This window comes from Bos mutus, chromosome 8, assembly GCF_027580195.1.
Source record: "Bos mutus isolate GX-2022 chromosome 8, NWIPB_WYAK_1.1, whole genome shotgun sequence".
NCBI lineage: Eukaryota > Metazoa > Chordata > Mammalia > Artiodactyla > Bovidae > Bos > Bos mutus.
In genome coordinates, this window is record NC_091624.1 from 48,504,888 (window position 1) to 48,560,187 (window position 55,300).

Sequence of the window (55,300 nt, forward strand, 5' to 3'; positions counted from 1 at the left end):
AGGTCTCCAGCATTGCAGGCGGATTCTTTACCAGCTGAGCCACAAGGGAAGTCCAAGAATACTGGAGTGGGTAGCCTATCCCTTTGCCAGCGGATCTTCCTGACCCAGGAATCAAACCGGGGTCTCCTGCATTGCAGGCAGAATCTTTAGCAACTAAAACCCCTCTCCAAATATAAGGTGGACCAGTAAAAGGAAGCTTTATGTTAGTGAGACATCATCGCCACCTTGTGTTCAACAGTTTTCGTTACACCTACCTTACTGCAAAAGATGACACAGGATTCAACAGTTACAGAATATAGCTTTATTTATAGAATCTTACAAATAAAAACATTTACAGTCCACATAACTTAAGTTTATTTTATTTTCTAATTTATCTTCATAACACCTGAGTCATTTAAAAAAATACTGTGATGGAATTGCAGAACTGTAAAATAAAATATGAACAATAAAAACTAACCTCTCTCTTTTGCAAAAATCAGACAACCTTTTGTTTCTTTTTAAGCAGATTTCCAACATATTGCTATATCCATATTACCATGTGGAAGAGGATTTACTAAAAACAAGTCTTAGGATACCATAAAAGAGAAGCTTTCTTTTTAAAACCCAAGGTGAAGGACCAGTGAAAGGGAGACCTAAGTTGACACTAGACACGAAAACCCTTGGAGGCAAGGACAGAAGACCTGCAAGCCAGGGGGAGGGTGAGAAGCAGCAGAACCCCTCCTCTGGAGTCACGGCTCCTGCGCGTTACACATACTTTCCTGGTTATCCTTAGAGAAAGGGAGAGAGGCTGAAGATGCTAATGCCAGCCGTGAAATAAGTCCTCAGAACTTGCTACTCCTCAGACTACTAATGTGTACAAATGCTTGAAACAGCAAACCCAACACCAGAAAGAAACTGCCACATTTTCGATTCATGAGGCAAATCTGTTGCCAATAGCAACAGGTAATCCGTTGCACAATTTCAGTGTCTCTACCCTTCCTAAGCTCCAATTGGGACTGGCCTCTGGACCAATTACAGTTTGAAAAAAACTCCCCTTTGAAGCAGGTGTCTGTGAAAGGAAAGTCAGTTCTTAATATGGATGTGCACGAGAAGGGAAAACACCCTACCGCTCACGTTTTATTTTTTTAATTTGCTCAAGGTTACATTTTTGGGCTCTTCTCCTAAAACTAGAAACCCACTAACACTTAGGATTCTACTCCACAGATACCAGTGTCTGTAAGGAAGGACAGATCTACAGGGAATGCTAAAATTATCAAGTTAATACATCAATGTAAATTAAGGGAAGCAAAATCGTCTAAGGTCCTAAGATTTGAGTGTTATTTCCTGCTAGCTCCTGAAAGCAATCTGAGAAAAATGAAACAGAAGAGACAAAGATTCATTTCAAAACAGTTAACAGTGACAATAATAACGACGGTATAAAAAGTTAGATTCCAACATTCAAATTGGTTCTTTGGTAAAAACTGGACCGTAATCCTACCAGGAAGTCTGTCCTGACAGTTCATCTAGAATCTTGAGAACTGAGTTTTCCTCCTCCTTCCGCCCATTCTCAAATCTATCCAAGTCAACAGGCAAGATGAGAAAAATTTGTAAAGCATCACCAGCGGTTTTCCTGCTCATGTTCAAGAACAGTCCCGGTTTGAGGGATGTTTCCCAAAGGAAAAAAAAAAGAAAAAAACCCAGAGTCGATGCTTTCAATTACTGTAGAGTGGAAAAATTTTCCTGTCAGAACGGAAATGTGCTCGGTGGTGGCGACGGACCAGTGCTGGTCAGCCACGCGCACAGGTCGTCTGCAAGCACAGCCCCTGGGCTGCGACCACGGGCACCACTGAGGAAGGCTTCTGGAGAGGTCGGCTCCCCAGAGTGGCTGAGGAATCTCACGTTATCAATATGATAATAATACAGCAATTCACCTAGTGAACCTGGAGACGAGCTCCCCTCACAGCCGGAGCTCTGCGGAGAGGGCTCCACAGGGCAAGCAGGGGACCTACGGTCTCCCACACACATACACACACATGAATCTATCAATTCATTTTCTGAAGAGTTATTAGCATAATTCATGTTCAGTTCCATACAGGATTCGCCCTTTCTGGTGTGGGGTGAGGGCGGAAGGGGGACCCAGCTGGTTGCCGGGAGCTCCTGGGTCCCCTATTCTGTGAACACCAAGGATGCGCCCCTCCCAGCTCAGAGTTCTATCATGTGTACTGTTACTTGTGGCATTAGTAAGTCCTAAATGCTGCCTGCACTGACTGCACCTCCGATTACCCTTGTCAAGAAGACCCCAAGCGGCACTCCAGTTCTGAAAGTCAGTTTGTCACTTGGCAGCACGAGTTGTTGTCCAGGGAGGTGAATTTGTGCGGTCTCCCCTCCAACACGGGTGTTGTCACTGTGCTTAGAGTGTGCTGCCAGGGAGGCGGTGGAAGTGTCTCTCAGGGGATGGGGGTGGGGGCTGAGGGGTGGGAATTGCAGCAAAACCATTGGATTTCTCAGAGGTCTCTCTTCTCTGCCTCCCGTGTCCTCCAGTGTTCATCTGAAAGGAGGGGAAGTTCAGGCAACACAAACTACTTGCTGTTCACCTGGACAACCACCAAACACCAGGTGCAGAACCAATTTTGGCCCAGGGTCCCAGTGGGAATAAGTGACCATCCTGACAAGACACCCTCCCCTCGTCCACACACAATGACCCTTGCCTCTCCTCCAGCCCTGCTCATCTGTTTCCAGCTTTGACTTCTCTTTGACAGAACAGGCGACTGAACAGACTTTGAAAATATTAGAGGGTTTCTGTCCTTTGTACTTCTGCTGTAAAAAAAACAGGCAAATTCACTTAAAAATGGGTCACCTTGAGGCCCAGGAAACACACTGAGATTTTAAGAGCCCCAAATTGTAGATTCACCTCCTAGTATTTCTCACCAAGCTGTGAGCCCTGGCTCTCTTTCTGTGCCACCTGGCCAAGGATTCAGAATGTCTCAGTGCTGGTTGGGAGAGAAAGTGGCCAAGGTAACCAGAGGGGAAAGTTAGGCTTGTCTTTTGAGCTGCGTTGAGAAGAGGAAAGGGACAGAGGCACTACCGAGAGGCTGGTTACCAGGGCAGCTTATTCCTTGGATAGAGCATTTTTAAAACCAGCTGACAGTTGAATGTAGGAATAGAGTCTGTGTCACAGTTTTTAATAGAACTGCCTCTTCCGAACCGCTTCCTGGATGAGGTGTCCTTGGGCCAGGGGTCGGGCAGCCCAGGGCTGGACTGCCAACCCTGCCGGCTCCTGGCGGGGCCCTATCCGATCTGGATATGTCCCGAGTACATGGTGAGGACTAGCATGATGCCAAAACCAGTCAAGAGGCCCAGGTTCTGGATGACAAAGGGGATCAAGGCACTGCCCTTGCGTTCATCCTCTTGGCTCACCTCGTTCATCTCAGGGAACTGTGAAAGAAAAGGAGAGAACACAAGAGCTGCAGTTCCTTTCTTCTTGCAGCTCCTTCAAGTGCAGGACAATTCAGTCATATACACTATCAAATAATCATTACAATGTTTATTATTATTATATTTTTATGTGAAAATAACACATCATCAGTGTAATGATTATTGATATACTATTAATGATGTACTTGGAGAAGGCAATGGCAACCCACTCCATTACTCTTGCCTGGAAAATCCCATGGATGGAGGAGCCTAGTAGGCTGCAGTCCATGGGGTCGCTAGGAGTTGGATGCAACTGAGCAGCTTCCCTTTCACTTTTTACTTCCATGCATTGGAGAAGGAAATGGCAACCCACTCCAGTGTTCTTGCCTGGAGAACCCAAGGGACGGGGAGCCTGGTGGGCTGCCGTCTATGGGGTCACACGGAGTCGGACACGACTGAAGCGACTTAGCAGTAGCAGCAGCAATGATATAGTATTAATTAATACTAATTAATATACTATTTATTAATAATATACTATTATTAATAATAGCTATTATATATAATATTTAATCAAGATGCATGCATGCATGCTCAGTTACTCAGTCATGTCTGACTCTGTGATCTCGTGGACTGTGACCCGCCATGTCCATAGGATTCTCCAGGCAAGAATACTGGAGTGGGTTGCCATTTCCTTCTCCAGGGGATCTTCCAGACCCAGGGATTGAACCCACGTCTCCTGCATTGACAGGCAGATTCTTTTACTGCTAAGCCACCAGGATATATAAAAAAATAGGATTGGTTTACAAAGAAAATCAACAGCAGTAACTTCTAGAACTTAAACATTATCACCTTTCTCCAAGGTGGTTGCCACTGCTTTACAACTATTGAGCTGAAACAAAGTACTATACATATATGTAACCCTGGATATGTTTAGAGGCTGGTTAAAAATAACCACTCTAATAAAACTGCCACTTGTTTGGGAAACTGAGCAACTGTGTAAGGGGCCAGAAAATGGAGCTAAGTATTGCAGTGACTCAAGGTCTCCTGCAGCTGGCTAGCAAGGCATGCATGCCCAGTCACGTTCGACTCTCTGTGACCCCATGCACTGTAGCTCTACAGGCTCTTTTATTCATGGGATTTCCGAGGCAAGAATACTGGAGTGGGTTGCCATTTCCTTCTCCAGAGGATCTTCCTGACCCAAGGACTGAACAAAAAATATCCTAACCCATTGGCTGAGGATGGACTGTGGTGGTCAGTACTCTCATCATCTCATGAAAAATACTACTTTTTAGGACTTCCCTGGTAGTCTAATGGTTAAGAATCTGCCTCTCAGTGCAGGGGACATGGGTTCCACCCCTGGTAGGGGAAGATCCCACATGCCTTGGAGCAACTAAGCCTGTGCTTCACAATTAATGAGCCCGTGAACATTAGAGCCTGTGCTCCACAACAAGTGAAGCAATGAGAAGCCAGGAATTGCAAGAAGAGCAGCCTCGGCTCGCCACAACGAGAGAAGCCTGCATGTAGCAATGAAGACCCAGAGCAGCCAAAAACAAACAAATGATTTTTTAAAAATAATACTTTCCAAGGATACAGAAAATAATGCAATCAAACACGCCAAAGAACATGTCATGCCCTTAAGGAAAGAAATCAACTGCGTTAGAGAAAAAGATGCAACAAATCAGGTATTAAACTAGCAAACTCAAACAAACGTCAGTGCGCACAGTACAATGTACCCTTTCAGACACTGCTAATAACGTAAAGGAAGGTTAAGCAATGTTAAACTGTTAAATAATGTAATTTGGCAATACATATTAAAACCTCAAACTAATGCAGCCTTTCTGAGCCAGTGATTCTTGTTCTGGATCGAGTACATTCTCCCACCAAATACCAGCAGTGGAGATGATGCCTTGACGTGGAAGTGCGGCACTCTAACCACTGGACTGACAGGGAATTCCCTGAAAAGGATGCCTTTAAAGAATATGCAGCATGAAAAATGTCTAGGATGTATTAAGTGAAAAAAGAAACTAGGATACAGAAATGCATATTCAGTGTGATTAGTTGTTTAAAAACAAACACGATGCATTGTGAAGAAACAAGAAATAAACCCAAGTGGTGGTGTTCTGAGAGAGAATAATTATGGGTTATTTTCTTTCCTTCCTTCCCTTCCTGCCTCCTTCTTTCTATTTATCTATGAATATCTAAAAGATACTTAGGTAAGGACCCTGGAGTTGAGATAGATCATTTTCTTCAGTGACATATGCCCAAGGAACATAGGCTTTTCATCCTTTAAAAATCTAATATCCCTTTAAAAAAAGCATTGTATACTTTAAATAGGTAAATGGTGTGTTATACAAATTTGGGCTTCCCACATGGCCGAGTGGTAGAGAATCCACCTGGCAATGCAGGAGACATACGAGATCTGGGTTTGATCCCTGGGTTGGGAAGATCCCCTGGAGGAGGGCATGGCAACCCACTCCAGTATTCTTACCTAGAAAATCCCATGGACAGAGGAGCCTGGCAGGCTACTAGTCCATAGGGTCGCAAAGAGTTGGACACAACTGAAGCGACAGCATGTGCACACACATGAACTGATTTGTTGATAAAGTTGTTATTAAAAACAAAGTAACTAATGTACCTTAGCTGTCATCCCACTCAATGAACTTAATAACCTGATCCAGTTTTGCCTACAAGGCATTAAAACTACAGAAGACTTACCATATCAGCCAGTGAAATATACAAGAACATTCCTCCAGCCAGTGCAAAGATCCAGTTGGCAGAGAAGTGGCTGCCGGCTAAGATGCCGAAGCCCAGGCCCACGTAACAGCAGCAGGCAGAGAGGAAGTTGAAGAAGAGAGCCTGCTGGAGACTCATGCCGGCGTTGAGCAGGATAACAAAGTCTCCTACAGCGGGGAGGATGAGAAGGGAGGGTGTGGACAGAAGAGTCATATTAGGTTGTGGGACACACAACTTGATGAGGACAGACTGCCTAAGTGTCGGATGGAGGCTGGGTGAAAATCCTGACAGCCCAGACTAGAGCTCATAATGACAGACTAAGGCCCCCTTGACCTCCACACCAAGGATGCTTGCAAGCTTGCATCTATGAGGCTGGCCATGTGCGTCCAGCCTAGAGGCTGAACACAATGCATAGGATTTTCAAAAGAGAAAACCACCTAGCCATGGCCTCATTTCTCTTTTGATTGATGGTGAAATAGAAGGAGCTTCCTTCCTCAAAACTGTAATGCATGGTGTTTATAGGAAACAAAATCGAGATGGAGAGATGTTAAGTCATTTGCCCAAATTCACAAGCCAATAAATGGCAAAGCTGGGATATGACCTTGAATATCTGAGCCTCAAAAAAGTCTAGGCTTTTTACACTCTCCTTCTGATAAAACCAAGGACTTTCCAACTGGCTCATCTCTTTCTTCTACCCACCAGACCTCAAACATGCAGCTCAGCCTTTGTAAGATTAATAGGATGTAAGAGATAACCAATACTAAAAATTTAAGTCTAATGAATGGCATGCCATAAGTCCTTTTCATGATTTTTTTCCTCCATGTTTCTCACGATGAATCAACGAGCTAGGTACCACTATTAATCCCAGTGTAGAAGTGAGGAAACTGAGCCACAGGTTATGGGACTAAAGGGAAACAAACATGCTGGTAAAAACTCCATAATTTCCACTGATCGATTTTCCGGGTTTTTTGGCCATATTGTGTGACACGAAGCACCTTGGTTCCCTGACCAGGGATCAAATCTGTGCCCCGCACAGTGGAAGTGCAGAGTCTTAATCACTGGACCTCCAAGTGTCCTTATCCAATGATCGGTTTTCAGTGACTGATTCGGCTGTTGAGAATCAGTGGTTTGATTTCACACAGCACAGAGAATGTGTTCACTGAACATGGTCTGTGTTCTGAAGGGCTGTGGGGAGGCAGCACAATGGACCAGGCTGGGGTGGGGGCAGTGCCCGGGCCCCTACCAAGCTCATGTGGGAACTCCTCACACAGGATGGCCACTGAGGTGCTGATTCCCTGGAAGACGGACACAGTGAAGGAGGCGCCGATAGCCAGGCCGTCGATGAAGTTGTGGAGGCCGTCGCTCAGGGTGATCATCCAGGCCAGCGTGCCGATGTCTGAGTAGCGTACGCCTTTCAGCCAATGGCAGGCGCTCTGGGAAGCCTGCAGGTCCTGCCGGGAAGCCCGACCCCAAGGCCCCCAGGTCAAAGGGTGGACGACAGACCTTCAGGGCAGGTCCGAGTCATCAAGGCTGTTACCGTGGAACCCCTTCCCACCTCCCAGTCCCCACTTGAATCTCCCAGTGGAGGACAGCCCGCTGACCTGGACGGACAGGGAGCCCACGATGACCTTCTCGTCCACCACGGGGGTCTTCCCGTCCAGCTCCCCGCTGCAGTGCTGAGGAATCATATGATCCAGATCCCCATTCTGCAGCTTCTCTGTCACCCCCTCTTCCTGGTCCTTCTGGGAGGGGAGCGTCTCAGAGGTATAATGGCTGTGTCCGTGATGATGCTAGAGGCACCGTGCAGAGGGGGGCAAACCAGAGCAACGCTCACCAAAACCATCCACCCAGCAAGTGCCACGAGCACCGGGAGAACCTCACTCCCACTGTCTGGGAAACCATGAGCAGGCAATGGAGAGACAGAAGCCGAGGGCAAGGCAATGGAGAAAGCTGAAAGGGGCGGGGTGGGGCGTGCAGCTGGCATAGGATGTATCTCAGAGCAGTGACCGAGGGGCCAGTGCTTATTCCTGGCAGGAGGCACAGCACAGGTGCTTAAGAGAGGCTCCTCGCAATGGCTGATTATATCCCATTCAGCAACTGTTTAGGGGAAAACTAGGAGCCAGGCACCAAAGGCAACTTCTGGGACCTACATCACAAAAACCGGTCTCATTTCCTTGCGGACATATTTCATATACAGTGCCCTTCCTACATCTCCTCAAGGGCTGAAAATCTGTTAAGGAAATAATCTAGAATAAGATAAAGAGGGCAAGTTACTGCCTGGGAGGAGGCACACAGGCCAGATCTGGTATCTGGTTTCTGGTTCGCCCTTGCCCCCTGCTTGTCCCCTTTCTGAAGTGACGTGGGTTTATCTACTCAGGAAGTTTGTGGGTTTGAATCCATGGTGGGAGGATCCAGCTAAGCTCACTGGATCAGCACTGAGGTTAACAGCACACCTGGGACAGATTTCTGAGACGATGCTCTCCTGGGAGGCACTTCCTTTACCAACAATTAGGGCTCACCTCGTTTTTCTGTTTAAGGAGCATCTTCAAGATCTTCTCTGTGAAAAAGAAGAGATAAAAGCCCCCGAACACCACTGCAGACTTGGAGACGTAATAGTCTTCCATGGGGTTGAAACCGAAAGCCTGTGGACCCAGGAAAACAAAATGAGTTGAACTTCACTGGTCCCCTCTCCTCTCTTTCACCACCTCCTTGACTCCAAGAAAGGAAGAGACTGGGACAAGCCTGCCATCTACTTCATCTTTTTCCAGCAAAATCTAACCCTTGATGTTTTCCTCATGTCATGCCACCAGATCTGCTGGGTTCTCTCTAGCTGATTTTCTGACATCAGAAAAAAGACATCAGATCGTCTTTCGAATTTTACTTTCAGGAAGAACAGCCTCGGACAAGGATGCAGAACTTTTAACAACAACCCTGTCTTTATTTCCTCCTGGTGCTTTGTAATAAGGGCAGACTCTGCCGGCAAATTCCGTATTTAAGGAGGAGACACTTGTGTTTATTTTTGTCATTATCTAGTCTCCCTGGATGACCTGCATGTAAACACACAGGGAGATGGCGTAATTAAACTTTCTAAAATGGGAAATCCTTTCCCTGATGGAACCTTAAGAATTGCAGCATCTTTCTGACCGCAGACCTCCCAGTGACCACAAAGCCAAGGGAGCAGACAGTATTACTGCATGTATCAATCTGGGGAAGTTTGTTTTGGGTTCTTGAAACTTCGCTTATTATGGTAGGAAAAAAAAAAAAAATCCTTGGGAAAGCAGACAGGAGTAGAAGTTAGGAGAACCATTCCCAGTGAAGCTCCTAACTTGTGTGCAGTGGCGGGGAACTTGAGAAAGTGTCTGCTGACCTGCTCCTCAGTTTTCTGATAGAAAACGGGCCTCAAGAGCAAACACCAGCCATCTCATGGATGGGCCCCAGATAAAAGTGGCCATCAGAACCAGGAACTCTGGGTTGCTTAAAAACTAAGTGTTTTTTTCTTTTCTGTTTTAAAGAGACAAAATGCAGTCTCTAATCCAGTGTAGTTTTCTAAGAGACATTAAAGGTCAAGTTCTAGAATAGAAATGACTCATTCAGGCCAACTTTCCAAGACAGTCAAACCATCTTAAGGGAAAGTGGAGTGGACAGAGGCAACTAACAGTTCTCCACTAAAAGAACCAGGACATGAGCTCTTGTGTAGGCCGGGTTCTGCATCTGTTAAACAGGTCAAACAGTCCTTGTTTCCTACACATCACAGAAGTGATCTGAGGATCAACTCAAGAAACACAAAACCACAGCGTGGAAAACGAAGTGCTACAAAGCGCAGGGCATCATCTTTCTGCTTCACCTCTGGCTGGTCCGGGCCTGTCAGACCACCCACAGTGAAGCACCTCATGCTTGCTTCCTGCATCAGCGGGTCTACAAGGAGACCACACAGCATCAGAAACTCCTTCTGGGCCCTGCTAAACCTTACAAACACAGTGCTCCTCCTCTGCCATGGAGGGTGTCCTGGTTAGCCCAGGTGAAGGGGCAATGGGGCCGTCAACATGTGTGAGGCCAGACTGTTGGGTTCAGCTTACTTTCTGATACAAAAGACAGAGGGTCTTTAGAAGTTTATGCCCTACTGAGGAGAACCATTCTTTTTCACTGAGACCTATTGATTCCGGTTTTGGAAATCCTTTGATTTCCAAAGCTCTAAACTGGGGGCCATTATGTGACCTAACTACACTATCTCTCTTCACCTGGTAGGTAGCGAGCACCAGGTGATTTATGAACATGAACTCATAGAACCCTCATGACCTCATCCTGAGGTCCAGCCTATTATTTTTCCCCTTTTCTGCATGGGGAAACTGCAGCACAGAGGGGTTAGGTGACTTGCCCTAGTGCACAAGGGGAGCTGGGATCTGTACCAGCTCACAAACCTACTCCCTGCTCAAACTGCCTCTCCCTGTTCGTGTCTGTGTCCCGTCTTCACTTTCCAAAAGGAGAGATCTCCTCGCTACACCATCCGTGGAGATGGGGGGTGGTCCTCCCACTGCACCCCGCAGTCCCCCAGGAGGTGGCGTGCTCTCGAGAGGGCCCTGGCTCGTCATACCTCAGGGATGAGCTGGAAGAGGGCGTTGGAGTAGAGGGTTCCAATCGCCAGAGCTATGAAGTAGAGCAGGAGCCTCTTGTAAAAAGTCTTCTTCATGAAGGGCACAACGCTGGCCCCCAGGAGGGAGCAGAGGGAGATGACGGTCACGCAGAGGAGACCGTACCCCCAAACTGCCATGGAGAGGGGGAGCCAGGCCCACCCGGGACAGAGACGAGGGCCAATGCCCCAGGGTATGGCAGCCACCATTGAGGGAAGGCAGGTTGGGGGGAGGGAGTGGTCAGGAGGGGTTTGGTTGACAGATATTAACAAAGGAGACAAAGGAGAAGAATCAGAGAGAGACAAGCAGGGAGGGAGAGAGAAACAGAACATTTGTTAGTGATTCAAGTCCGATGAAATTTTCTTCAATCAAGTTCAGGAGAAATGGGGGAGGAGCTTGAGGTGGTCTTGGAACGCTGCTTCTCTCCTGCCCTGCTGCCTGGTGGCCGAGTCCCACCTGCCTGCTGCTGTGCCTGGCAGGGCAGTTTCAGTCTTAGCCGAAGTGTCCCCAGGCCAGGCCAGAGGCTGCCTGGCGGACTTTGGACTCGAGGGCTGTCCGGGAGAGGAAACGAGAGCCCGGGAAGAGACCGTTGTGCTGCACATACACGTTTGCACATCCAACCCACGCTGCAGGCACATGGACACTCCTCGCACCTGCTCAGCACTGCACAGGACACAACCAGGTCAGAAGTGCAGGACAGAAAGGATAAACAAACAAGGCCCGATGCCCGCAGAATTCACTCTCTCAACAGCCCGGGTTTTCTTGCCATTTTTTCCCTCTATGTTTTTTGTTTGTTTTTTCTTTTGGCTGCATAGCTTGTAGGATGTTAGTTCCCCAACAGGGGACTGAACCCAGGCCACAGCAGTGAAAGCCTGGAGCCCTAACCACTAGACAACCAGAGAACTCCCTCAGGTTTCGTTTGTTTCCATTTGCTTTGAGAGGGCTGCAGCATAGAGAACAGAGTTCCAAGATCGCCCTGCCCAAAAATATTTCCTCTTCCATTTCTCAGAGTCACACACTCCGGGCAGGACAAAGCCTCCCCTGTGAGGCCAGAGGTAGAGTATGCATCATTATTGTATTTCTATTCAACAGGCAACACAGCATTTCATTTCCGATCTTGAAAAAAAAAAATTAATAAATTTAATTTCCAGAGCTGGAAAAAAAATAGCCCAAGATGAGGCCTGCCCTGAGAAGTGCTTGCTAGATTCATGTGCAATTATGACATAGCATCGAGATGGTTCACCTTAAACCAAATTTCTTCTCTCATCATGAAGCAGGAACAGGTAAGGTAAGGCCGGCATCCCATAGAGTTTTTTTTTTGGTCGCTAGTACAGCATATGCGATCTAGTTCCATGACCAGGAACTGAACCCAGGGCCCCTGCATTGGGAGCTCGGAGTCTTAGCCACTGGACCACCAGGGAAATCCCCATGATGTCTTCTGATTGGGAAAGGTGGGCAGCTGCCTATGGAAGGCAAAGCCAACATTCTCAAAGTGGAGGGGGGCACGTCACCCACTGCCCCACTGCACGTCCCTGCCCGAGTTGACAGGTGGGCAGACTGTCACCTTGGGCCTTTTTTTTTTTAAGCTCCTCAGTGTTTACAATTAAAGAACAAAATTAACGAATATTTCAAAACAGTCAAGTCGGGGCGCCAGGAAGTCACTCCTATCAGGAAGAAGTCAAGATGCAAGGTGTGAAGGGCTGCAGGTCACTTCACTTGTTTTTGTTTCACAGTCTTGATTCTGTGTTTGGCTTTGTATCCTGCAGACTGTTTTTGTTTAGTCATAAGTAGTGTCTCTTTTGCAACCCCATGGACTGCAGCCTACCAGGTTCCTCTGTCTATGGGATTTCCCAGGCAAGAATATTGGAGTGGCTTGCCATCGCCTCCTCCAGAGGATCTTCCTGACCCAGCAATCGAACCCGTGTCTTCTGCACTGGCAGGTGGATTCTTTACCACTGAGCCAGCAAGGAAGCCCACACTGTGTGGATTAGGGCCTGCTTTAAAAAAAAGGATCTTTTTAAGCCAGTTCCACTTTTCAGTTGGTAACCTCTTTCCTTCCACCTCATTCCAGATGGATCATCTCTTGGTGGCCACATCTGAGTACTGCCAGGGCCTCTACTTAGATTGGCAGGGATCAGGAGGACCAAGGGTAGGGGCAGCCACCACTGACCACTTTCCTTTCAAGCCCTGCCAACTGGGCTTAGGAAAGGCACTGACTGGGGAAGGAGGCCGACAGATCCCCAGCATGGTGATGATGTGGTGGTGGTGATGGGGGTGAGTGCTAACAGCCTTGCATTTGACAACCCCTGAAGAGGCCAGAGGCCGACCTGGGTGCCCCAGGAGTGACAGGAGGCCCTGGAGATTCAGAGGCAGAAGTCATTCGGGTCCCTTGACTAGAAGAAGACGTCAATGTTTCAGGTGGCGGCTGTCAGGGGCCTTGGAGCACAGGTTGGGGCAGGGACACCCCGGGGAGAGAGGACGCGCACGCTTCTGTTCTACTGCACCTCTGGGATGAGCTGGAAGAGCGCGTTAGAGAGCAGCGTTCCAATGGACAGGGCGATGAAGTAAGTGAGCACACGGCTGAAAAACGCTCTCTCCGTGCAGGGCAGGACGAGGACTCCCAGGAGAGAGGCCAGGTTAATCAGTGAGACACTGAGAAAACCAAAGCCCCACACTGTGGAGGAACAAGAACAGATGAGGGCCGCCATTACTGCGGGTGGGGGTGCTCTTGCTGCTGGGGGTGCGTGCAACTCCCCATTTTGAACCCAGCCGCAACCAGGGCAGACAGAGTTTTGCCAGCCCATCAATAAATGCTTGCCGAGTGTCTCTTGCTGGGTGCTGTGAAGAAGCCTGAAAACATACACCAAAGTTGCTATCCAAAGTAGCTTACCTTTCAGATGGAGGGGCAGGTGAACCCATGAAAAGCTAAAGACCACAAGAGTTAAATAATGACGTGGGGCAGGACACAGGTGGCATTTGTCAGGTACCAAATGCTGGCAGCTCACACTAGCAGGACAGGATTGCAGGAGCTCGATCCAGGCCCAAGGGAGCCACGTGTATACACGTGAACCACAGTGGCTGGAGCAGAGGTCCAGGCAGAGGAGGACGGTAGGTGGGTGAAGTGGGACGAGGGCAGACTGAGAAAGGCCTTAAATGCTAAACTCAAAAAATCAAGGCATTGGCCCCCTGGTAGTTTAATGAAAACCAAAAGGGAAAGTGGTCCAAAAGCCTCACACTGACCGCTCACCAGCCACACTGCCCAGCCTGGTGATGTGCTGGACTGGTCTCGTGAGCATGGGAGATATCAGTTTAGACATTACTTCTGTTCACCCCTCCTGACGATGCTAAGAGGAGGATAACCGGTTAATCATTCAGTGAGCTGCTCTATCTGATCACCCCGGCAGTCCCGGTGCTGACAAGCATGGACACCAGGCCCTGCCTCCCCATCCTGGCTCACCTTCCACCGAGCTGGGCCTCCCCTCTTCTGTCTGCTCGTTCTCCTCATTCTCCTGGTTCTCGGAGGAGCAGGCCCTGGAGTCCAGCTGCTGGAGGATGGTGGGGCAGAACTCCTGGAACTCACGCTCCCCGATCTGCGACTGGTGGCTGAGGTTGTGGGCAGCAAAGAGTTCTCCAGAACTGAAGCACTGAAACCAAGAGGGAGGGGCAGAAAGCCTCTTAGGACCCAAGGTCACACCTTGCCCCTGAGGAGCTCTCCAAGATGAAGAATAGAAGATGGAACTGGCTAACTTTCATGGAATCTGCAGGCTAATTTCCAAGGATGAGAGCAAAGTAGTCCTTAAACATAAAACACTGATAAGTAATCTTAAGAGATCAGCCACCCAGACATGCCTTCCACACGCCCATCTATGAATGGCTACCCAGAAGTTCTGGAAACAACTGGATTCCAATTATTATGACCAGGGTGCGGCTGCTGGAAAACATGCCTCTGTGCATACCTGAATATGCAGTTTCTCCCAGATACCCAATCTGGCTCCACATCACAACAACCCCGGGAGCTGTTATAGTAAAATGCAGATTTCAGATGCTTCTCCAGAGCCACTGAGCACAGGTGTCTATGCTGTCTCCTGGGTCTCCTGGGCCATGTGCAGTAATGTCTGCAGCCTGAAGAATATGCTGGCAGAGACTGGGGAAGGGAGGAGGAGTACCTGAAGATTCAGGGTCTGCCAGGGAGAGGCGTGGGCTGCCCAGTGGGCTTGGGCTCTCAGTTCCCTGGGAGGCATCAGGTAAGTGGTTCTCACATACCATTCCCCTGAAACACTGCCATTTCACTTCTAATTAGACACTCACACGTCAGTCTTTCACTGGTTTTACGTGGGTCTGTGTCTAATGAACCAGCCCTCTGGGAGGGCTGATGAAGGAGGGTTTCCTGGGCCTACAAAGCTGGAGGCTAGACTTGGTGACCCCCAAAATCCTTGTGCTGCACCAGAAGGTCGCTGGGGTCAGGCTACATGAGCCCCCAATCCGGGGCAGGCTCCCCTCTGACTCAGAGGTGCGCCACGCCCCCATGGTTCCACATCTATGCCACATGGTTCCCCACTTCTGGCTACTTGACCTCTCTGAACTCTGCTCTCCTTCAGGGTGAAGCTCCAGAACACCCCACCCACAAAGCTTCCTTGACCAGTTAGCCCATACTCACCCGCTCCTGTCATTTCTGAATCAGAAAATGACTCTCCAACCCACAGCCTCTTAACACTTCATCTAAGTATCAGCTAACTCTGTGTTTGGTTGGTTGAGCTCCCCATCTGAACAGTAAACTCCCTGAAGATGACTCATTTTTTGTCTTTTTCACAACACTCAGCACAGGGAACAGAGGAGATGTATAAAGACATTGCGGGGTGACTTATATTTGGCTGCCACACACGGCCTCAGACTCTGATTAGCCAAGATGACATGGAAGACAGAAGAGAGAATCAGAAGCCAAAATACCCGAGTCTTAATCCTGGTCCCTGCAGAACACACGGTGCGTCCCTTAGTATCCCAGTATATTGTTGTTGCTTACTCAGTCGTGTTCCACTCTTTGCAATCCCATGGACTGTACCCTGCCAGGCTCCTCTGTCCATGGGATTTCCCAGGCAAGAATACTGGAGTGGGTTGCCATTTCCTTCTCCAGGGGATTGTCCCAACCCAGGGATTGAACCTGCATCTCCTGCAATGGCAGGTGGATTCTTTACTGTCTAAGTCACCACAGAAGCCCATCTCACTGTATACAGGATATAATGAAGATCTGCCACCTGCACCTGGAGGTACTTTGAGGCTCACCCAGGATGATGGGCAAAGTTTTGCAAAAAGAGTTTTTTGCAAAAACTCTATTAGAAGCACAAGCTGACCCAGGAACCCCAGCCTAGCATCAGTTCCAGGAGTTCCCAGTACAGCTCTGTGGCAGGGTCTGGACAGCGGGCAGCCCCTACTGCATGGCTGTCCTGGGCTAAGGGCTTCAGTGCACCCATGGAGAAGGTTGTGAGGTGCAGCTGGAGTCTCAGACCAGCTGACCCAGACTGCAGGGCAAGAAGTGGCCCCTCTGCTCTGTCATCAAGGCTCACCTGGCCCCACCTAGACTGTGAACCTTGAAAGGGTAGAATCGGTGCTGGGCGGAGCTGAAGGCCTTACCGTCGAGAGGTTCCTCGGGCCCTGCACGGGCTGGGAGATATTGCCCCGGCCTACTCCCACGTCCAGGTGGTTGAGCAGGGCCTTCAGCTGCTGAAGGGTAAGGCTGTCACCCTCCCCGTAGCGATGCATGAGGTTTTGCAGAAAAGAGGCTGCACTGATGGTGGGCATCCCTGTGGACACAGCACGAGCCTCAGAAGCAGCCGTCCATATGCTGAGCAGGGTCAGCAGGAAGTAGCTGGGGAGGGCTGGGCGCAGCAGCTCCATGGTGACGGATGAGCCTGCAAGAGCGAAGAGCCAGGTGAGAGACCCACCCTTTCCTTCCATTGCAGACCCACAGGGCTCGCTCCAGACAGGAGGGTCTCTCCTCAGACTCTGGATCCAGTCAGTCCCAAAGCTGATCCTTCATCCCTTCTCTAAGTCTCTGCCTAACTTTTGAGAACGATCCTTCTTTGTGACAGAAAATAAAAACAAATTCAACAGGTCTGACTAAATTCTTAAAAAGTAGGGACTTCCCCTGTGGTCCATGTGGCTAAGACTCCGGGCTTCCAGTCCAGGGGGCCCAGGTTCGATCCCTGGTCAGGAAACTAGGTTCCACACGTTACAACTTAAGAGTTCACATGCCGCAACTAAGAGTTTGCATGCTGCAACAAAGACTCTCCGGTGCTATAACTAGGACACAGCACAGTCAAATCATTATATGTAGTTTTTTTAAAAAAGGGAAAGAAAAACTATGTGTGTGTTTTTTTTTAATTAACTTTTTTTTGGCTGTGCTGGGTCTTCCTTGCTACACATGGACTTTCTCTAGTTGCGGCAAGCAGAGGGCTACCCTCTAGCTGCAGTGCGTGGGCTCCTCATGAAGGTGGCTTCTCTTTGCAGAGCCCAGGCTCGGGGGCGCAGGCTCAGTACTTGTGGTGCACAGGCTTAGTTTACCCACTGCATGTGGGATCCTCCCAGACCAGGGATGGAACCCAGGTCCCCTGCACTGGCAGGTGACCTCTGCTAGTGGACCACCAGGGAAGTCATGTGGTTACGGTTTTCTTTTAAAGTCTGTATCTTTTTAGAGATACGGAGATCGTCGTGGATTAAGTATCTTACTTGGGATTTGCTTCAAAATAACAAAGGAGGGAATATTTGCATTAGAGTACAGATGAGACAAGATTAGGCATGAGTTGACAACTAGGCATGAGTTGGAACTAAGTGATGGGAATTCATTATACTACTCTCTCTACTTTTGTATATGCTTGAAATTCTTCAAAGGAAAAATCTGAAAAATGAAAAGTACAACTAAAAGGTGGGGGGCAGTAGACTGGGGAAAATATACACCATCAAACACGCCAAAGAGTTATTTCTACACTACCTAAATTAGGGAACCAATATGAACTACTAGTCTTAGAGTTCCCTGGTGGTCCAGTGGTTAAGAATCCTCCTGCCAAGGCAGGGGACATGGGTTTTTGATCCCTGGTCGGGGAAGATTCCACATGCCTCAAGGCAACTAAGCTGGTGATTCACAACTACTGAAGCCCGCGTGCCCTAGAGCCCACGCTCCGCAACAAGAGACGCCACCGCACCGCAACTAGAGAGTAATCTCCACTCGATCCCAACTACAGAAAGCCCGCAAGAAGACCAGTATAGCCAATTAAAAACAAAAACCAAAAAACCCCCAAAACTTGGTCTCCCTGGTTTAAGAATATAAATTTAAAAGATGGAGGGTGCTACTTTGCTACTTATTAAGATAGCAAAACACTTTAAATCAAATGTTAGTGAGGTTAAACAACAAATTCCAGTGGCTATCTAAATGACTCTGGAAAAGTTATGATACTAAATGTATCTCAATCCTTTAATAATTCTACTTCTTCTAGAATTTACACTAATAGAAGCAATCCCAAAATAAAAAAGCCATTGGCAGAAAGATGTGTTGTGGTCAAGTGAATTATATTGATTTCATGCAACAGTATGCAGTGATAAAAAGCAGAATCAGGAGTTTAACATTAAATAAAGAAGTGGAACAATTACGTAAACAGTTAAGAACTGAGAAAGAACAGAGAAAAATGAAACCTTCTGGTAGCACAACTGACAACTTTTCTTTAGTTAATCATTTCCCTTAGGAGAGTTATAATTTAATTTGTGAAATAAATACCAGGAGGGGGAAGTGAGCCTCCTATTTAATCTGGGGCCCAGGAACCCAGGTGCTTCAGTCACTTCCACATCTCCCTGGGCACCCAGGGCTCTGGCACAGTGCCTGGTGTGGACAGAGGCACCAGAGCAGAGTGGGTAACGGCAGGGCAACTCTGCCATTTACCAGCTGTGTGATCTTGGGCAAGCTATTTAACTAGAGTCAACATTCTAGAATCACTGTGAGCAGTGATGTAGTGTACTATGGCCCTCAGGGTCAAAAGACTTGGCTTGAATTTTCATGCCGCTGATTCCCAGAAGTGACCTTGGCCAAGTTACGTAGTCTCTCTCCACACCTCAGTTTTCTCATCTGTAAAATTGGTACCCACATCATTGGACTATTGTGAAAACCTAATGACATGAGCTTTGGCAAGCGACTAGACGCAAGAGAGCACTTGATAAAACAGGGCTCTGATGATTATATGACTAATCATTAGCAGGGTTCCCCTACTTTGATTCCCTCTCAGTCAGATACTAAGCTGCCAAAGGAAGCACTGTGGCTGGCTTTGCACCAGGCCTGCCACGCACACAGGACACAGGTTCCAAGTGCAAGCGCAGCTGGCACATTATAGGCTCTAGGTCCCACACACAAGGCACACAACCCAATCCGGGATGTAAACCATCACTCCAGTGAATATATACCAGTGAATGGGCTAGGCACCAGCCAAGAGGGTAGTTTATACAAGTGCTATTTTGGGACTAAAAGCTCTCAAGTCTCTACCAAGCACCAAAGTTAAATCATGGTTAGTTAGCAGAGTGGATCTTAAGTCTAAAACAGCTAAACCCCACTGTACAAAGAAGTCTGTTCTCTGCCAGACCATAGTGGAATTTGTCTAAGCATGTGCTGTGCAGTTAAAACGAAGTAGGGGAGGGCTTGCATGGGTTTAGGAAAGGGGAGGCAAATAGCTGATGAGATAAGCTGCTAGAGGTCCCAGTACTTTACTGAAGCATCTGACATTCATCAATGTCTTTAACAGAAGGTAGAACAATTATCTCTGCCTAACAAACGAGGGCTTCCCTGGTGGCTCAGTAGTAAAGAGTTTGCCTGCTAATATAGGAGACATGAGTTTGATCCCTGGGTTGGGAAGATTCCCTGGAGAAGGAAATGGCAACCCACTCCAGTACTCTTGCCTAAAGAATACCATGGACAGAGGAGCCTGGCAGGCTACAGTCCGTGGGGCTGCAAAGAGTTGGACTGACTCAGCGACTCAGCAACAACAGATGAAGTTTAGGGATTAGGGAGCATGACCCATGGCCAGTAAGTAGACCAGTGAAGCCAGAAACCAAATTTTCATGATCTGAAGTTGGGTCTAAGTGACACTAAAGTCAGGGTGCACTTAACCACTGTCCCTGCTGTGTGAAGATACACACATACACGCCCCAGGTCTCGTGGAGAAGCCACCAAAGCCTGTGTGTCCCTGAGCAGATCTACCCCAGTTTCTATCAGTCCCAGTAAGTACCCCAAACCCAGGCATAAGATGCCCTAAAGACTCGTGGAGGGAAACTGCCCAAGTGTGTCTCAGGGGACAGGCCATGTTACAAGTTTCAAAACAAGCAATGTACCACAGAGGAGGACAGGGCAACCTACTCCAGGATCCTCGCCGGGAGAATCCCTTGGACAGAGGTGCCTGGTGGGCTACGCTCCATAGGGCTGCAAAGAGTTGGACACGACTGAAGTGACTTAGCATGCACGCACACAAGGGCTACAGATCATAATCTGAGCCATATCCTTTAGTACTGAAGCCCCCAGCAGATGGAAGAAGTTGACTAAATCATGACCAGACTTTAGCCACGCCATAAGTTGCTCCATCTTACACAATCTTGAGAGTTTACCTCAAGGAAATGGGAACAAACTGACCCTGGAATTGAAAATTAACTGCACTTAAAACAGTCAAGATGACACTGATCAGACCACCACATGAACAGTTCAAGGTGACTGTGCCCCTCTGTATGTAGCCACCCCTCCGTACCAGTGCATTCCTGAAATTTCCCCTTTAAAATCTCTTGCTCCCTGATCAGCAAACGGGGATTTGGTTCTTTGGAACAGGAGTCCAGCTTCTCCCCAAGACTGTTGGCTTCCCCAATAAAGTTATCTTTGCTTTTGGCTCCCCCACCCCCCAAAAAAACCAAGCAATCCAATTTATCTGCAGCAACTTCAGAATACTTAGAAACGACAGAGACACAGGACCTCCCTGGTGGTCCAGGGGCTAAGACTCCATGCTCCCAATATAGGGGTCTGGGGTTCAATCCCTGGTCAGGGAACTAGATCCCACATGCCTCAACAAAGATCGAAGACCCCATGTGCCACAACTAAGACCCAGCACAGCCAAATAAATAATTTTTTTTTTTTTTTAAAGAAAGAAATAAGAGACATGCAAAAACACTTCAAGGGTGAGAGGCTCAAGATACTGTAATTGTACCTGGATGGGCATTCATGTCAAGGTAAGCATCTACTCAGCATCTGCTCTTTAAGGAACCCAGTAGACCCCCAACCACGGCAGCCAAGAGTGGGTGATGGCAGAGCCCTCCTGCCTGGCCCTCACACCAGACATACCCTGCACCCCGCCCCAATCCACCTAAGAGTCAGAGGAGAATCTATAAACAACTGGAGGGTAGTAAGAAGTCTTGGTCCAGGGATCCTGGAGTCACTAAAGACACTTCAAACCTAAGTGACCCTGGCCCTTTGGCAGACATATGAGGGGAGCTTTCTGCTCCAATGGACACTGAAGTTATTCTAAGGGGAGGAGGGGGGAAACTTTATAAGTGATTCTTAGGAGGAAACAAAGAAGAGAGGAAGAAAATACATACACTCTAGGAGTGGCTGGATGGTGAGGCTGGGCAGGGGTCCTTGATGTGTGGCCTCAGCTGCAGGAGGAAGCTCAAGCCCGTTCTATTAAGGGCATGGAAATGGGCGGTCCCAGGTGGGCTGCTCCCCCAGGGAGCTGAGCCAGCTGCCCCAGGGCCACCTTCCTTCCAGGAGGAGCAAGAAGAGCAAGTGGAGCCAGGCATTAAAAACAAGCTACACAGACAAAGGCTCGAGTATGCTGTTGGCTCAGAGGACCAGACTCCCCCACTGAACAGAAGCTGGAGTCGCTCCACCCCTTTGTTCACTTGGCTCAGGTTCAAAGAAGTAAATTACTTTAGTGCTTTAGGTCTGTCTTCAAGGCGCCAGACCTAACCCTCCCCCGAGGGGCAGGGGCGGGGGGGAATGAGAGTCAACAGGACACACTTGCTGTCGACCCTCCGTGGGAGCTCAGAAGTGCCTTCCCTCCTTGGAGGAGGCTCAGTCAGGATTTTACCTGCCCACGTCGTCCCTTCACGTGGCCCAGAAGCACCTCCTCCTGGATGTGGCACTCTGTCCTGCAGCATACGTCGCTGTTACATTTACCACGCCACACTTCCCCCATGTCCACTCCATCCCAGAGATGAGCAAACATTTACTTCTCCTTGTGTGGACAGAGTAGTGCCTTGCTGTGTTGCTTGGTCCAGAGGCTGGACATTGATGTGAGCAGAATGGGCAACAGAGACTGTTCTTCTTCCAATCCCACTCCTCACCCCATTCTAGGACTGTGACCCGTCAGCCTAATAGGAATGTCTCCCCAGTGGACACTCCTCATAAAAGGCTAACTATTGAGGAGTGAACAGATGCAGGTGGTCCGGGTGAGCCAAAAGGACATATCAGTTCAGTTCGGTCGCTCAGTCGTGTCTGACTCTTTGCCACCGCAGGCCTCCCTGTCCATCACCAACTCCCAGAGTTCACTCAGACTCACGTCCATTGAGTCAGCAATGCCATCCAGCCAGCTCATCCTCTGTCGTCCCCTTCTCTTCCTGCCCCCAATCCCTCCCAGCATCAGAGGCTTTCCCAATGAGTCAACTCTTCGCATGAGGTGGCCAAAGTACTGGAGTTTCAGCTTTAGCATCATTCCCTCCAAAGAAATCCCAGGGCTGATCTCCTTCAGAATGGACTGGTTGGATCTCCTTGCAGTCCAAGGGACTCTCAAGAGTCTTCTCCAACACCACCATTCAAAAGCATCAATTCTTCGGCACTCAGCCTTCTTCACAGTCCAACTCTCACATCCATACATGACCACTGGAAAAACCATAGCCTTGACTAGATGGACCTTTGTTGGCAAAGTAATGTCTCTGCTTTTGAATATGCTATTTAGGTTGGTCATAACTTTCCTTCCAAGGAGTTAGCGACTTTTAATTTCATGGCTGCAGTCACCATCTGCAGTGATTTTGGAGCCCAAAAAAATAAAGTCTGACACTGTTTCCACTGTTTCCCCATCTATTTCCCATGAAGTGATGGGACCGGATGCCATGATCTTTGTTTTCTGAATGTTGAGTTTTAAGCCAACTTTTTCACTCTCCTCTTTCACCTTCATCAAGAGGCTTTTTAGTTCCTCTTCACTTTCTGCCATAAGGGTAGTGTCATCTGCATATCTGAGGTTACTGATATTTCTCCCAGCAATCTTGATTCCAGCTTGTGCTTCTTCCAGCCCAGCATTTCTCATGACGTACTCTGCATATAAGTTAAATAAGCAGGGTGACAATATACAGCCTTGACGTACTCCTTTACAACTGTATGTTTTATACACCTATACCTCAGGACAGGTGTATAAAAACCCCTGAAACCTGCAGACCAAAGACAAAGCTAGGCTTCAGGGTGGAGGTGGAGGTTCTGAGGACTCAGAAACCCTGGCGTTTGTCTTCTGAGTCACGGGTGCTAGTAACCAGGAGAATGCCAGCTTCAGCAACAGAAGGACCGCTGGGCTTAGCGGAAGGGGTCCAATATGCAGTGACCCCAAGTACCTCAAGTAATAGGCAGAGACATCACTTTGCCAACAAAGGTCTGCCTAGTCAAAGCTATGGTTTTTCCAGTAGTCATGTCCTGATGTGAAAGTTGGACCATAAAGAAGGCTGAGTGCTGAAGAACTGACACTTTTGAACTGTGGTGCTGGAGAAGATTCTTGATCTCGTTGGACAGAAAGGAGATCAAACCAGTCAATCCTAAAGAAATCAACCTTGAAAATTCACTATAAGGACTGATGCTGAAGCTGTAATACTTTGGCCACCTGATAGGAAGTGCTAACTCATTTCCTGATGCTGGGAAAGACTGAGGGCAAGAGGAGAAGGGGGCGACAGAGGATGAGGTGGTTGGATGGCATCACTGACTCAATGGACATGAGTTTGAGCAAACTCCAGAAAATAATGAAGGACAGGGAAGCCTGGCATCCTGCAGTCCATGGGGTTGCAAAGAGTTGGACACGACTGAGCAGCTGAACAAGTATCTCACTGATCTCACTAGGTCAGTTTCCTTATTCTGGACAGAGGAAAGCAAATCCAGAGCTTTGTGTATTAGGAAAGCTAATGCATGTTGAAACACTATATAAAAATAAAGATTTCTGAATTAAGATGGGGAATTGAAATGGAGTCTTGATTTTTCCTTCCCCTGATTATTGAGTTAAAAAATAATAATAAAAAGCAAGCCTCCTTCCCTACCCCCCACCAAAGTTACCAAAAACAAGCAAACAAGGCAAGAAGCATAATCTGATATAATAACTTCCAAAGCAGAGGCAAGGAAAGGAATGCAGGAAGCACCACTTGTGGCTCGTCTCCCGGCCCTGGCTGGGCCCGGAGGAAGCAGGAGGATTCTGACTAACCCTCCCCAGATGCAGAGACAGGCAACCTGCCGCCAAGTCTTCTTCCCCTTCCAGTGGGGAGTAGTGGGAAAAGGTGCTGGAAAACAAAGAAGCGGGTGACAGGGGAACAAGAACAATGGGCTGACTCCCCCTAAGGGAAGTAAGGGCTGCAAGGCCACAGGCTGAATTGGGGAAACTGTCCACCTGCAATGGGCCCTCTTCCTCCTTCAGCACGACGGAGCGCTTCCCCAGTAACCCAGGGTTGAACCCTGCCACTGGGCGCCACCAAAGTCCCAGAACAGAGGCCCAATCTGGCCACCTGTCTAACTCAGGCTCCACAGAGAACACTGCACAAATACTTGGCCCCTGGTACTGCTGTCATTGAGGAGGGGGACAAACTCGCTTCATTGTGGTGGGAAGAAAGTCACTACCTTATTTTAGAGCCAACAGAGCTGAAAAGCACTGGCATGAACACAATGAGAAGAGACAGCAGGCCAGAGATGTCAACAGAAAGGAGACTACCACTCCAGAGACAGCAATCCCTCACTATAGCCTCACTCTGAAATTACTCAACTAGACCACTCACACAATAAAACCAGGGCTCAAAGGTGGGAAGAAACAAAAGGAGATGCAGGCTTAGCAAAAAAAGACCAAGAAAACATCACTGATGAACTAATACACAGACGATAATGAACAGAGAACTAAATTCTGCCAGGAATTTCAAATGGAAATACTGACAAAAGGTTTGAGGTAAGCAAAGTGAATGTGGATGGAAAAGACAAATGAAAGCACGTAGTGATGACAGAACACCAGTGTTGGGATAACTGTTATTTCTGATGTGCCTGAAATAAAGAACCCAAGACTACAACTGAAGATAGGTTCAAAGATAAAAAGCCACAGGATTTCCCTGAAATGAGAGGAAAAACAGAATCTGATGATTGAAATAACACACAGTTCAGTTCAGTTCAGTTGCTCAGTCGTGTCCGACTCTTTGCCACCCCATGAATTGCAGCACACCAGGCCTCCCTGTCCATCACCAACTCCCGGAGTTCACTCAGACTCACGTCCATCGAGTCAGTGATGCCATCCAGCCAGCTCATCCTCTGTCGTCCCCTTCTCTTGCCCCCAATCCCTCCCAGCATCAGAGACTTTTCCAATGAGTCAACTCTTCTCATGAGGTGGCCAAAGTACTGGAGTTTCAGCTTTAGCATCATTCCTTCCAAAGAAATCCTAGGGCTGATCTCCTTCAGAATGGACTGGTTGGATCTCCTTGCAGTCCAAGGGACTCTCAAGAGTCTTCTCCAACACCACAGTTCAAAAGCATCAATTCTTCGGCACTCAGCCTTCTTCACAGTCCAACTCTCACATCCATACATGACCACAGGAAAAACCATAGCCTTGACTAGACGGAACCTTTGTTGGCAAAGTAATGTCTCTGCTTTTGAATATGCTATCTAGGTTGGTCATAAGTGTTCTTCCAAGGAGTAAGCGTCTTTTAATTTCATGGCTGCAGTCATCATCTGCAGTGATTTTGGAGCCCCAAAAAATAAAGTCTGACACTGTTTCCCCATCTATTTCCCATGAAGTGATGGGACCGGATGCCATGATCTTTGTTTTCTGAATGTTGAGCTTTAGCCAACTTTTTCACTCTCCTCTTTCACTTTCATCAAGAGGCTTTTTAGTTCCTCTTCACTTTCTGCCATAAGGGTGGTGTCATCTGCATATCTGAGGTTACTGATATTTCTCCCAGCAATCTTGATTCCAGCTTGTGCTTCTTCCAGCCCAGGGTTTCTCATGATGTACTCTGCATATAAGTTAAATAAGCAGGGTGACAATATACAGCCTTGATATACTCCTTTTCCTATCTGGAACCAGTCTGTTGTTCCATGTCCAGTTCTAACTGTTGCTTCCTGACCTGCATACAGATTTCTCAAGAGGCAGGTCAGGTGGTCTGGTATTCCCATCTCTTTCAGAATTTTCCACAGTTTATTGTGATCCACACAGTCAAAGGCTTTGGCATAGTCAATGAAGCAGAAATAGATGTTTTTCTGGAACTCTCTTGCTTTTTCCATGATCCAGCGGATGTTAGCAATTTGATCTCTGGTTCCTCTGCCTTTTCTAAAACCAGCTAACACACAGTACTTCACAAAAATTTTACACAGAAGGTTCAACACTGGGACTTTGCCCAGCTAAGTTACTGAACTTAAAGAAGCTTTTTTACCAGGCCACCAGAAGAAACTTCCTCCTACCCCAAGTATTTTCTTCCAAAAATTGTGAGATATACTAAAACTTAAGGGGCAGAAAATTCAGACTGCTCTCATCTTCCCTGTAGTGACATTTAGTATCAGAAGTATAAAAAGTTTATATAATTCTTAGAGAAAGAAAATACAAACCAATGAATATTATTCCCAGCTGTGACGTCCAGCATCTTACAAATTTGGTAAAAACAACAAACAGAAATTGTCAAGTATGAAATAAGTCAGAGATTCCAGTCCCCTTTCTGGGGTGGGGAGTGGGGGAATGACATGATAATGAAATGCTGCTAAATGTTGCTGCTAAACAATGACAAAAAGAAAAATTTTATTGGAGAAGCAAAAATGAAGGGCTCCAGGAATACAAAATAATAATAGGTAAGCTTTAAAATCCTTCAAATGAGAATTAAGAACTATGGGGATTACAGTTACAGGACAGAATCTAAATGTTATAATCATGGACAATTTAATAATAGAATTAACACAATTAAAAGATGGAAAGGAGATGGGAAAAAATGTGAAAATGCTGATGCCCTCATTTTTCATAGCAGAGTCAATAAATACTGTCTAAAATGGAAATAAGTAACTATAGATATGACTCACTTTTTTTTTTTTTTAAGCCTTTTTTGGGGTCTTTTAGCAAGTCATCTCTTTTGTGAAAGACACATTTCTTCACAGCTTAAACTAGTACAGCCACTATGGAGAACAATGTGGAGATTCCTTAAAAAACTGGAAATAGAACTTCCTTATGACCCAGCAATCCCACTGCTGGGCATACACACCGAGGAAACCAGAATTGAAAGAGACACATGTACCTCAATGTTCATCGCAGCACTGTTTATAACAGCCAGGACATGGAAGCAACCTAGATGTCCATCAGCAAATGAATGGATAAGAAAGCTGTGGTACATATACACAATGGAGTATTACTCAGCCATTAAAAAGAATACATTTGAATCAGTTCTAATGAGGTGGGTGAAACTGGAGCCTATTATACAGAGTGAAGTAAGCCAGAAAGAAAAACACCAATACAGTATACTAACGCATATATATGGAATTTATAAAGATGGTAACGATAACCCTGTATGCGAGACAGCAAAAGAGACACTGACGTATAGAACAGTCTTTTGGACTCTGTGGGAGAGGGAGAGGGTGGGATGATTTGGGAGAATGGCACTGAAACATGTATAATATCATGTAAGAAACGAATCGCCAGTCCACGTTCGATGCCGGATACAGGATGCTTGGGGCTGGTGGACTGGGATGACCCAGAGGGATGGTACGGGGAGGGAGGTGGGAGGAGGGTTCAGGATAGGGAAAACGTGTACACCTGTGGTGGATTCATGTTGATGTATGGCAAAACCAATATTGTAAAATAAATAAATAAACATTCACAATAAAAAAAGAACACCCTGGGTAATTCGGATGCATGTGGTCAGTAACCCACTCTTTGAGAAGCATTAAGATGGTTGGATATTCCTCTTACATGATAAACAGCTGTAAAATAATAATAATAATTCCTTTAAATTTACTACAGTTTCTTTTTCTTCAGTTACATTCAGGAAAGTTTTAATACTCTTTTTATAGGAGTATTTAAAAAAATTTATTGGAGTATCGTTGACTTATAATGTGTTGGTTTCAGGTGTACAGCAAAATGAATCAGTTGTATCAGTTACACATTATATATAAAGAATGGATATTCTTTTTCAGATCCTTTTCCCATACAGCTTATTACAAAATACTGAGTAGAGCTCCCTGTGCTATACAGTAGGTACTTATTAGTTATGTTTTATATATAGCAGTGCATATATGTTTACCCCAGTCTCCTAACTTGTCAGTCCCCCTGTGTCACAGGAGCATTTATGTCTATTTCTCTATATCCATTTATCTGTAAGCATGCCTGGAAGACTGTCTGGAATAATGTTCACCTAATATTAGTGATGACTATTTCTGAGTGGTGGGATTTGGAGTATTTGGGTTTTTCCCCTCACTTTTTAAAATGCATCACTGATGTGTCCCAGTGTGTTGTGTAGGTACAACAATACAAGAAAACATGCGTAATTATTTTTATAATCAAGGAGTTGGATCAAATTTTCTAAGTATGGCACAAAACCTAGAACCTGTAAAATTAATAATTTGACTACAAAAACTGCTCAGTGTTCTATAAATAATGAGTGTTCTCCCAGTACTCATGGTCAGGCTAATAATGATACAGTCCTCTGTGTCTGTCTCAACAGACTTCATGAGAAAACCAACAGTCTCACAGCATGGTGCTCAAGACCCCCTACAGGGTCTCTGGAGTTCTGAGAAAAACTACCCAGCCTGTGGTCCTTCCCACCCACCAAAAGAACTTCGTTCAGGAAGCCACTCCCCTCGCGGACAAGCCAAAACCCCCTCTGAAATACAGTGCAAATATCACAGCCTGAAGCCAGTCCCTGGCCTTGCCCAAGAGGCCCAGGGTTCAACAGGCCCATTCTTCTCCAGCCTTCCCTGGCCCTCCCACGTAACCGCTCTCCTATATCCCTAAAAGGACGTGCTCTCTGCTTCCAGCTCACACTCCCAGAACCTTAGCCTCAGGCTGTGGCTCAGCCAGAGGCCACCCAGTGTGGGGGATTTCCAGAGACAGTACAAGAGAGCCGGCAGGGTGGAGGTAGGGCAGGGGGTACCTAGAATCAGTGGCCACTTACTGTCCCCATGAAACCTCACAGTGCTGGGAGAGGCAGGATGAGAAAAGTTAGAAGAAAAAAAAAAAAGTGGTGACCCAGAAGCAGAGAACAAAATTAGAACCAGCAGCCTGCCGCGCATCGACCAATATTTACTGAGCCCCCACTGTGTCAGCGCCTGTGGGGGGAGGTTGGGTAGGGCAGAGACCAGCATCGGGGCCCTGGGCAGCCAGCACAGGCGGCTGGGACGGCTGATTTAACCACACGCTGAGTCCTGAGGGCTGGACCAGCAGAGGAGAACTGAGCATCTGCCAGGCTCCCCGCCTCGTCCCAGCAGAGCCTGGGCTTGATGGAGCAAGGAAGCCTTCCAAAACCAACAAAATGAGTCAGGCAGCCGGGTAAGGAGGAGCCTGCAGGAGCCCCACCCACACCTCCACCTCTCTTCTCATCATTCATCCATCAACATTTCCCAGACACTCCATTGCAAAATTCTGACCTGTTGTCCTCTAAGTCTACTCCTGTTTGTCAGACCACGGGGGCCAGCATGAGGCTTAGGAAACAGTGTGCTCACAACCACCGCTTACATCACCCACTTGAAGCAGAACTTCCCAACTTATTACTCAGGGTCAAATGCATAAGTAAAATGCATGTGCCGGGGGCTAGATCATCAGACAGCATGAGGAGTGGGGCAGGGATGGGTTCAAATTTGGGGCCTGCCACTGACCTACCATGTGCCCCCAGCATGATTAGGCTATGAAATGCCCAGCCTCTCAGGGGCACTCTGATGGATGAGAGAGAGCTTAAAGCTCATAACACAGCATGGACTTAGGTCTCTTCCTTCTGCTCCTTGTCCTCCAAGCTCTCAGGCCAATCCCTTCACCTAGACTTGAACCTATCGAGTCTCAGATTACCTCTTCTTCCAGGAATCCTTCTTGGACCACTCTCTGAGAACTCATCTCCAACTACTATGAACTGCTAATGATCTGGTCTCTTAGGGAGCCTTCCCAACAGAGTTTTGTTCCAGGAAGGCAAGGGTGTCCTCCCCTTATGCTTGACTAGTGCTGGCCACACAAGAGGGGAGAAGTAGAAAATTTCAGCTAGAAGATGCCAAGTCCAGCCTCCCACCTAACTAATGTCTGCTTGCATCACTCTTACAGCTTGATGAACATAGAACTTAGTGCCTCCTTTCAAACATTCTAACCCCTTCCCCACCCCTACCGCCTTGGGGCCTTCATAGATTATCTGAAGTCAAATGTCCAGACCATTTATTCCTCCAGACTAAACAATTCCCATTCCTTCAATATGATTTATATTCATTGAACAAAAGGCTAGCTACACCTGCGACTCGAAAAAACTCATTCCAACAGTTCATTCACTCAACAAATATTCATTGCCTACAGATTTCATACCAAGAACAATGTTGGAGAATGCCTGGTACCTGCCCTCACAGAGCTGCAAAGCAAACAATTCAACAACCAACTTACAAGAACAGTGATGACGAGGGTTGTGTACTGATTGGGGTTCAATTAGACAATTTAAGCAGAAAGAGATTTTGTATAACATATTAAAAAGGCCCAGAGAATCATGGGCAGAGTGGAAGAAACAGACTGGACTGAACTTCCAGGAACTAGTCCCAAAATCACAGAGTGGAGTCAGCCCTCCAAGGAGCTGCTGCCCTGACCTGCCATCATCAGGAAGCTAATGGCACAAGGAAGCTACCATAATCCATACCAGCACATGGACGTCCCAGGTCTGTCATGAAGAAGAGGATATCCACATATTCAAGACTAGATCCAATGTGGCTCATTGGCAGAATGCAAGTCACACTGGGAATTCCAGTGAAAAGATGTCTGTGGAAAGTGTTGTTTTTTCTCTACATTTGGTAGCTTAGACCATAATTTATTATCCAAAGTAATGTACACAATAGTGAAAGGTGGTGCTGTTAGTAAACACACCAGGACCAGGGCTGAGTCAACGTGGATTCCTGGGGAACAAGCCAATCCACACCATCCGCCACAGGTCATGAGGAGGAGCAAAGGAAGCTTGAAGAACAGAGCAGGACGGTCAAATCCAGCATCCGGGGTCAGGGGAGGCCTCCAGAAAGAGACACTATTTTTGCTGACACCTACAGGACATGTTCTCAAGGCAAGAATGCTGAAGCAGTTTGCCATTCCTTTTCCAGTGGACCACTTTTTGTCATGAGTTTAAGCAAGCTCCGGGAGATGGTGACGGACAGGGAAATCTGGTGTGCTACAGTCCATGGGGTCACAAAGAGTCGGACACAACTGAGTGACTGAACAACAAAAGGATGTGTAAAAGTGGGCCAGGAGAAAAGTGATGGGGTGGGGATGGGGCGGGATATTCTAGGAAGATGTAGCATTCTTTGGAATGCTTCGGCCAAGATGCAGCATCTAAGAACTTAAAGAGCACGGAGTGGCCAGGGCGTACATAAGAGGATGTAGTAGGGGCCAGGACAGGGAAGGGCCTGTAGGCCATGTTAAGGTGGCTGAACCCATCTGGAGGGCAGTGGTGATCATCTTCAGCTAAGGTGCCAGCAGATCTGTGTTTTTATTATTCTGGTCAGGCTGCAGTATGGAGAATAGACCAGAGGTGGGCAAGAAGAAAGCTAGGACCCCAGGAAGGAGAACACAGTATCCAGTCTGGTCTAAAGAGCAAGACTTTGTTCTCCCAACTTCAACCCTGCCTGGGGTGCTTCCCTGCCTCGTCGGGCTGCTGGCTTGGCAGTTTTCCATTAGACACCTGAACTGTTGTTGTTCAGTCGCTAAATCGTGTCTGACTCTGTGACCCCATGGACTGTAGCCCACCAGGCTCCTCTGTCCATGGGATTTCCCAGGCAAGAATACTGTCATGGGTTGCCATTTCCATCTTCCTGACTCAGGGATCAAACCCACATCTCCTGCATTGGCTCTCTACCACTGAGCCACCAGGGAAGGGAAGCCTATAAAGACCCAAAAAGGCTCCACTTTAGCAGTTACCAGGAGAGAAACAAGTCACATCACTGTCCTGCTAACCAAAAGTGCAAGTGAGTTTGAAAACAATCCTCCCCAAACCCACCCTACATCATTTCCTCAATCAGGCTAAGATTTCAACTCTCTTGCTGTAGCAAGAGGGCCATTTATAAAGGCCAACTCCAACTCCTGGGCAGCAACACTCTGTGGGCAGAAAGTGCCAAGGGCCTCTCACAAGAAGTCTCCTACGTTCCCTTCTTCCCAAAATGGGTAAGAGGAGTGCTCTGAGCCCTCTGGGCAGTGAGGTGGGCTCTTCCCAGACAGTGAGCCTTTACAGGACCTGTGGCTGCAGCAGGCGGAGGTTTCAGGGCTGGGTTTCCCTGGTGCAAGGAACCTTTCTCTACTAGAAGCCGGGCCCCAGGTCAGCTCCACTACTCAGCCTGCACAAAGACTCTGTCCTGCAGCCAGCCCACCCTTCCTCTGTCCCTCACGTCCTTGCTGTTTGTTGTTCAGTTGCTAAGTCTCTTCCGACTCTGTGAGCCCAGGAACTGTGGCAGGCCAGGCTCCTCTGTCCTCCACTCTCTCTCGGAGTTTGCTCAAATTCATGTCCATTGAGTCAAGTGATGCTATCTAACTATCTCATCCTCTGCTGCCCCTTCTCCTTTTGCCTTCAATCTTTCTCAGCATTCCTGGGCTTCCCTGGTGGCTCAGATGGTAAAGAATCTGCCTGCAAAGTGGGAGATGTGGGTTTGAACCTTGGGTTGGGGAGATTTCCCTGGAGAAGGAAATGGCAACCCCCTCCAGTGTTCTTGACTGGAGAATCCTATGGACAGAGAAGCCTAGCGGGCTACAACCCATGGGTTGCAAGAAGTCAGACAAAACTGAGCGACTAACATTTTCCAGCATTAGGGTCTCTTCTGATGAGTTGGCTCTTCACATCATGTCCTGCTACACCACTGTCTCCCCCTACCTGCATCCTTAAGCTAGGGGCAAGTCCCCTCGCTCCTCCTCAGAAGCTCTATGACTGTCTCTACAGCTGAGATGCTGAACTGGGCGTGATAATTTCTCCAGGAAAGTAGTTCTCAGAGCATGGTTCCGCAACCAGCAGGCAATACCATCACTTGGGAACCTATTGAAAGTATAAATTTTCTCCTCCCCTACCCTTCAGACAATTTTTTTCTTTTTTTGGAAGAAAAAATTCTTAGCACCACCCAAATCTGCTGAATCAGAAACTCTAGGTGGAGCCCAGCAATCTGTGTTTTAGGAAGCTCTCTAGGGGATGACAATGTAAAGGTCTGAGGATCTCTACTCTCAGAGGAAGGTCATCAGGTTGCCAGCTTTCTTCCCCAAAGTGGGCGTCATGAGCACATGCCAGGGCCCCAGCAGAAAGGCACAGGCTACATCTTGGGTCTGAGATCTCTCAGTGACCGTAAACATTTACCAGCATGAGTCACAAATGAGCCCTACTCTCTGGGGAAAGAGGGTAATTGGGAAAAAGAGGGGAAAGGTCCATATTTCTAAATCAGAGAGAGAAAGGTGATGAGACAGGGGGAAGATTGAGTAATGACATTCCTGAATCATATTCCTCCACTTTCCCGCCCACTTCCCAAACTTCCACATGGCTCATTCCCTGGTCCAAGGACACTGGCCATCCCCATGAGATTACTGAGCTGAGAGGCCTTCTCTCATCCTTTGCCTCCCCAGTGTGGACCCCTCTTCTTGGGATTCAGAGGAGAAACCATTGCACCAGTCTCACTGGTCACTAACACCTGCTCCATCCCATCCCCTCCAATGATCATATCACTCTCCTGCTAAAATACTTACCTTTCATCACTCCCCCTAACCAACAGCAAAGTTCAGTCCCCCTGCCTGGCAAGCAAGGGTTTTCCTCCAACTAGGCTCCCATCATCTCTCACCCTCAGGTCACTGCTCTCTGGCAGGGACCCTGGGCTCCACCCACAACACCTATTCCTGTTCCCTTTCACCCCTGCACCCACACTGCCCACAGAACCAGACCTGGGAAGGCTAATTAACATCTGATTCTACCAACAGTCAGAAAGCTGAACACAGTCCGCCTGTGTTCCAAGCACTTTCTCCACAGGTGTGAAGGGCTTGGATGTGTTTTTTTTTTTTTTAAAAAAAAAAAGCATAGGGCTTCCACAGTGGCCCAGTGGTAAAGAATCTGCCTGCCAAGGCAGGAGACCCAGGTTCAATCCCTGGTCCAGGAAAATCCCACATGCTGCAGGACAACTAAGCCCCTACACAACTACTAAAGCCTGAGCACTCTAGAGCCTGTGCTCTGCAACGAGAGAAGCCACGGCAATAAGAAGTCCACACATTGCAACTAAAGAGTCGCCCGCACTTGCTGCACCTAGAGAAAAGCCGGAGCAACAAAGAAGATCCAGCACAGCCAAAAATAAAAAAAGGATGAACTGTAGGAAAAAGCACCATCTCTGGACCATTCCAAATTCTTCCCAGCACAAGCCCCACCCTGCCCGCCTCTGATTCCAACCTCTCTGTCTCAAAGCTGTAACTGTCTCAGAATGACACTCCAAACACTTACAGTTAGTTTCCTCAGCTGTTTCATAACAATCCTAGGAGGCTGGGAGGATCTGCTGCACGAAGATGTAAATACAAATGCATATGTACACAGACATCACCTCACTTCTCTAGAGAGTACAGGGTGATACACTGCACTGAAGATGCAGCATTTAGGTCCAGGGGGTCAAGAGCAAGAAAGGACAAGTGTCATCTCAAAGCTCCATCTTCTCAAAGGTGAGAAGGACAGCATAAGGATTCCCATACTTTGCCCTCCTGATTCCCTGTCTCTGCCCAACCAGAGCTCAAGAGAGATTGTCAAAGAGTATACTCAGATGGATTCCAGAACAAAAGCAACCACATCTCTGGCTATCATCCTCAGATATGGATCAGGGCCAAGAGAAGACCCACATGGACAAGCTCCCCCTTCTCAGGTGGCAGTCTCTGGACAACCCAGTACCGTAAGTGATTTCCCTAACGTCACAATGAATTTCCACTTGCCCTCCCCCACCCCCTACCAACTGCTTGCCTATTAAAAAGGGATCAACATTCTAACCAGACTTAAAGGCTTATCCTCTACTGCCAACTCCAACCCCAGGGGGACAATCGGAATGCCACCTGGAAAGGGTTTCTGACTTTAGTTTGCTTAGATGATTAAGAATCTATCTGCAATGAGAGAGACCTAGGTTTGATCCCTATGTCGGGAAGACCCTCTGGAGAAGGGAATGGCAACCCATTCTAGTATTCTTGCCTGGAAAATCCCATGGACAGAGTAGCCTGGCGGGCTGCAGTCCACAGGGTTGCAAAGAGTTGGACACACCTAATTGACTAACATTACTACTACAGACATCCTCTAGTTTGGGTGACTTTCAAACCCAAACAGAGAGGGGAAAAAAATAAATAAAACACAGATATGAGAAGTCTTGTGGTAGCACTATTCACAATAACAAAAACTTTGGAAGCAACCCAAAAGCCCATCAGCAGGAGAGTGGATAAATAAACTAACCGACTCTCACAACAGAATAGTATACAATGTGAATCAACTACAGTGACAGTAATGCCAAGTGTATATCCCAAGCTTGCAATAACTGCTTTTTGAATGCCACCTGCTGAAGGACAATTCATTCTTCAGGACTTCTCTAGATGATCTGGAAGGACTGCCTGAATCTAAAGACAGGGAATCTGAGTGAAAGAAATGCCGGAATGCTGGTGGAATAAAAATACTAAAATAAAATCAAATCTCTTAAGCAGATTTCAGCTTCCTCTGGGCACTTACCCGCAAACTGTCCAAGTCCCTTCTCTCTTTTTAGAGTATAACGTACACGCACGTAACACACCCACGTCCGACAGTGTGCAGCTCCCTTTAGCACGTCAGAAGCATTCTTACCCCAGGGCCTTTGCACCTGCTATTCCCTCTGCCAAGAATGCCCCCCACCCCCTAGATTTTCATATCAAGTCTCAGCTCAGACATCACTTACTCAAAATGCAGGGCCACCCGGTTTAAAAAAAAAAAAAAAAGCCTGCTCCCAAGGCATTCGAAGTCCTAACACCCTGTTTTATTTACCATATATCACTATCTAACAGAGTTTTCTTTCTTTCGTTTTGTTTACATGTTTATTATCTGTCTCCTCCTACTGACTGTAAACTCCACAACAGTGGAGACAGACTCGGCCTATTTTCTTCCCCAAACCCAGAGAGGCCAGTGCCTGGCACCCAGACAACCCCCAGAGAATAACTTTTTTTTAATAACTTTTTATTTTTTTAAATTTTTGAGTGGAGGATAATTGCTTTACAATATTGTGCTAGCTTCTGCCATACATCAACTTGAATCAGCCATCGGTATATGAATGTCCCCCCTCTCTTGAACCTCTGTCCCATCTCTCTCTCCATCCCGCCCCTCTACGTTGTCACAGAGCACCAGGTTGAGCTCCCTGTGTAATACAGCAAATTCCCTTTGGCTATCGGTTTTACATATGGCAACGTACATGTTTCAGTGTTATTACTCTTTCAATTTGTCCCTCCCTCTCCTTTCCTCCATGGCCACAAGTCTATTCTCTATGTCTGAGTCTCCAGCCCAAAGAATATCTGCTGAATGATGTGTTAATTTCCCGTGCCCCTCCTTGTTGCAGTGTCCTCAAGTTTAGAACCTTTTTGTTCTTTGGCCTCAACCCCCAGTTAAACTACTATTAGCAATTTGAGGGGAAGAGACACCCCCTTCTGCAGCATCAATAGAGCTGAAGACACCCCCAGAGAGCCAGAGAAGTCTATCTGGAATTGGAATATAAAAAAAAGTAAAGTCAAAAAAAAAAAAGAAAGAAAGAAAGTAGAATATTAGGTGGAATGGAGGATCCAAAAGGAAGGTGGGGGGAGAGGCGCAGACAGGCAGCCTTCCTTCCCCACCCCAGCAGCAAATGTGCCAAGGACAGGCCACCATCTGATCACATGGCCAAGAATACCATGTTAACTTCTCTCCATGGCAGACAGAGAAAAGGAAAGGAAACCCCCAAGTACAGGCGGTTTCTAGAATTTCTCAGCTGGTCATGGAAACGCGAGTCTGGTCCCGTTGCTCACAACCTCTCTTTTTGTGCCAGCTGCACACATCCTGAAATGCAGGGGGAGGGGCTTGTGGCCACCGCCGCCAAGAAGAGGGAGTAGTGTGAGCAGCCAAGGTCAGAGGTGCAATTTGGCCAGCAGAGCCATGCACACCATGGTTTACCCGCAGTCAAGGCCTCTGCTGTGGGAGGCACCCCTGGATGTCAGGAGGCAGCTGAGGCGGGAGCAACAGGAACCGGGACAGAATCTGCTCTGAGAGCTGGTCAGACTGCCCCTGAGGGCACTCTGGCTAGTGGCCCGAGTCTGGGGGAGTGGGTGACTTTGTACATTTTGTGCTTTGCTGGGAACGGTGATGAGAAAACAGTTGTGGTTTGCTACCCCCTGGAAACTCCCCAGCGGCCTGGTATCCTGAGGACTTGCCCAGCCTCTCAGATAGGAAATGGTCAGCGTTGAAATCTACATACGCTCATCAGTGTCACTGGTGTGTCTTCTCAGAGCAGGGGGAGAGGTGGGGAGGGAATCCAGGGCCTTCCACCAGGGAAAACTGGGCCAGCTCCCCTGCCGGCCAGCACAGCTCCACCTCACCCCAAGCCTCTCATACTCTGTGCTTTGAGAAGAGCAAGTCCCCAGGGCTGGCCAGGAGCCCTCTGGTTTCCAGGAAAGGAAGAGAGTAGTCGGCAATACCGGAGAAGGCAATGGCACCCCACTCCAGTACTCTTGCCTGGAAAATCCCATGGATGGAGGAGCCTGGTAGACTGCAGTCCATGGGGTCGCAAAGAGTCGGACACGACTGAGCGACTTCACTTTCACTTTTCACTTTCATGCATTGGAGAAGGAAATGGCAACCCACTCCAGTATTTTTGCCTGGAGAATCCCAGGGACGGGAGAGCCTGATGGGCTGCCATCTATGGGGTCGCACAGAGTCGGACACAACTGAAGCGACTTAGCAGCAGCAGCAGCCAGCAGTACAGCTTGCTCCCTGGGACTTACATGGTTTCCCCTGACTAGCAGGGCACACATGCCCACCTCGCTTGCTCCCACACAAACCAACTTTTCAGGCGTTCAGTAAAAATGAGAATAAAACAGTGGGTTTGGGTTCTGGTCTGCCTCCTCATCCCACCATTGAAAGAGCAACACAGAAATTTTGGGAGTCACAGAACATGGGGTCACAAGACTAGGACATGACTTAGTGACTAATCAAATATATCCCACTTTTCTTATAAGGTTTCTGCTTTTAGTAGCATGCTTGGAAAACCTTTTGTCACCCTGAAATTATAGAAATATATACCTGCTTTTTTCTGGCATTAAAAAAATTTACATCTCTAATTTATTTAGAATTTAATTTGACATAGTGTGAGAAAGAGAAACTCACTTAAACAACAACAAAAAAAGGAGTTAGCTAATTACCCCAGTTGTTTTTTAATGAACAGTCTATTTTCCCTGTAAACCTCAACAGTAAAGTCTATAAAAGATAAGAAACAGGGGTGAAGTCAACGACATCCTTTGTGTAAAGAAAATCCACAGGGGACCGCTCTGCCAGTGAAATCTAACAGCATGGCTAGGGTGCCTTCTCTTTCCCTTCCTCTTTCCTGTTCAGAAATATAGGTTCAAAAATCACGAGAAGAAGTCCTACTTGCCAAGGATGGCAGAGCAGAAAGATCCACTGAAGAGAGCCTGGGTTCCTGCAGGCACCACTGAGCAGGAACCCAGCCTCCTTCTAATCGCCAGAGGCTTTACATGCTGTTGCCTAAACTAGCCTTGTTGGACTCTGGTATTTGCATCTGAACACTCCTGTAACTCATCCACAATCCTTTCTTCCCTAATTTTATAATAATAGGAATTGCTAGGATTTATTGTTGCCAGGCCCTGTGCTAAGCAATTTGTTTTCATTAGCTCATTTAATCTTCTCAATAACCTTACTAGGATAGATTCTGCAGTACTTCTCCAATTATAAGTAGCAATGGCAGGTTTTCAGAGTTGAAAAAGATACTACATTAAATGCACACATCACTGAGACTCCTCCCTAGTTCAGAAACATGAGAACAGAACAAAAAGGCATTTTAAAACTGAGGAATGGAAGTACGCATTCAACAACAAGTGTCCATCAAGTACCAACTGTTGTGGGCACAGGGAATACAACAATGACCAAAAAGACAAAAATCCCTACCCTCTTGGAGCTTGCTCTAATGCAAGGCTCATAATAGTAAAAAACTGCAAGCAATCTAAGCATACAAAAGAAGGGAATTGCTGGGAATTCCCTGGTGGTCCAGTGGTTAGGACTCCAAACTTACGCTGCCAAGAGCTCAGGTTCAATCCCTGGTAGGGGAACTATGATCCCACAAGCTGCACAGTACAGTCAAATTAAGGGGAAAAAAGAAGGGGATTGCTAAAGTAAAGTGAAGAAGTGAAGTCGCTCAGTCGTGTCCAATTCTTTGCGACCCCATGGACTACTATGCTCCTCTGTCCATGGGATTTTCCAGGCAAGAGTACTGGAGTGGGTTGCCATTTCCTTCTCCAGAGGATCTTCCTGACCCAGGGTTCAAACCCAGGTCTCCTGCACTGTAGGCAGGCGCTTTACCGTCTGGGTCACCAGGGAAGTTCCTAATCTACATAACAAAATATATAGTTCAACTACAGAGATTTAGAGCTTGGGCTCCAAGTGCAACAGACCTCAGTGTAGATCCTGAAACACACATTTACTAGCTTCAAGGCATTTCGTCAAGTCACAACATCAAGGAGACTTCCTACAGGAAAACAAAGCTACTAACAGTTTCCCTTGGAGCAAGTGAGAAAACTGAGTAAGATACTAAGTATAAATACAATGCTAGATATACAGTAATGGCTCAATAAATGTTAATATTCAGGAAAATAATGACATGGAAAGACATCATATGCTAAGTGAAAAGAAAAAAAGAGGCTACAAAACTCTCTGTATAGCAGAACCTGTTTTCCTTACAAAGTATGCATTCGCAAAAAAAGATGAAAAATATTTAACAAATTGCTAGTTCTTGGTGGTGAGTTTAATGGTGACTTCTGTTATCTTTTTTACTCTGTATTTCCTACAATGAACCTGAATTACTTTAAGAAGAAGGTTCAGAGGGTTCTCTGGTGGCCTAGTGATTAGGGTTCCACACTGTCACTGCCATGGCCTAGGTTCAATCTTAGATGGGAAACTCGGATGCAGCCAAAAAAAAAAAAAGAAGAAGAAAGTTCACTTTCAAGTTCAATGAGGAAATGGGAAAGGCTTAATGATGACCCACTGGAAGGCAGCTCTCTCCCCTTTTTTAAAGACCTTCACTTAAGAGTCTGACAGTGGACTCCAGTCCTAATCTGCATGGGCAGAACTTCCTGTGTGCCTGGTCCCCTAACGTGGGTGCCCCCATGAGCAGTCTCACCATGGTTCTTCTGAATCTGAGTTTCCTGGGTGAGACCCAGGTAACTGTACACACAGCTCTGATAGATCAGCCTGCCTCTTGTCTGGGGTACTGGTCTGACATTCTGGTCTAGTCAGGACTGCTGGACTAGACAGACAGACTATAATATCCTGTGGTTTATCAAAACTCTTTGAAGTCAGTTCACCCTCTCTGGCCAACAGGTACCACCGTTTCTGCCCTGCCCTTCCTACAGGGAAACTAACTCTCAGTGAGAACTCCTTGCACAGAGACAAGTTGTTGGCATTACAAAGAGTCTAGAATTTAGAATGTAGGCCAGAGTCCTCAGTAACTGATACCCACCTGGTTCTCAGACGTGTAGCAATGTGAGGGGAGCGGGAGACCTGAGGCTAGGCCCTGGTCTCCCCAACAGCCAAGCCTGCCTTCTGTCTTTAAAAACAAATCCAACTTTTTTTTTTGAAGCTCTGTGAACCAGAGTTTACAAAGGACAGTTCCCCCCATCCTGAGTATAGTGGGTAGACTGTGCATGCTTGGGTGCTAAGTCACTTCAGTCCTATCCGACTCTTTGCGACCCAGTGGACTGTAGCTCGCCAGACTCCTCTATCCATGGGATTCTCCAGGCAAGAATACTGGATTGGGTTGCTGTGCCCTTCTCCAGAGGATTTTCCAAACCCAGGGCTCAAACCTGCTGCCTCCTGCAACTCCAGCATTACAGGCGGATTCTTTACTGCTGAGCCACTGGGGACGCCCAATGGGTTGAATTCAGTTCAGTTCAGTCGCTCAGTCATGTCCGACTCTTTGTGATCCCATGAGCTGCAGCACGCCAGGCCTTCCTGTCTAATACCAACTCCCAGAGCCTACCCAAATTCATGTCCATTGAGTCGGTGATGCCATCCAACCATCTTATCTGTTGTCCCCTTCTCCTCCTGCCCTCAATCTCTCCCAGCATCAGGGTCTTTCAAATGAGTCAGCTCTTTGCATCAGGTGCCCGAAGTATTGGAGTTTCAGCTTCAACACCAGACCTTCTAATGAACACCCAGGACTGATCTCCTTTAGGATGGACTGGTTGGATCTCCTTGTTGTCCAAGGGACTCTCAAGAGTCTTCTCCAACACCACAGTTCAAAAGCATCAATTCTTCGGTGCTCAGCTTTCTTTATAGTCCAACTCTCACATCCATACATGATTACTGGAAAAACCATAGCCTTGACTAGATGGACCTTTGTTGACAGAGTAATGTCTCTGCTTTTGAATATGCTGTCTAGGTTGGTCATAACTTTCCTTCCAAGGAGTAAGCATCTTTTAATTTCATGGCTGCAATCACCATCTGCAGTGATTTTGGAGCCCCCAAAAAGAAAGTCTGACACTGTTTCCATTGTTTCCCCATCTATTTGCCATGAAGTGATAGGACCAGATGCCATGATCTTTGTTTTCTGAATGTTGAGCTTTAAGCCAACTTTTTCACTCTCCTCTTGAGGCTCTTTAGTTCTTCACTTTCTGCCTTAAGGGTGGTGTCATCTGCATATCTGAGGTTACTGATATTTCTCCTGGCAATCTTGACTCCAGCTTGTGCTTCATCCAGCCCAGCGTTTCTCATGATGTACTCTGCATATAAGTTGAATAAGCAGGGTGACAGTATACGGCCTTGATGTACTTCTTTTCCTATTTGGAACCAGTCAGTTGTTCCATGTTCAGTTCTAATTGTTGCTTCCTGACCTGTATACAGATTTCTCAAGAGGCAAGTCAGGTGATCTGGTATTCCCATCTCTTTCAGAATTTTCCACAGTTTATTGTGATCCACACAGTCAAAGGCACACTTTGGCATAGTCAATAAAGCAGAAATAGATGTTTTTCTGGAATTCTCTTGCTTTTTCCATGATCCATTGGATGTTGGCAATTTGATCTCTGGTTCCTCTGCCTTTTCTAAAACCAGCTTGAACATCAGGAAGTTCACGGTTCACATACTGTTGAAGCCTGGCTTGGAGAATTTTGAGCATTACTTTACTAGCGTGTGAGATGAGTGCAATTGTGAGGTAGTTTGAGCATTCTTTGGCATTGCCTTTCTTTGGGATTGGAATAAAAACTGATCTTTTCCGGTCCTGTGGCCACTGCTGAGTTTTCCAAATTTGCTGGCATATTGAGTGCAGCACTTTTACAGCATCATCTTTCAGGATTTGAAATAGCTCAACTGGAATTCCATCACTTCTACTAGCTTTGTTTGTAGTGATGCTTCCTAAGGCCCACTTGACTTCACATTCTAGGATGTCTGGCTCTAGGTGAGTGATCACACCATCGTAATTAACTGGGTCGTGAAGATCTTTTTTGTACAGCTCTTCTGTGTATTCTTGCCACCTCTTCTTAATATCTTCTGCTTCTGTCAGGTCCATACCATTTCTGTCCTTTATTGAGATCTCTAGTCTTTCCCATTCTATTGGTTTCCCCTATTTCTTTGCATTGATCACTGAGAAAGGCTTTCTTATCTCTCCTTGCTATTCTCTGGAACTCTGCACTCAAATGGGTATATCTTTCCTTTTCTCCTTTTCGCTTCTCTTCTTTTCACAGCTATTTGTAAGGCTTCCTCAGACAGCCATTTTGCTTTTTTGCATTTCTTTTTCCTGGGAATGGTCTTGATCCCCAAATCCATGTCTACCCCAAAACCTCAGAATGTGACCTTATTGAGAAATACAGTCTTTGCAGAAATAATGATTTAAGGATCTAGAGATGAAGTCACCATGGACTTTCAGTAGTCCCTAAATCCAATGATTAGTATGTTTACAAGATAAAGGACAGGGAGATTTCGTCACAGACACACAGAAAAGAAGACCATGTGGAGATGGAGGCAGAGAGGACAGTGATGCTGCTACAAGCCAAGGAACAACTGGAGGCACCAGAAGGTGGAAGACCCAAGGAAGCATGTACCCCAAGAGCCTTTGGAGGCAATGTGGGCCTGCTGACCCCTTGATTTCAACCTTCTGGCCTCCAGAACTGAGAGCAAATTTCTGTTCTTTTAAGCCACAGAGTTTGTGGTCATTTGTTAGGACGGTCACAGGAAACTAATATTTAGATGCTGGAATTAAGGCTTAATATCTTTTATCTGGGGCTTCCCTGGTGGCTCAGTGGTAAAGAATTCACCTGTCAATGTAGGAGACCCAGGTTGAATCCCTGGGTCACGAAGATCCCCTGGAGAAGGAAATGGCAACCTACTCCAGGATCTCTTGCCTGAGAAATCCCATGGACAGAGGATCCTGGCGGGCTACAGTCCACAGGGTCACAAACAACAACAACAACAATCTTTTATCTGAAACTATCCTGCTAGAGTTGGCAGAATTCCAAGATAGGCCTCAACGACCTTCTCCTTTGTATGTGGGCAGGAGCTGAAAATATGAGATATCACTCCTGTTATTAGGTAACATTATCTGCCAAAGGGATTTTGTTGGTGTCAGCTGACCAAATCAGTTGACCTTAAGACAGGGAAATTGATCTTGTATGAGTCAGAACTAATCAGGTGAGCTCTTAAATGGGATAGGCTCCTCCTGGCCAAAGGGGTTTGAACCATGAGAAGGAGTCAACATGAGAGAATAACTTTTCCAATGTGGAGGTCCAGCAGACACCAAGTAACCAAGTGATCCAGGAAAACATCACCATTAACACCACAAATGCCTTGATATGATGCTCTTAAAAGGATGCAACATCATTTTTGTTGATATTCTTGCTAAAAATTCGTGACCTTATCCTAAGGGAGAAAGATACGGGATGGTTACAAATTGGAGCAGAGAAACGACAACTGAATGCAACGTGGGATGGCAGACTGGATCCTGGGACAGAAAAAAGACATCAGCAGAAACAGTGATGAAATTTAAATGAGGCCTGCAGTTTAAAGTTTTATGCCAATGTTCATTTCCTGTTCTTGATGATTATACCACAGGGTGAGGGGATATAAAGGAACTCTGCTATATTCTTTGTGACTTTTAAGTCTAAAGTAAGTTGAAAATTGAAAGTTTACAATAAAAGGAAATAACTGAGCAGAATAACAGAGGTTGCCTCACAGCCTCAGGATTACACTTTTTCTCCCATACTTCTTTATACTTTTCAGGAAGTATACATTACTCTTGATAATCAAGGACACAAGGTTGGCTGGAGTAAGTGGACTGGTGCAAAGGACGTTGATTTGGGGCCAGTGGTGTTTTTCTGGAAAAGAGCACACTGACCCCAAGACAAGGCTGAAAAGACCAGCAAGTCTTTGATAAACAGCTAATACCTACCAGAGACTATTGGTACCTTATACCCCAGAACCCTAGTGATCCAGGAACATACATCTTAGTGCCACTATTCATGGTCTTCCTTGATGGGGAAGTAAAAGAAGTCTGTCTGCAATGCAGAAGATGTGGGTTCGATCCCTGGGTCAGGAAGATCCCCTGGAGAAGGAAATGGTAACCCACTCCAGTATTCTTGCCTGAAAAATCCCATGGGCAGAGGAGCCTGGAGGGCTACAGTCTATGGGGTCGCAAAGTTGGGGACACGACTGAGCAACTAAGCACACACACATCATTATTCACACAGCTCCCCTGGCAGGAACCCGCTGGCTCAATTCCACCTCTAGGAAGCCTTCCCAGATCATTCTCGCTCCCCAGTCGCCTCACCTTCGACTGGCCTCTTTCAGTGTCTCTTGGCTGTTCCACTCAATGGAGCTTAAAGAATGCCACAAATAGCATGTGAAGCTGCCAACATGTACTCAGCTCATCTCAACACATATTTTACAAGCCTCCTTGGAACAGAAACAGTGTTTTGCCTGTCTTCATGGAGTGGGCACTCTCTTAGCTGAGCTCTGCTGGCTGGGCCCATCCCTGCAGCAAAGAGGCCCTCTCTGTTGTCACTGTCCAGGATTCCTTTGTTGAGAGTCTGCTGTGCCTCTTTTCAAACTTCTTTATGCCAGTTCTGTTTGGTTTTAAACATAACTGAAACATAAATGCAGAGAGGAAAACTTTTGATTTCTACAAAAATGAAACGAAGTGCTCTAGAATGGCAATTCCCAAAACTGTGGTCTTAGATGACACCTGGATACACTGAGACTGTGTGAGGAGGCTGGAGAGGTGAAAATTAGTTTTATTAGAAAATTAAGATGTTAAAAGCTTTTTCACTCTCATTTTTCAGCGGCTATGTGAAGTATGATGAATATGTGCCTGTGTAGTTTTCTGAAATTTCCGAGGTAGAAGTTTAGGGTATAAATATATGTGTTTTCAGAGATTAACTCAGTTTGTTCTCAGACTTCCACTGAGTATTTATCAGCAAAATTATTCTATGCGTACTATAATCTGTTATATCTAATAAATCATTATTTTGAAGTCCTGAAGATATGCAAAAATGTAAAAATAATGCCACTTTTTCGACTTTTTGGAAGTTATTTTCCATAAAAACATGCATTTCATGTTACCATGTAATTATCTTATTTCTATTATTTTAAATGAATAAACAACTCTTTATATTTAATTTTTAACATGGTAAATAGCAGGTTTAGCCAATAAGTGGAAGACTAAATTAAGGAATCCTAGGATCAAAAAGTTTGAGAACTGCTCATCTTGAAAAATGTGTTACAAATGGGGGAGAAAAAGATTAAATTCAGTTCTGTTCAGTTCAGTCACTCAGTCGTGTCCGACTCTTTGTGACCCCATGGACTGCAGCACACTAGGCCTCTCTGTCCACCACCAACTCCCAGAGTTTACTCAAACTCATGTCCATTGAGTTGGTGATGCCATCCAACCATCTCGTCCTCTGTAAATTAAGTGTGTGCATTAAAAAAGTAGGATGCTGCACATGGACTGATTTGCAAATGTCTTAGATTCTTGCTCTATCATTATTTCTTAATGGAGACTAATTAACAGATGTATATATCCTGTCACCCAGCAATCTCACTTCTGTGAATTTCTTTTGTAGTCATATACATAGGAAATGCCATTTAGTAAAGTTATTCCCCCTAGCACTGTACATAATGACAAAATATTGGAAACAACCCAAACTAGGGGAGAAAGGGAAGCAACACATGCTGGTTTAAAAACTATCATGCTTCCCTATCCTGGAATAATATGCAGCTATAGTAAAAGTGTTTCCTGGGCTGACAGGGAAAGATCCAGAATAGTTGCTAGGTGAAAAAAGCAAAGTGCTAAACAATGCCTAAAATGCTAACTTAGAGCATTTCTAAAACTGGGATGGGGTGGGCAGAGGTGAGACTTTTTACTGTACTGGGTGGGAGTTTATGGGGGTGCAGTTAATGTATGTGTAGTTGCTTTTTAAACCTTTTTCATCTTTCTAATCTTTAAACTATGGATTATATAGCATAGAAAAAATTTTTTCCTGTTAAAATTTTTTTCTTCCATTTTATTGAGACATAATTCACATATGGTAAAAAAAAAAAAAAAAAAAAAAACCAATTGTAATAAAAGAAACCAGAAATCACAGGTCATACATGCAGATGTGACTTTTATATACAATTTGCAAGTGTAATTAGCAGACCTAGATCCAAAGGCAAAGCCTCAGCCCTAAATCAAAGTTTTGGCAAATAGAAATATATATGCACACAGAGGCTGTAGAGAGGGGGAATTGGATCAAGGCGGTCAAAAGGTAGAAACTTCCAGTTATAAGATAAATAAGTACTAGGGAAGTAATGTGTAACATGCTAAATATAATTAACACTGCTACAGGTCATATTTGGGGGTTCCCTGGTAGCTCAGCAGTAAAGAATCCGCTTGCAATGCAGGAGATGTAGGTTCCACCCCTGGGTCGGGAAGATCCCTTGGAGAAGGAAATGGCAACCCACTCCAGTATTCTTGCCTGAAAAATCCCAAGGATAGCGGAGTGTGGTAGGCTATCGTCCATGGGATCATAAAGGATGGACACAACTGAGCAACTAAACCACCACTAAACTTTCATATGTGAAAGTTGTGAAGAAAGTTAAATCCTAAGACTTCTTATCACAAGAAAAAAATTTTTTTCTATTTCTTTTATCTTTTACCTCTGGGATGATGTATGTTCATTAAATTTATTGTGGTACTCATTTCATAACTATATAAATCAAATCATTATGCTGTACAACTTAAACTTATACAGTGTTGTTAGTTATATCTCAATAAAATGGGAAGAAAAAAATGCATGAACATGCTTTTAAGAAAAAATGAACTGTTTAAAACATGGATTTTAAAAACATCCCCAACTTTTAGCTGACATTTTAATTACTAACACTGCTAAGAGCCTCTAGGGACCCAATGGTAATAAATTCAGGACAGTCACATTATCATTCCACCAAAGCCCAGAACTGTCCCAGGCCTGAGGTTGGAGAAAGGTTAGGAGGCCTGATAATGCAGTCAGATCAGAGGCAGGTAAGTTGGTTTCCCATGGACGGACATGCCAACAGCTCTCTCAGGGTGATTCTGTGGCCACCTTCCCTCTCGCCTGTAGGAGGGTTCACAAGGGTCTCTGCTTCTTCTTACCCAGGGCCAATAAGGAGTCCCCTCTGGGAGCCTCGATGGCCACAGTAAGGGTGAAGACAGCTGAGCCTCGGAGACCTTGTGGTGAGGCTGTCCTGCTTGCCCGGACAACGCATGAGGCCCCTGGCTGGTGTAGACTCTGGACTCCTTATCTGGAGGGCAGTCTGCCAGCCCGCCAGCCTCAGAGTTCAGAAAAGTTCCATTGTATCCAGAGAGTCCAGGCTAGGGCCCTAGCAGCATGACCCTTCCTCACTCACTCCCCATCCTCCTGTGTCGGCAGGGAGTCTGGAAAAAGGAGAAGGGAGAAGAGTTCTCCAGAATAAATTTCTATCCACACAAGCTGAGAATTCCCGTCCCCCAAATAAGCACAGGGAAAACTGGCTCCTTTTTCTTCATGTTTTCAAGGAAATGTCTGAGATTTCCAGCAGTTTTATCATCATACTTACGAATAAAAGTTGCACCTCTTTTTCCAGCGGGCTACAGTCCACGGGGTCACAAAGAGTCGGATGCAACTTAGCGAATGAGAACGCATGCACGCTGGCCCTATCGAGCCTCTTGGCCAGTAGCAAGAAATGTAACTTGGAAACACCAGTTAACCTCTAGATCCAGTTTCTTTAGCTGTAAAACAAAGGGTCTAGACTCGAAGATTTCCAAAGTCCCTCCAGTTCAATATCATATCACCATCGGCGGTTCTGCAAAAACGCCTAAGCGTTACTTTCTTCAGACATCAAGCGCGAAAAGGCTGGATTATTTCGGAGGTCCCGATTTCCAGAAATATACATCTATTCACGGCACTAACTCTTAGATCTCAACATCCTGTAAATACTGGACCCGGATTGAGGGTTGCTCCTGGAACTGAGGTGTAAACAGGTAAGGAAAACAGGAAGTAGGTGGAACAGTTCTAAAACAATCCAGTCCAGTGACTGATCTAGTGCGTGCGCATGCGCAAACATGCGCGCGTGCGTGCAGATGCACACACGTCACTAGTCTTTTCCACCTATTACCGGTCCGGAGAAACAGTACTTCCGTTACCTGAAAGAATCAGCATAGCTTGCAAAACTAAAGGTGGGGGGAAAAAGGCTCTGTGGAACTGTGAATATGCCAATGCCTGGCACGCCACAGAAAAGGAGCCTACCCAGAAAGGCACGGAGGTTGCCTCCACGTTCCCTAGATGAATCAACCTGAAGCCTGGACTCACACTATTCCTACAACCCTAGCTACCTATCAGCTCCTAGGACTCCTAAATCATCCACTTTACCCCAGAGAAGATGATAATGTTGATTCAGATGATAACAAACCTCTACTACGCTTCAAGTACAACCACGACGTGCTGCACAGCGGTTAGGACAGGTCTGCAGAAGCAATGTCTCCTGCTGGAGAGTGATGGGGCAGGATTTGAACAGATTTATGAGCTTCCCTGGTGGCTCAGAGGGTAAAGCGTCTGCCTGCAATGCAGGAGATCTCGGTTCCATCCCTGGGTCAGGAAGATCCCCTGGAGAAGGAAATGGCAACCCACTCCAGTACTCTTGCCTGGAAAAATCCCACGGACAGAGAAGCCTGGTAGACTACAGTCCATGGGATCACAAAGAGTCGGACAGGACTGAGCGACTTCACTTTCTTTCACTTTCATGTGGCTCAAAGGGCTCCCCAGGTGGCTCAGTGGTAAAGAGCCCGCCTGCCAATGCAGGCGAAGCAAGAGACCTGGGTTTGCTTTCTGTATCAGGAAGATCCTCTGGAGGAGGAAATGGCAACTCACTTAAATATTCTTGCCTATAAAATCCCATAGACAGAGGAGACACCTGGGCTATAGTCCATGGGATCATAGAGAGTCAGACACAACTAAGCAAGCACACACGCATGTGGCTCAAAAGCTAAGAATTCTTCTGCCACCTTGTACCGTCTCTAGTAGAATGCTATCTTCTCTGAACTTGACCAAACACAACAATGTGACCTCTATTATGTTGCTACCTTATTCTTCATGTAAGGATGGATGTTCTTTCTCCCTCCAACAAGTGGAGCCAGGAGCCAGATCCCATACCCTTTTTGTACTCTCCAGTGGCCAAGTGCAGAGCCAAGCACAGATCAGGAACTGCGTATTTACAAACTGAAGTGATGAAATACTGAGAGTCACAGGGCTCTGGTACCTCAATGCAGTGTTCTTGCCTCAATGACAGGGCCAGTCATTCTGTTTGGTGCTTTCTAGTCATACCTGCAAACCAGGAAGCGTACCACTATATAGTGGCTGTCACAGTTTATGAAAAACTCACCTCTGAGCATCCAACAGGAAATGGATTGTGTAGTTTTAAAAATTTCACCTACTAAAGTTATGAGTCTCGACATTCTTTCTCTTGCTTCATCAAGTTTCTCTCCGTTTTTATGGCTCTTGTTTTAAAAGTTAAGGATTCATTGTAGATGCTGTGGATAAGAGACCACAGATCTAATCTGCCCTTAGCACTGACTCCATTCACAAGACATGGGGCAAGTTAGGAGCAGAGGTGGGACAGAAGCCAGGTAGCTAGGCCAGAACTCACCAGGTTATCACTGCGCTGCAAGTGGGAGACCTAAGCAGCCTGGGGTTCCTAGAAAAGAATGACTCCAGGCAAATCCCAGCCCAGGCAGGCTCCAGGAAGATGGGTCAGGTCAAAGCTGCTCCTACCCCCACTCTATCTTAGGTTCCCAGGAGAGGAGTCAGCCCCTCACCAAATCATGCTCACATGCTCAGGATACCCAGACCCTAGTCAACTCTAGAACCTCCAAACGGAAGCCACAACCCAGAGCAGAGGAAAATGTGACTCAACTGGACCTCCGGATCATACGGTATAACTGTTTGGATGGTATTTTGTCCCATTGCTCTAACCCACCAAGAGAGGGCAGCCTGCCCCAGACCACCTAACCCGGTCGGTAGGAACCAAAAACAGCTAAAAAGCCATGCCCACAGGATGAGCCAGGTCAGAGTTTAGTTAGTCCCTCCTTTGCTATTCTTCAGCTCCTGCTCGGGGTCAGCTGGGAGGCACCGGGCTTTTGTCTTCAGCTGCGAGGTGGTCTGGCCCAGGTTAAGTGGGCACTCAGCTCCTGGAAAGCCAAGTCTAGATACTCTTGTCCCATCAGAGCCATCCCGAGAGCTGCCCACCAGATTTGCCCGTCTACTCTCTGCTTTTCTCCATGCTCGAGTCCATGGGCTCCAGGACACCTCTCTCAGCCTTAGTGCGGCTACCGACATCCTCTCTTGCGCCCAGATCCCGCGCTCTCCAGTCCAAGGGGCCGTAGCTGCACCTTCCCTTCCCTCGCCACTGAGGACCCCTCGTAGTGGCACCGCGGCCAGGTGTCGCCTCCATGTAGCGTCCGGGCCCATGTGTGGGTCCACTCGAGCGACTTCCGAAACCGCGGCTGGGCTCCGGGTTCTCGGAGCAGCCGTGCCCCCACCCCCACTCAGTGACCCGGAGCCCCGGAGGCGCACTGCTCCTCCGCGCGATGCCCCATCTCCGGGGCACGGAGCTCCCCCTCCCGCATGGCCTTCCGCCCTCACCTGAAGCTGGGCCGACGTCACCCGGCCCCGCGCACCCTCACAAGCCAGGTCCCCCGGGCGACCCGCAGCAGCAGTGGTAGCGGCAGCGCAGCTAGGTCGGCGTGCCCGCGCGCCCTCAGCCCCCTGCCGGCGTCCTTCCTCGGCGTGGCGCGCATGCCCCGCTATATACCCTGCGCGTCACGGCCGGGCCCGCCCCCGCCCTCGCCCCGCCCCACCCCACTGTCCCCAGGGCTTGCCACGTGGGCTCCGGCCGGTGGTAGGGCGACTTATGAGTGCTGCCTGCCAGCCACCCGCTAGACCCAACAGGAGCTTGGCTTGCCCAGGCTTGCGGGGCAAGCCAGCGTCTTTCTGCGCCTTGGGGCCTGAGCTCGAGCCCCTAGCTCGCCGAGATCCTAGCTCACCTCCTAGCTCTATCGGCTTCATCTTCTAACCCTACTGCAAATTCCATTCATCTTTCACTGAGGTTTCCTCGGGAAAGCTCCCATCAAGACCTTTCCCTCCTTCTATGGGAAGCTCTCATGATCTGGTCTCCATTCTCTCGGAGTAACACTACCAACCACCTGATATGTGTGTGTGTATGTGTATCTTAACACATCTGATTAATATAAAAAGCTGCTTTTTCCTCCCCAACTCGATTCTGAAATATCCTGGGGGTGGGGGGAACGCACCCGTAAGTAATAATGTTTCTTCTGCATTTTGCCACCAAACAAAAGAACAAAAAAATTCCTGTTCAGGTTCCAAATACGCCGTATCATACTCAGTTTTCGAATAAGACGTCGCACCACTCTACCAAAATGATCAGACTCTCTAAGAAACCATAGTGCTTAACGGAGGCTGGGAGGAATGTTAATTTTTGTGTGAGGAGTGTCCTAGGACTCTTTTCTGATGTGAAGCAGTTCTATTGAGATGGATATCTAGCCTCGGAAATGCAAATTTCTTGAAAAAATAAGCCACCCATTAAACTCCCATTGTTCTAGTCTGCTGGACGTCATGATTATTTCCTTTGCAGCTAGGCCAGCTGCCACCTGTGTCTAGGGGACCCAAAGGAAAGGCCTTCTAAGCAGAACTGCAGCCTGTTAGTACCCAAGGCCCTGTTACAGCTCAGTGACTGGCGCTCAGTAGACACCAAGTGTCTCTGAATTTGCACGGAGAAGGGGAACTGCATCCCACTCTGCAAGTCCTGGGGAGAAGGCGGCCCAGGACAGCAATGCTTGTGATGAAAGGAAAAGGAGACAATCTCTGCAGCGGATGGCAGGAAGAATCCGGGCCTCAGTGGCAGCCTGTTCCTCCTTAGGAGGAGGGTAGAGAGGGAAAAACAGAGAAAGCACTGAACCAAAGCCAGAGCAGGCCAGAATGCTTATGCCACTTGAAGAGACAAGCTGGGCTGTGGGGTTTTTCTGAAATTTAATTATCCTTACCCTGCAATTATAGTCCTCTAGTGGAGTTAAAGGGTGGGGTGATACTCCTCTCATTTTCCAAGAGATTGCAAAGTAATGGTATGCCTGCACAATCTCCTTCAGAGCCCCTTCATCTCTGTAATAATCCTTTATGTTTGTCTTCCCTGGTTAAACTCAAGTATTTTTCAGACATGATGTCATCCATTTGGGACTCTCAACCCCATCTCCAGTGGGCTGTCAGAAATGGCCCAGTCTCTACCTCGCCTTCCTTTTCTTGAAGTTCTGGAACAAGAATGTGAAACTCACCCGGTGATTAAGTAAAACAAGCATGCTTCTAACACAGGGAGCTCTGAACAGTTTGAAGCCCATAAATACATATTACAAAGAGGTGTTACACTGTTCCTAAAACTGAGGCCTCAAAGCAATCCCCATGGCTCTTCCAGGCAATGTGTCAATAGTACAGGCTGGGGGGAAGGGTGCCTGTCACAGAGACGGGAGGGGAGGGAGGACACTGACACCCTACCGCCAGGCCTATCACAGCATTCTCACTTGTTTGCAACCAGCAAGGAGCAGAGCTGCCAAAGTCCACCAGAGCTGATAAGCTATCAGTAATCCATTAGGGAGTTCAATTAATTATTAACACAGCTAAAAATCAAAAGGTCTTAAGCTCTACATATCCACCCACCTACAAAATTCTTTAGGTATACCCAAAGTCCTCCCTTGGTCACTCAGTCTTTCCTGCCTAGTGCCAGATTTGGAGCCTCAATTCTTCCTTTCTTCCAAATATGCTCCTTTTTCCACTCATTCCCCCATTTCCACTTGTTAAAATTCGAATTCTTCAAAGCCACCACCTCCATTCAGAAAAGCTCGATTCTCCTGAAGCCTATTTGATCTACCCTTTCTTTTTTTTTTACTGTAACCCACTGTAAAAAAATATTTTGCACTGCACCTTCGTTACAAATAACACAGCAAACAAAAATCTTTAAAAACTGCCTTAGCATATGCAATGTACTGATATTTTATAGTCTATTTCAATTTTTTTTAAATTGGTTAACAAACCCAGTAAATTGATTTCATTGGACTGTAATTCACAGAATTAAAACCTTTTATATGGTTTATGATACTTGCTCCTTGGAAGGAAAGCTATGACCAACCTAGACAGCGTATTAAAAAGCAGAGACATTTCTTTACCAACAAAGGTCCATCTAGTCAAAGCTATGGTCTTTCCAGGAGTCATGTATGAATGTGAGAGTTGGACTGGGAAGAAAGCTGAGTGCCAAAGAATTGATGCTTTTGAACTGTGGTGTTGGGGAAGACTCTTGAGAATCCCTTAGACTGCAAGGAGATCAAACCAGTCCATCCTAAAGGAAATCAACCCAGAATATTCATTGAAGGCCAGATGCTGAAGCTGAAGCTCCAGTACTCTGGCCACCTGATGTGAAGAACTGACTCACTGGAAAAGACCTTGATGCTGGGAAAGATAGAAGGCAGGAGAAGGGGACGACAGAGGATGAGATGGTTGGATGGCCTCACAGACTTGATAGACATGAGTTTGAGCAAACTCCAGGACTTGGTGATGGACAGGGAAGTCTGGTATGCTGCAGTCCATGGGGTCGAAAAGAGAAATGACTGAGCAACTGAACCAATGATACTTGCTTTTCCTCTTAAAAATTATTTCATTTCCATCTCTCACCTCCATATTGAACCTTAATCTGTCTTGATTACCAAAGATTTCTGTATATACCTGCATCCCCTAACATCTTGCACAGAACAGATGCTCAGTAAATATTAGCTGGATGAATGAATAGGCCAGCTCACTAAAAGTTTGACATTGGGGAATATTTAAGGAACTAACCATAAAAATCTGACATTAGCAAGACTGCTATTTCCCTTTTGACAAGGTATCTCAGCTGCCTGCCTTTTCAAAGGATATGCAGGCAGATTTCTCAAAGCTGAAGTGAGTAGAATGGCCTTGGGAAAGCCGCCAGAGAAATACAAATACAAAGCCCAGAGAACATACAAAGTTAGACTGGGCACTCAGGAAACCAAAGCTGGTTCTCTGGTATATTGACAAGGTAGACAACGTGATCAGTAGGGTGGGGCAAAGATCCCCTTTCTAACCCCCAACTATCAGGTCAGCTCTATAGACGGAAGAGAAAAGCCAATAGCCAGGTTTCTAAGGGGAAAAAATGAGTTTTCTATGTTTTGGCATGTCTTAACAAATTCAAGAGGATCAGAAGGAATGTGCAGGTTCTAGTTTACCCAAAATCATGCCAGAGGACTAGCAACCTACACTCTGCCAGCCAAAAGAGAACATCCTTAGAAGCCTTATCAATTA

At 46.8% G+C, this 55,300-nt stretch overlaps 1 protein-coding gene across 2 annotated transcripts; it reads right to left on the reverse strand.

Moving 5' to 3' along the window:
* Positions 1-286: 286 nt before the first annotated feature.
* Positions 287-51,710, reverse strand: SLC39A14 (solute carrier family 39 member 14). 2 transcript variants are annotated; one of them, XM_005895317.2, is made up of 9 exons: positions 51,566-51,710; positions 16,383-16,660; positions 14,212-14,398; positions 10,718-10,887; positions 8,646-8,768; positions 7,728-7,916; positions 7,370-7,577; positions 6,109-6,293; positions 287-3,414 (listed from the first exon to the last, which is right to left on the reverse strand). In XM_005895317.2, exons 2-9 carry the CDS (start codon positions 16,644-16,646, stop codon positions 3,268-3,270), a joined length of 1,473 nt encoding a protein of 490 aa, XP_005895379.2. In that variant the 5' UTR covers positions 16,647-16,660; positions 51,566-51,710; the 3' UTR covers positions 287-3,267. The 2 variants fall into 2 exon arrangements, with proteins under 2 accessions (XP_005895379.2, XP_070231690.1); XM_070375589.1 differs by lacking the exon at positions 51,566-51,710 and adding an exon at positions 21,363-21,508.
* Positions 51,711-55,300: the final 3,590 nt, after the last annotated feature.

Bases quoted from the DNA above. Each gene is read 5' to 3' on its own strand.
- SLC39A14 (XM_005895317.2), bottom strand. From the start codon at position 16,646: ATGGAGCTGCTGCGCCCAGCCCTCCCCAGCTACTTCCTGCTGACCCTG. The intron at 7,917-8,645 runs GTGAGCCCTAAT...CGGTGCCTCTAG, and splicing joins TCCTTAAACAGAAAAACGAG to CATCATCACGGACACAGCCA. The intron at 7,578-7,727 runs GTCAGCGGGCTG...GCTTCCCGGCAG, and splicing joins TGGGCTCCCTGTCCGTCCAG to GACCTGCAGGCTTCCCAGAG.